The sequence below is a fragment of the Malania oleifera genome, chromosome 3 (assembly GCF_029873635.1).
Source record: "Malania oleifera isolate guangnan ecotype guangnan chromosome 3, ASM2987363v1, whole genome shotgun sequence".
Lineage (NCBI taxonomy): Eukaryota > Viridiplantae > Streptophyta > Magnoliopsida > Santalales > Ximeniaceae > Malania > Malania oleifera.
Window position 1 is genome coordinate 114,968,632 of NC_080419.1, and position 60,948 is coordinate 115,029,579.

A 60,948-nucleotide genomic window follows, 5' to 3' on the forward strand; every position below is an offset into this window, starting at 1 on the left:
CATAGCACGGTCCGTACGCCGGCAAACATATCCACATAGCACGGCCCGTACACCGGCAAAACACACATATATATATATATAAATATCTCGGCCCGTATGCCGGTTTTCCATCATAGAAATCCATATCGTCCCCATTCCCAGAAAACAGTATTTCACAACATTTTTATACTCATGCCACACTAAACAAATTTTCTACATATTCAACATATCATCATTTAAACAGTATTTTTCAAATATAAATCATATATATAAATATATTTATTTTTTCCTGAAACCAGATGCTACATATATATACATGCATTTTTTTAAAACAAAACTAGCTTAATTTATCCCCTTACCTGATTCCTAAAAAGCCCCAAAAAAAATCTTCCCTGTACCCACAAGGTTCTCAACTCAACACCCTAAAAATGAAAACTCATAGAATTAAAGTTTAGTATTTTCATACGTATAACATTTTCTATAACTACGACTAAGTCAAATTCGGCTTAAAAAGCCTTACCTCAACTTAGGGATGATTCCCAATGTTCCCAATCAACACCCCTGGAAATGAAAATTTTCAGTATTATAGTTCGGTATTTTTATGCGTATATCACTTTCTTCAACTGTCAAAAATCCAAATATTGAGTATAAAGCTTTACCGTGGATTTGGGATGAAATCCAACTTTGTTTTCCTGACGATCCGCTCCGGCAGACTTATAGAGAACTTCGCCAAGAGCGTCGTGGTGGCTTCGGTTTGTCGATCCGGCATAAAATTGGCTCGAAATCGAAGAGAGAGAGTCGTAGGAGAGAGAGAGAGAGAGAGAGAGAGAGAGAGTGTGTGTGTGTGTGTGTGTGAGAGAGAGTGCACTGACCGCAATACCAAAAGAAATCCAATTCAAATTGGATTTTTTTGACTTTCAAAGCTTCTTGAAGAAGCTTGTGGTATTATATATATATATATATATATATACATTTTTTTTTGTCCTTAGCATACTATTCATTTTACTTGTTTAATTTAATTATTTTATTTTATTTTTTTATTTTATTATTTATTTATTTATTATTTTCATTATTTATTTATTTTTAAAATTTTTTTTTTCCCCGGTTACTACAAGAATAATTGCAGCATTGTACAAAGATAATCTTTTGGCCTTACTAGCATGTTGAAACCCCCCAAAAAAATTCCTTTTGTTGCTTGAATCATTCGCCTAAATATAGAAACAAAAATATGATTTTTAATACTTGATAACATCAATATCCATATCCTTTGGATCCAAAGTATTAATGTTATCAAGTATTAAAAAGATGATTTGCTTATCAATTATTTTCTTTATTTATCTTAAATTAATCTTCACTCATTAGTTAATTAACTATTTGATTTAGGGATAGGGTTAGTGAATCCCAATTCAACCAGGTTTTGAACATTAAGTTGGATCAAATTATAAAGGTGTTTGTGCTTATCCAAATCCCTTTTTTGCACTTGTTACCCCCACTATTTCCTTGGATTAGTTTGAAATAAATCTGTGATCTTAAAATTTTTAAAAAATGTTTCATATGTGTAGGCATATAAGTTCCTTTATGAGAAGTGGTGTCCCAAATTTGTGGTAATCGTTGCTTAAAAGAATCACCACACTAAGTTCTTCCAAGCTGGTGGGATAATTAGATTTAATTACGTCTTTCAACCATATATGTCAATTATAATTATTTTACTACTTGCTTTAATTTGCAGAGGACCACAATGCCCACACATTACCATGTGTTGTTAGATGAGGTTGGTTTTTCTGCAGATGACTTGCAGGATCTTGTTCATTCTCTGTCATATGTGTAAGTAGATTCGGGGCATTGTAGCTACTAAAATGATAGTTATTGAATAGTTTTAAATAAGAAAAGAAGGAAGGAAATTTTTAAAAGGGAAAACAGCAGGATTCATCAAAGAACTCATTGTTTTCATTGATGAAGTTCAGGCATCATTGACAAGGAAATGTCGAGAGGAATTTTAGGCTTCGCGTTCACCGATGGACCCATTCCTTCGTCGACAAACATCCTTCTACAGCACATCAACGAAGGCACCAATTCGTCGACAAAGTTGGCTGAGTCAAGGCCTATGATGGGGATCAACATGCCTTATGTATCCCTTTTACTGTTGTGATGACACATGGACGACCTCCCGATGTCCACTCCTTTGCTGACATGGTGACACGTGGACGACCTCCAAATGTCCACTATTGTTTATATCTGTCTTGCAGGAACACATGGGATCAATTGAAGATCTTCTACTTTTTTGATGGAAGACTTTTTTTTATGTGAAGACTTTGTTATTGTGTTAATTTATATTTTTCATGGATATCTTATTTCAAGATTATTAGGTTCTTGAAGACCATGCTTGAAGACACAAGTGAAGTATTGAAGTAAAGTCCAAGTTAAAATCCATGTGGGCCCCAAACAGTTTTGGCCTTACTTTTGGAATATTTTTAAATTTCAAATTTGAATTGTAATAATGCAAGACAACTAAACTTGACTTGTGTGCTTATGAGTTGGTGAAACGACCTGCTAATAAAATAAAATCATTTTACCTAGTTTTAAATTCAATAAACAGTAGAAAACTAATCATATAAAATAAAACCACACGTAATACAATATCAAAGTGTCAAATCATCCCACAATATACAAACATTGTTGTTCTCTCGACAACTGCCCTTACAGATACCAAGGGTTTACAAAACATGCCACTCAAAATAATACTCACTCTCAAAAGGGTAGTACAACAACCCCTCTACCTGCGAGCCTGCTCCGCTCGCCTAGTTGGTTCACCTGAAAAACAATTCAACACTGGGATGAGCCAACGCTCAGTAAAACAAAACATGCTATTACTAGTGTGTGGCCGCTGAGCTATAGTTTGGTAAAAATAATCCGATTTAGGAATAATATGAATAATTGAATCTGAAAATGCTGATATTACATAATGTATAATAAAACCATTAACTATATTATTTAACATTCCATTCTGTATGAAACTACTTTTCATATTAATACTACTATTCCTGAAAGTCTGATAGTACTTATAATATCTGATAAATTTCCCTAAATGGCTGTATGTCATGATTTAACCTGTAAGAACCCGAACCGTGAGGAATTGGAATTTTGTAGATTTCGTCGACGAAGCCAGAATTTGTCGATGAAGGTAGAAGGCATTTCGTCAACGAAATTGGGCCAGGTTAAAGGTCTATAAAAGGAAAATTTTCATTTCTTAATCACTAAGTTACTTCAATCTCATCTCTCTCTCTCTCTAAACTCTCTCTACTCTCTCCTTCTCTCTAGATTTCTTCGCCGATCGTTGACGGAATCGAGAAACGGAAGTTACCACAAGGATCGTGGAAGGATTCTCTACAACTTCTACGGATCGGAATCTCGTTTCGGAGGTTTTCGGGTTTTGGCGAAAAATCGAGGTAAGACTCAGTTTTCATTTCTGATCTGGTAGTTTTGTAGAGGATGATCTTGTGAGTATATTCTGTATTGTGATTTGTAGGTTTTAGAACTTGATTTGCTGTTTAAGAGCCTTGGAGTTTGGGTTTTGTTATACGGGGTTAATGTAAAGGGAAATTGTGTTATATTGGCTATTTTTGAAATCGAACTCGGTGGAAGTGTTGTCCACGGTCCTGTGTGTGTTTTGGATACTCATTTGGGGGGATCTAATGGGGAAAACTATGGATTTTTCATTAATGCAATTTTGGGGAAAAGGGGGCGACAAGCTGAATCCCAGGTTTTTTTGAAAACCGAGTATATGTGTGATTTATACTACGTGATTGGGATGGTCGTGCGTTGACTGTGTGTAGACTGTATTTGTTTGGAAAACCATGATTTAGATTACCAAATGAGTGTGGTTTGTTTGGTTATATGAGCATGCATGTGTGTGTGATGTATTGAATTGCTGATGGGACCGTGATTCTAAAGTGAGTCCAGGTACTGAGAGTGTTTGGCTCTATATCCGAGGGCATGTGTTTATCGCCTGCCACAAAGCCAAGAGTGTCCGGCTCTATATCCGAGGGTGTGAGCCTATTCCGGCAGATCAAGCCGAAGGGTGTGGATCCACTAGTTAGCGTCGGTACGATGCCATGGGAGTCGAGGACTAGCCATGCGCCGGTGTCGCCGTGCTTTATGGATGGCTACGAGTCAACGCTAGATTGTCCCGGACAGACTTTAGGCCGATGGGTGTGACGACACCGGGTTACTGATCATGTGTGTGTATTGTGACGGGGCTACGTATAAATGGCCGCCGTATATGTGCGTGAACGCACTGTGTGAATTAGTACTAGATTCCATTCAACTACATGTATATTGTGTCATGATAACACTCAAATGTCATACACCGATATAACATGTGTTCTTCCTTACTGAGAGGTGTCTCACCCCTGCTGTACGTACATTTTTACAGGTCCTTCGAGTAACCGGAACTAGCATCCTGGTGTAGGGAGCGTAGTGGCCGGTGTACTGCGTTTGTAAGTGATAGGACTATAGTTTTGATGGGTTGCCATTTTGGGTTGTATTTTGGCACCCAATTTGTACGTTTTATTAGAGTCATGTTCTGCTCTTGTATAGACTCTGGTATGGTACTGCATATGTTGATATAAAAATAATTTTTCCGCTGCGTATATGATTGTGGTTGGATGTGTTTAGGGTGCCTGGGAACCCCACGGGGTCGGACCCTCATCCATTGTACTGTATTTATGATGATTTGTATGATACAGGGACAGGTTAGGTTACTTTCTCACCTTCGGGTCCCATTTCGGGGTTCGGGGGGTGACATAACTTCTCATGACAAGGTTGTGCGGCCCGAAGGTAGGACCTACCCGGGTTGGCCGAATAGGGTAAGTCAACTGAACTCCAACAGTGTGATCGGCCCCCTCAATCCATATCTGATGGAGAGACTGTCCCGACGTGAGCACGATCGACCTCATACCACTTACTATCTAAGTAAAGTGGTTGCACTCTGAACTGAATATCTGTAGTTACAGTACCATGCTCTGCTGTCTAATCCATCAGGGTCTGATACTATATAGGTAACTGATATCTGTAATATACTGTTTTTACTGTGGTTTCTAAAATAACCATAACCCCATAGAATTTATCTGAAATTCTAAATAAACTGACTGAAAATCTGATTTTTGTATAACTAAACAGTTATCTGTATAACTAAATATTGGGGTGTTATGGTACTGAAAAATTGATTATTCTAAAATTACTAAAAATATATTTTTCTGAGTATACTGCATACTGAAAGTCCTTTATTCTATGAGCATATAAATATCATGGTACTTTTGTTCATAAACTGTAAATATGGTATTCATAGTTTGTATAAATACGATATTGTACTCCAATCAACTCATGCCGCACTAATAAATATTATCATAATCAGGCTCTGAAAACCGTATATATAATTTAAATAATAATTTGATAACAACCTATATTTTGTACTGAAATCCTAATAAAGTTTCCTAGCATAGCATGTTTCCCTTACCTGACTACTGAAAAGCCCTCATGGTATACTGGTCCAACACCTGCATGGCTTCTCACTCAACACCTTGAAAACAACATTTGTCATAACAGAATATCATTATTTCTTTGCCTCCATCATTTCTTACAACTGCCAGAAGGCCAAAAATTGAATAAAAGGCCTTACCCTAATTTTGGGAAGAAATTCAACTCGATCCCACCGACGATCCGCCCCAGTAAACTTAGAGAGAACTTTGTCAGAAGCATCGTAGTGGCCTCAGATCGTCAATCTTGCGTCTGATGCTGTTGAAATCGAAGAAATATGGAGGAGAGACCGTAGGAGAGAGAGAGAGAGAGAGAAAGGAAAGTTGCGTTGATTTTTTTGTGATTAAACTGAGTTTAGGGCTATTTATACTGCGGGATTTGTCGACGAGCCACGTCATCTTGTCGACGAGTCCTGTAGAAAGTTCGTCGACGAATCTACACTCTCGTCGATGAATTTCAGACTTCCCAAAAATCTTCTCTTGATATCTTCTCGTCGACGAGATCCTCAATAACCCTCATCGACGAAACCCCTATGTTCATCGACGAATTCTTGTAAAATTTCTAGGGTTATTATATCCAAAATGCAATGTCGTCGATGAAGTCTACTGCCTCCTTATGTTCTTGTTTCCATTTCCCACCCTCTTTATTACTTAAATATCATTATTCTTCGGGTCGTTACAGTTGGAGTTCCTTATATTTTTAGTAAGTATTAATTGTGTTAGGTTGATAGTTGTTAAAAGTTGTTGAGAGTTGTTGAGAGTTGTTCAGTATTTAATGTTTTGTCTCCCAGTCTATGCCTATAAATAGCATTCTTATTGTAAGAACAAGATATGAAGTTGAAGTTGAATATAGAAGAAACATTTCTTTGCTTGAGCTTGTAAAGTTTGTCCCTCTCCTTGTGAGTGAGTAGTGTGAGGCTACGGCGTTCTCTCCGGAAATCAAGTGATAAGAGACCACTAAATTATCCAACGACTCCATCAACCCTTTTTCCATCTAATGCTCTCACGGCCCCCATCAACACCACACGACCAGCACCTTTATACACCCACACGACAATCATCATCTATACTTCATTGTTGCATTCATCTTGTGATTCAAATCTTTTACGAAGGTTCTACGGTGTGACCTAACTACATGTGGAACAACGTCAAGTCATCCAAATCAATTCCTTGGTAACTTCAGTACTTGTGTTTGAATCTTTTGCTATATCTTGTGAACCCTTGCTAGTAGATTAAAATCACATCTTTGAATAACCCATTTGATCCATAAATTGCAATATTGGTACTTGTTAGTTAAAATCAATTGTATGAATATTAGTTTGCTAACATAGAACTTTTATTCTTGAATCTTTGAAATAACAACGTTTCAGCAAATAACTTGATTCCTTTGTGAAAGAACCAATTGGAACTTAATTGCTGGACAAGTCATGCATCTTTTCAAAATCCTTGAACATGTGAAATAAAGTATGATTTATTGTGTTTATGTTTGGATAATTAAATTCTTAAGTTAAAGTGTTTAATTGTATGTGCTTGTGTGAGGGTTGAATCGTAGGACATAGGTCGACCATTCTCGTCCTACATCAACCTATAAATAGATTTTTAAGTTACTTATTCATTAAGAAATCGTATCTCTCTCTCTCTCTCTCTCTCTCTAAATTGGCGCCCCTCACTCTCTCTCTACGATTCTTCGTCGTTTGTTGTCAGATTCGATGATCGAAAGTTACCACGAGGATCTAAGGGAAGTTCTCTACAAGTCTAGCGGATTAGATTTTTGAACAAAGTCTTTCCAGACACCACTTCAAAACTAAGGTAAGTGGATATTTTGGATTTTTATTGTTGATTTGAAGTATAGGGAGCCTAGAGAATGTTTAATGATAAGTATTATGTGGGTTGGGATGATTAATTTGGGGAAAATGCATTTTAGGGTTTTGAGCTTTGAATGACGTAAGGCATGGATTTAGGGTTCCAAAAGGCTTTCCAGTAAGCCAAGAAAAGGGATTAAGTTAAGTCAGGAGTTTTATTAAAGTTGAACCGATTAAAATGCTATATATATGTAATGACCCGCTATTTAACTGGTTTTATATATATATACATACTATAAAATTCATAATGCTCTGATAACTACTAAACTAAACCAAACCATTAACCTAGACAGTGGGAAGCGGAATCCATATAACACAATCCAGAAAATATACAATACCAGAGTGTTTAAATATTCCACAAATATTACATATATGACTGTTTCCCCAAAATACCCTCAACTGGCCCGTGCTATACAAAAATACTCTCAAAATACTCACTCTACTGTTAGGACAATATTGAGGCCCCTCTATCTGCGAGCCTGGACTGCCTGCCTACCTAGATCACCTGAAAAATGTTAAAGTAATGGGATGAGCCAACGCTCAGTAAGACGAAATATGTTATTTCTAGTGTGTGGCAAATAAGTTACGATACTATGAAAATCTATTACTATATAATCATGTATCACTGAATCTATAAAACACAATACTAGTAATATAAACCATCACCTTTTCTCTGTTGTTTAACATATTTGTACTTTAAGTTTCTACTCAAAATACTTCTAATACATATAAGTATATTTTCTGTCTCTGTAAGTCTGTATATACATAATAATAACTGAAAACTTCCCTGTGGATAACTGTGTGTCATGATTTAACCCCTCATGACAGGGTTGTGCGGCCCGTAGACAGGATCTACCCTGGCTGGCCAACCAAGGTAAATCACTACACTCCCTTAGTTAGATCGGCCACTCCTCAACCCATATCTAATAGGGAGCGTGTCCACGTCTGGGCACGATCGACCTACTATCACGTATTATCTGAATCGGTGGTTGCACTCTGAACTAAATATTTGCAGCTACGGTACCGTGCTCTGTAAACTGTATGGTCCAACAGGGTCTGATACTATATAATACATCTCTATATACAAATAACTGTTATACCATGATTCTGTAATAACTATATAAACCATAACGTTGAAATAAACTGTAATTGTGTCAACTGTATTTCTGAACTAAACTATAATCTGTAAGTTATGGTACTGAAAACTGTATACTCATAGTACTAAAAATTGTATAATCATGGTATTCTGTAATTACTATAAAACATATCCACTGGTTGTATATTCTGTAAAACATACCCTGAAAATATTGTAAAACATGCTTCTACACTATATTTATGTTCTCAAGCCACACAGTAATTTAATACATAATATTCGCATTTAATAAACTGTATAAAGTCCTACTGTGAATAATAACCTGGTAAAAATATATATTTTATAAGGGAAATCATTTTAGAACTACCTAACATAGCATATTTCCCTTACCTAATTTTTGCTAAAATCCCACTACTGTAGCGGGTCCTACACCCAAAGGGTTCTCCACTCAACACCCTGAAAATCATATATCCGAGAACTAAACATCATTATTTTTACGTCTACTACATTTCTTACAACTGCTAAACATCCAAATTCCGAATAAAAGACCTTACACTGGATTTGGGATGAATTCCAACTTCGTCCCATCGACGAACCGCTCCAACAGACTTGGAGAGAACTTCCCCAGGAGCGTCGTGGTCGCCTCAGATCTTCGATCCGGAGAACGACAAGGCTGAAATTGAAGAGATATGGAGGAAGAACCGTCCAGGAGAGAGAGAGAGAGAGAGATTTTTGTCAATTTTCTGCGATTAAAATCAGTTTAGGGCTATTTATACTGCGGAATTCATCGACGAGCCACGTCACCTCATCAACGAGTCCTGTAGAAAGTTCGTTCACGAACCTAATACCCTCGTTAATGAATTTCAGACTTCCAAAAATCCTCTCTCGGCATCTTCTCTTCCACAAAACTTGCCCTCGTTGACGAGACCCTCTTGTACCCTCTTCGACGAATCCCCTGTGTTCGTCGACGAGACCATGAGAAAATCCCCAGGGTTATTATATTCAAAATTCAATGTCGTCAATGAACGCGGAGTCGACTGCCTCTTTCTATTATTGCTTCCATTTCTCTCTCTCTTTATTATTTAAATACTTATTATTCTTCGGGTCACTACAATATATATATATATATATATATATATATATATATGCATATTTATGTTTTCAGTTGTTATTTCAAAAACCAACCGTTCAAAACAAATTTTTCAAACCTAGGATATATTGTAATAACCCGAGAAAAAAATTAAATTAAAAAATAAAATAAAAATAAAAGTAATTAATTAATTGGTTAAACACTATTAAATTAACATATTTAAAAAAATAAAAATAAATAGTATGAAAAAAAATAACTATTAATTAATTAATGAATTAATTAAATGTTATTAAATAAATAAATAAATAGTAAAAAAAATGGAATAAAGATATATATGTAAGCTTAACACACACACACACACACACACACACACACACACACACACACACACATATATATATATATATATATATATATATATATATATATATATATATATAAAAGTTGAGTTAAGTAGGTTAAAAAAAATAAAAATAAAAATAAAAATAAAAGAAGATTAAAGAAGCCTGAAGTCCAGCAGCTTCCGTCTTCTTCTCTCTCTCTGTATTTCTCCAGCTTCTCTCTGCGAGCCGCCGTCTCCGTTTCCACTTCCCTTTTTCTCCTCAATTTCATCTGCCTAACGAGCGCCAATCGGAAAACGGAAGGTGCCGTTGGATTCGTAACTCCGCCACCAACATTTCCACTGGAACAGATTTATCGTGGGAATGACTTAAGTATTATTCCTAGGGAAAGGTAATTTTTCCCCAATTTCTCAATTTTTGGTTAAATTTACTGTTGAATCGACGATCAGACACCACCACGAGGTCCTAATCATCGTTGTCGTCATTTTGGCGTAGGTAATTTTTCAATTGGGGTTTTCTAGGCCCTACTCCAAAGCGAAAGTGAGATTTGGGAAATTTGGTAATTTGGCTAAATTTAAGAGTATATTTATTTATTTAGGAATTATAGCCCTAGTGAATATTTAAATAATATTTTATTCAAGAATAATTTATTGGAGTTAGGAATTTTTGATTCAGGGTCCGGATGAGCGCCGCAGGTATTTTTCAGAGTCCCTGTTGGCGTAGTTCAAGAAACCAGGTAAGGGGAAAAATATATATTAAATCAGAATTTTTATGAATTTAATGGAAAAATAAACTGTGTTATATGTACTTGTATATGTTTCAGTATGGGTAAAATGCCAACTGTTTAAATTATATTTTTTTTTTAGTTTAGGGCTGTTTATTAGATATGTATGTGTGAAAATGAACTGATGAAAGTAGAAAAATATTTTCAGAATATTTATGTAAGACATGAAAATTATTTTTAATATATAAACATTAAATATTGGTTGGCTTATTTTACAGACAGTATATGAATTTTACTGTTAAATTGTGTGACATGAGAATCTATGCAAATTATATATTAAATATATGAGATGCAGGCTAAGTAAGTAAAGCAATGAAAATAAAATATGATATGGATAATGTTGCCTGTGTATGTTAAATGCAACCATGTAAATGTAAGACAGCTGAAAGACAGTCATGTTAGCAGATCTAGTACACTTCTGTGTAGACTAACTGTAGTATGAAGTAATGAAATGAAATGTTATGCAATGAAATGACGATGAAAAGGCAATGAAATGAAATGAAATGACAAAGGTAAATGATGTAAATGGGAAAGAGTCACTTAAAGTGAAACGAAATGCAAAGTTAAGTTATGAACAGGAATGAATGTGCATGAATGTATAATGATAGAAAAGAATGATGTATTATGATAATAGAAGTATGTATGTATGTAGAACATGTTGCGAGGCATATCTTTCGCCTGAGGGCTTTCTGAGTAAGCGAGTGCACTAGTAGCTTCAGATGTGGCAGTAGCTGCATAACGCACTAGGGCAGAGGGAATCTACTTGTATGGGTGGGTAGAATTCCCTATCCTTAAGGCCTTTGCCGGTAAACTATTGTTGAATGCGTGAGTATGGGATTAATTTAACACTTGAGGGCTTACTGAGTAAGGTGAGTGCCCTGGTATGCTTTAGCTGCGCCCTTTGGGTTGCCTAGGTATCAGAGCAGAGGGATGCTACTTGTATGGGCAGGTAATCACCCCTATCCTCAGGTAATCTCATGGGTTAAACATTTACATGTGTTTGATTACGTTCAGGGAATGATTTCAGAAATTATGTTAACGATTTTCAAATGTTAAATAATATGTCATATATAAACTCATGTTGGCCACACACTGTTTTAATATATTGTTTCTTCCCCTACTGAGATGTGTCTCACCCGAATATGAAATTATCTTTTTCGGGATTTCCTCGAGATCAAGCTTAGAGAACTCGAAATTTTATAGCATTTTGGGTAAATAGAAAGAGAAAATGGTATATTTTTATGTTAATTTTGATATGTATATTTTATGTTTTAAATCAGTTATGAAAGGATAGCTGTGAAACATATTGGTATTAGTGGATAATGTTTTGGAGACATGTATATATTTGAATACTGGTGGAAGATTAATTTATTATGGTTGGTAGTTAGAATTAGTAAACTCTGATATTATGTTATATGGAGATTATGGTTATGTTTTCCGCTGCGTATATTATGAGTTATGAATCATCAGGATATTATCAGGTATAACGCGCCGGACTCAGGTTTAAGGGTTCGGGGCGTTACATATATGATATGGTATTTTGAGTAAAAATGAACAGTGGAAAGTTTGGTTTAACATTATAAATAAACTATACTGTTTACTGAAATCATGTGGCAGATGGATAATGTTTCAGGGTTATTTTATAACTGAGTTTATGGAAATGTTTGTGAAATACTGGAAATGCTTGTGAAATACTGGAACTGTTTGTGAAAACATAGGGGGGTTTTTATATGACAGCCGTAAGGGCCGGGATTTGATATAGCGGCTATGAGTCGACTTTTATATGACGACCGCGAGGGCTGAGTTTTATAATATGATAGATTTTGTATGAAATGAGTGGAAATATAGTTTTATTACTTAAATTGCATGATATGCTTTAGGAACCCTGGGGACCAGTTATGTTATGAGCACAGTACCATTGCTAGAGATTCAGTATTTGGCCATGTGCGCCCACACTGTTCTAGATGAAAGTGTAGGGTGGTCTCAACCTATTAGCCTCAGTAGAAGGTGTACCCTCCCTAGAAGCCCAGACTCTCAGGATGTAGTAGGGTAATCAGAACCCCGCAAGCAAGTTGTGGATGTCTGCATAGTCGGAGTTAGATGTAGACATATGATTTGACTTTGTTTGGGTTGATCACCCCAGGCTTAGTCCAACCTTTGGGCCACACAACCCGTGCCATGGAGGCAGTAAATGGCGTTAGTCACAGGAAGTTGTCTTATATGCACATCTGTAGATTTATGTAAATGATACTAGTTATTTTTTTTATACCATGGAATCGAAATGAATATTTTCAATAGTATAAAGTGAGTACAATGTATAAATTCTATTTTCAATTAAATGAAGGATGGATGTTTTTGTAAACACCTAATGCATGCTAACCACACACTAATGTTAACTTAATCTGCCTTACTGAGGGTGATATTAAATTTTAGTCTTGATTTTCTTCTTAAACCTTTAATTTGGAGGTTTTTATTTTGACAATATCAAAATCGAGGAGCTTTTAATTCACTTAAGAAATAAAACTCCTAAATATAGGTATTATTATGTTCATTCACTTTCCTCTCTCTCTCCTCCCATGATTTTAAGAGTTGAAAAAAATGGAATAAATCCTCACTGTTATATTGAACGAAAAAAATTGGTAAAGCATTTTTTGCTTGATTTTGATTCAAAATATTTTATTTTTTGGATATTGATTCGATTTTGGCTTGGCCAAAAATAATAACTATGATTAACTGAATTAAATCAATGTAATATAAATACCTAAATATTGTTTTTTGTCCCACATTGGTAGAATAGTTCCACATTGGTATAAAAAGTTGTTTTGAATTTTTTGTATTATTTGTCTCACATTGGAGAGAAGTGTTTTTTGGACTTGAGGTTGAAGCTATATAAAGAGATCAACTCTTCATTTGTAAAACACACCTCAAAGTTGTACTTTGTCAAGAAGTAGTGGATTGATCATCGGCGCCCGAGGACGTATGTAATTATGTACTGAACCTCGTTAAATTCTTGTCTTGTTCTTTTTACTGTCTTATTATTAGTTTCTGCATTACTTTAGTTTCTTATATATTCAATAGCATTAGTTGTAGTATTTGTGTTTGGCACAAGTGGGGTGCCCGACACAACAATTTGTATCAGAGCTAGGTTGAATAGTGTCGATACGGTGGTGTTCCTCTGTTAGGATCCTTGATTCCACGTTTGATTCCTAATAAAGACCTTATCTAAGTGAGTGCTCAAGGACCATTGCGGCTTAGTCGCTCCCTAGAGGTCGGCCTGGTCAAAGTGAAATTTCATAAACAAAGTAGACACAATTGGTACGTACTATTCATCCTAAGCCTTTTGCTTTTTTGGTTGCTATTGAATATATAGAAGATGACAGAAACTAGTGCAACAGTAGAAGAAACCCTGTCCATACAAACTCCAACCCCTTCAGCTTTGACATCATTGTCAAAGACGATAGCTAATGCTCGGTTTGAGGTGGAGAAATTTGATGGTACCAATAATTTTGGTATGTGGCAATGTGAGGTGATGGACATCCTGTATCAACAAGAATTAGATATTGCTTTGCATGATAAACCAGTAGGTATGGGTGAGAGAGATTGGGAAAAGATCAATCGTCAGGCATGTGGTATGATTCCTCTGTGTCTCACTAAAAGTCAAAAATATTGTCTTATGAGGGAGACATCTGCAAAGAAATTGTGGAAGAAATTGGAAGATACATTTATGACTAAGAGTCTGGAAAATCGGCTCTATTTGAAAAAGAAATTGTTTCTCTTCCAGTATCAACCAGGTATTTCGATTAATGACCACATAAATGCTTTCAATAAAATTTTGACCGATTTGTTAGATTTGGATGAAAAGGTGAAAGATGAGGATAAAGTCATATTGTTACTGAATTCTCTCCCTGATGATTATAAACATCTGACCACCACTTTATTGTATGGGAAAGATAAAGTTACTTATGATGCTATTTGTACTGCATTGATTAGTACTGAATGCAGAAAGAAGGATCAGAGGGTCCATAAGGAAATAGCAGAAGCACTAACAATAAGGGGACGTTCTCAGAGTCGTATGCCTGAAAAGAGGAGTAAATCTCATGGGAGGAATAAATCTCGTGGGAGACCTGCTAAAGATGAATGCGTCTTTTGTCGTGAGAGAGAGCATTGGAAGAAAGATTGCCCTAAATTACAGTAGAAGAATAAGGGCAAAGTACATTCTAATGACAATATAGCCAATGATGATGGATGTGACTCGGATTTTTCTCTTGTTGGAACATCTTCGTCACATTATTTTGGTGAGTGGATTTTGGATTCTGGTTGTTCCTATCACATGTGTCCCGATAGGGAATGGTTTTCTAATTTTGAAGAATTAGATGGTGGGGTTATTTTTATAGGAAATGATAATACTTGTAAAACAACTGGAATAGAATCAATACAGTTGAAATGTCAAGATGGAATTATTAATACCTTGACTGATGTTAGGTATGTTCCAAGCCTAAAGAAGAATCTGATTTCATTGGATGCCTTAGAATCTAAAGGGTTCACTATCACTTTAAAAGATGGAACCTTAAAGATTAAATCAAGTGCACTAGTGGTGATGAAAGGAATAAGGAAAAATAACTTGTATTATTTATAAGGTAGTACAGTTATTGGCTCAGCAGCTATTGTTTCTAAGAAAGATGCAGGTTCAAATACAATCAGGTTATGGCATATGCGATTAGCAGATGCAGAAGAAAAATATTTGCAACAATTAGCCAAGCGAAGTTTGTTAAAGGGTGCAAAGGTTTGCAAACTAGAATTTTGTAAGCATTGCATTCTAGGAAAACAGACTAGAGTGAAATTTGGCACTAAAATCCACCAGATTAAAGGTATTTTAGACTACATCCATACAGATGTATGGAGGCCCACAAAAACGACTTTGTTGGGTGGTAGGCATTATTTTGTCACTTTTGTTGATGATTTTCTAGAAGAGTTTCGGTGTATTCTATGAAGCATAATGAAGTGTGTGATATTTTCCTTAAGTGGGAAAAATTAGATGAAACTCAAACTGTCAAAAAAATTAAAGGGCTCAGATCAGATAATGGTAGTGAATACACGAGTGACCCGTTCATGAAGGGATGTCAAGATGAAGGTATTGCTCGACACTTCACAATTCGAGATACACCACAGTAGAATGGGGTGGCAGAGCGCATGAATCAGACTTTGCTGGAGAAAGTTCAATGTATGTTGTCTAATGCTGGGTTTGACAAAAGGTTTTTGGCTAAGGCTATTAGATATGCGTGTCATCTCATCAATCGTCTACCATCATCTGCAATAGGGGGAAAAACACCCTATAAGGTATGGTCTGGAAAGCCTACTAGTGATTATGATTCTTTACATGTATTTGGTACTATGGCTTATTATCATGTTAAAAAATCTAAGTTGGATCCAAGAGCCAAGAAAGCAATATTTTTGGGGATAAATGTAGGAGTCATAGGATATCGTTTTTGGTGTCTAAAGACAAAAAAAATGATTTTAAGCAGGGATGTGACTTTTGATGAACTTACGATGATGAAGAAAACAATACGCAAGGAGTCACAAGTTGAAGAGAAGACCAACGGTACTCAACAACAGGTGGAGGTTGAGACAATTTTAGGAAACCCAGTGAGAAATGAGACTACACAAGGTAACTCTCCAATTACGGTGGGGAATAGTGTACAAGAAGAGGAGATTTTAATTCGAGAATCTTCACAGTAACAAGAATCAATTGTTTCTCAGAGGTCAAAATGAGAAATTCGAAAATCTGCTCGGTATACTGATATGGTGGCCTATGCACTTCCAGCTGTGGATGATAATGTTCCTTACATTTTCAAAGAAGCAATGAAGAACTCTAAATCAGACAAGTGGAAAAGAGCGATGGATGAAGAAATGTAGTCTCTTCATCAGAATCAGACTTAAGAGCTAGCCCAGCTGCCTAAGGGTAAGAAAGTAATTGGTTGCAAATGGGTTAATGTAATGAAAAACGGATTTCTAGATGCAAATAATATTCACTTCAAAGCTAGATTGGTAGCTAAGGGCTACGCACAGAAGGAAGACATTGATTATAATGAGGTATTTTCTCCAATTGTTAAACATTCTTCCATTCAAACTTTGTTGGCTTTGGTAGCACAATTTGATCTTGTACTAGTTCAGCTTGATGTAAAAACTGCATTTTTACATGATGATTTGGAAGAGAAAATCTATATGGCTCAGCCAGATGGATTTCAGGTTGCTGGAAAAGAAAATTAGGTGTGTAAACTGGGTAAATTGTTGTATGGTTTAAAACAGTCTCCAAGACAGTGGTACAAACGATTTCGTCAGTTTATGATAGGTCAGAAGTACATCAGAAATAAACATGATCATTGTGTTTATTTCCACAGACTACAAAATGGATCTTTTATATATTTACTCTTGTATGTTGATGATATGTTGATAGTTTCAAAGAATAGGGAAGAAATCAACAAGTTGAAAAGTCAGTTAAATCAAGAGTTTGAGATGAAAGATCTTGGTGAAGCAAAGAAGATACTTGGCATGGAGATTCGCAGAGACAGAATGAGATGAAGAGTTAGTTTGTCTCAAAAATAGTATTTGAAGAAGGTAGTACAGAGTTTTGGCATGTTTGAGCAGTCAAAACCAGTAAGCACTCCTCTTGCTCCTTATTTCAAACTTTGTGCGGCTTTATATCCTAAATCATGTGAGAAACGTAAATATATGTCACAAGTTCCTTATGCAAGTGCCGTTGGTAGTCTGATGTATGCAATGGTTTGTACTAAACCTGATATTTCACAAGCTATTAGTATGGTGAGCAAGTTTATGCATAATTCGGGTAAAGGACATTGGCAAGCTGTGAAATGGATTTTGAGATATATTATGATTACAATTGATGTTGGTATAGTATTTGAGAAAAATAATATTCTTGATCAACGTGTTGTTGGATATGTGGATTCTGATTTTTCAGGTGATCTAGATAAACGTTGATCAACTACTGGATATGTTTTTACATTTTCTAATGGTTCAATGAGTTGGCGGTCTACCTTACAGTCTACCATTGTCTTGTTTACAACAGAAGTAGAGTACATGGAAAATTCAGAGACTGTTAAGGAAGCTATTTGGTTGCAGGGTTTACTTGAAAATGTGGGAGTTGTTCAGAAGCACATTGTTGCGTTCTGTGATAGCCAGAGTGTTATTCATTTGGCAAAGAACCAAGTCTAACATGAACGAACGAAGCACATCAACGTTCGGTTTCATTTTATGCGGGATATTATTGAATGAGGCAAGATACTTCTTTATAAGATTGCTACAACTGAAAATCCCACTGATATGTTGACCAAGATTGCAACAACTATCAAGTTCAAACATTGTTTGGACTTGATTAATATCCTGCAAGTCTAAATATTTTTGGAAGACGTTGATGATATGGAACTCCAGAAAATTTTGGTGACTGAAAAATTTGTTAAATTTACCGTCAAGGTGGAGATTTGTTGTTTTTTGTCCCACATTGGTAGAATAGTTCCATATTGGTATAAAAAGTTGTTTTGAATATTTTGTATTATTTGTCCCATATTGGAGAGAATTTTTCTTTGGACTTGAGGTTGAAGCTATATAAAGAGCTCAACTTTTCATTTGTAAAACACGCTTCAAAGTTGTACTTTGTCAAGAAGTAGTGGATTGATCGTCGGCGCTCGAGGTCGTAGGTAATTCTGTACCGAATCTCGTTAAATTATTGTCTTGTTCTTTTTGCTATTTTATTATTTATTATATATTCAATAACATTAGTTGTAGTATTGGTGTTTGGCATAAGTGGGGTACCCGACACAACACTTAATGCAATATTTTTCTATGCTTGAATATAAAGAGTTAAAGGTTGCATAATGTAAAAGGATTTTATTTAGGGCATTTATCTCACAATAGCATTTACTCTCACATAAGCTTTTATTTTTTAAGAACATTTCTTGAGAGTAAATCAAATACTTCTCCACATACATTTTGATAAACATTCTTGGAGAAATCATCATTCTTATTTAAATCTTTAAGCACTCGTTTTTATATGTGTATTTTATTCACTCAAAGATTATCATTTTTTGCAAAATCGCTTTGAAAGAAAAAACCCTAGGTTCTTCTATTTTGTATTGAAAATATTTTTAGAGAAGTATTTTATTAAGGTTCAAATCTTTGAAATATCTTATTATATACATCATATTCAAAAATTGCATAAATTATTTAGAAAAACATCTTTACTCTACTGAACTTAACTCATATCATTAGAGAGTGCATTTTAAGATCTTCATTGTTGTATATATTAGCTTTTTGTAGAAGCATTTAATTTTTACACAAAACTTTATTTTTGTTATATTACCGACGTGTGGTCAGAAGAGAATTGCACTGGCCTGTAACGTGCACTGGATTTTCTCAAACTCGATTAGGAGAGTACGGGATAGACTTAGACCCAGTTAAGAAAGTCTCGGACTGGCTCAGACCCGGTTAGGAGAACTAGGAGTACTGTCATGTAAGGTGTGTTAGTTGTGGCTCAGCCCGTTAATTGAACTGGGGAGTCTCCGCCCCATAAAGGAGACCAGTTGGGCTCAGCCTAACAATTGATTTAAGGAGTATCTGCTCCGTAAGGACATTGTAAATGGTTTTTGCTCCACCCGTTAAGTGAGCAGGTATAGTGGAATCCTTGGAAGGTATGCACAAGGCGGGGACGTAGGCTGGTTGGACCTGTAGTGACCCGAATAATTATAATATTTAAATAATGTTAGAGAGGGAGGAAATAGAAATTGGAAGGGATAAAGAAAGAGGCAGCAGGCCTCGTCAACAAAAGTGAAGCGTTCATCAACGAAGTCACAATTGAGCTTGTCGACAAGTGTACGTTTCGTCAACGAGAAAATACCGAACAGCAAACCTCTCATTCTTGAATTTAGTCGACGAGAAACAGAGTTCATCGACGAACTTCCTTTATGACCTCATCGACAAGGTGACGTGGCTCGTCGACGAAGGCCGCAGTATAAATAGTTCTAAACGCAATTTTTTGATAAAATTTCAGCGTAGAAACCTCCCTTCTCTCTCCCTTCGGTTCCCCAACCTTCTCTCTAGTTTTCTAGGTCCATTCTTCGCCGAACTGACAATCCGAAACCACCACGACACTCTTGGGAAAGTTCTCTGTATATCTGCTAGAGTGGATAGTCGGTGGGTCAAGTTCGGAATTCATCCCAAATCCAGGGTAAGGCTTTCTACTCAATATTTGACTTCTTGTCAGTTGTAGAAAGTGTAGTATGCATAGAAATACTAAAGTTTAGTTCTGGGGAATGTCATTTTCAGGGTGTTCAACGGGAAACCTTGCGGGTGCAAGACTGTTTTGTAACGACCTAAAGAATAATGGTATTTAAATAATAAAAAGAAAGGGAAATGGAAGTCGGAAACAGAAGGAGGCAGTTGACGAAATTACATTTTGGAAAGGATAAATTTCGAGGAATTTTTCAGCTCCTCATTGACGAATACAGGGGACTCGTTGACGAGGGTATAATAGGAGCTCGTCGACGAGGGTTGGAGTTCGTCGACGAACTTTCTACAGGACTTGTTGACGAGGTGACATGTCTCATCGACGAGGAAATACCAAGGGGATGATTTTGGGGTTTCTGAATTTCATCGATGAAGGGGAGAGTTCGTCAACAAATTTTCTCTTGGCCTCATCGACGAGGTGACGTGGCTCGTCAACAAAGGCCACAGTTTAAATAGGCCTAAAATTCATTTTTTGCTGAAATTTCTTGTGTAGAACCTTTCTCTCTCCTACCCTACGGTTTCTCCTCCTTCTCACTAAGATTTTGGGCCAGATTTCCTCCGGTTTGATGATCTGAAGCAACCACAATGCTCCGGGAAAAGTTCTCTGCAAGTCTGCCGGAGCGGATCGTCAATGGGGCTGAGTTGGAAACCATCCCAAATCCAGGGTAAGGCTTTCTACTCAGTATTTGGATTTTTGACAGTTGAAGAAAGCGTAGTACACATAGGAATACTAAACTTTAGTTCTGAAAATTTTCATTTTCAGGGTATTGAACGAGGAACCCTGCGGGTGCGGGATAGATTTTCTTCGGGGCTTTTCAAGAATCTGGTAAGGGGATAAACTAAGTTAGTATTTTATGAAAAATATGTATATTGTTATAACATTTGGTTTCAAGAAAATAAATATATTTATATATGATTTATATTTGGGAAAATACTGTTAAAAATGATGGTATGTAAAATATGCGGAAAACCTGTTAGTGTGGCATGAGTAGAAATGTTATGAAATACTATTTTCTGGGAATGTGTTAATGATACGGATTTTTATAATGGAAAACCAGCATATGGGCCGAGATTTTGATATATTTGTCGGCGTACGAGCCAAGCTATGTGTATGATTTGCCAACGTACGAGTCGAGCTATGTGTATGATTTGTCGGCGTATGGGTCAAGCTGTGTGTATGATTTGCTAGTGTACGAGCTTAGCTATGGATATGTCTGCCGGCGTACGTGCAAAGCTATGGAAATGATCTGCCAGTATACGGGCTGTGCTATGATTTGCTGGCGCACGAGCCACGCTATGGTAAAATGTGTAATACAGGCATACGTGCCGATGATTTTCATAATATACGTATATATGCAAAATGATATGATTGATTTGATAATTAATGATATGAAATATCCATGTATCACAGTTTTAGTATATGTTATATGATATCAGAACCTGGTTGGCTTGGTCTAGGCTAGCACTTGCACAGTACCGTTGCTATGTGTCCATAGTCTTCATGATCATGATATTTGTGTTAACGCCGCTGTATGGAGTAATGTGAGATTGGATTATCGATGTGGTTTTAAGAAGTGTGTGAGCACCCCTGGTGTACGGACCAGGTCAGGCAGACCCATCAGACTTACAGACTGTACTTTTGATTTGGCAGTGGTCGGCCAACCATTGTCAGGTCCTGCCTTCGGGTCACACAACCCAGTCATGTGAGGGTAATACATGACAACAGCCAGCTAACCTTCCAGGAATGTTTTTGTGTTATTATTATTATATGAGATGAAATATGTTTATGAAAATGCAGTATGTTCTGCCATGTTTTGATGATATATATATATGCTTTCCTAGATTTGACAAAACAGGTATTGATTATGTTCTGTATGGTATATGTATAACTCGGAATACTCATGTTGCCACACATTGGTATTAGTTTATTTGCCTTATTGAGAGGTGTCTCACCCCAAAATTTTATAAATATTTCAGGAGCCCCTGATAGGAAAGCGGATAAAGCCCCGCTGATCTAGTACGGTAGATCTGCCTTTCCAGAAGGGTAAGTATTTTGATAGGGTCGGTTGTATTTTGTGGAAATGACCCTAAGATATCTTTTTGGGTTGAGTATTGTGTATATATATACAGTGACTATAGTATCTCTGGTACTGTGATGTATGGTATAATGAGATGTATATGATTGTATGTTTCCTACTACTTAGGCTTCCATTATGTATTCTGATGTATCCCTGGTACCCACAGGTCCAGGTGGATTATGATCTGCTGAGCTTGGGTTTGTGATATTGTATTTATTGTATAAAAAAAAATGTGAAAATTAAGCAGGTCATCACATGTTTTCTTAGGGGCTCCTCAGGAATCAAGTAAACGGATAAACTAAACTAGTTATTTTATGAAAATGTATGTATGTTATTACAGCATCTGATTTCAGGAAAATAAATATATTTATATATGTTTTATATTTGGGAAATACTGCTGAAAATGATGGTATGTTAAATACACGAAAAACCTATTTCGTGTGGCATCAGTGGAAATTATAATGAAATACTGTTTTCTGGGAATATGATAAAGATATGGATTTTTAAAATGAAAAATCGGCATACGAGCCGAGATTTTTATATGATTTTCCGGCGTTTGGACCGTACTATGGATATTATTTGTCGGCGTACGGGCCATGCTATGGATATGATTTTTTAGCATACGGGTCGTGCTATGGATATGATTTGCCGGCATACAGGCTAAGCTATGAATATAATTTGCCGGCGTATGGGCCGAGCTATGGTAAAATGTGAAATACCGACGTATGGGCCGATAATTTTCATGATATACGTATATATGCAAAACAACATGATGATATTGATTTGGAAATTAATAGTATGAAATATTCATGTATCACAGTTTCATTATATGATATATGTTATCAGAACCTGATTGGCTTGGTTTAGGCTAGCACTTGCACGGTACCGATGCTATGTGTTCATGATTTATCATGATATTTGTGTTAATGTTGTTGTATGGAGTGGCGTGATGTTGGATGGTTGATGTGGTTTTAAGAAGTGTGAGCACCCTTGGTGTACGAACCAGGTTTGGCAGACCCATCGGACTTATAGACTATACTTTTGACTTGGCAGTGGTCGACCAACCATTGTCAAGTCTTGCCTTCGAGCCAAACAACCCAGTCATGTGGGAGTAATACATGACAACAGCCAACTAACCAACCCGGGTGGTTTTGTATTATTATTATATGAGATGATCTATGCCATCAGAAATCCTTTATGTTCTGCTTTTGAATGAGTATATATGTTTTCCCCTATATGATACATACAGTTTTACTGGTTATGTTTATGTATATGATTATATGTATAACACAAAAATGCTCATATTGTCACACACTAGTATTAGTTTATTTCCCTTACTGAGAGATGTCTTACCCTAAATTATATGAACTTTTCAGGAGCCCCTGATAGAAGAGCGGGTAAAGCTCCGCTGTGATAGTTACGGCTGATCTGCCCTTTCTGAAGGGTATGTATTTTGTGATAGGGTCAGTTGGATCTTTTGGGAATGACCCTAGGGCTCTTTTGGGTGGTTTATATATGTATATATGATGGATTTAGTAACTCTGATATTAAGATGGATGGTATTATGTGTATGATATTATGATATGTTTATGATTTTATGTTTCCTGCTGCTTAGGCTTCCGTTTGTGTGTCTGTTATATCCCTAGTAACCCACGGGTTCAAGTTGATCATGATCTGCTGAGTTTTGTAATATTGGTTTTATTATGGAAAAAAAATCTATGGAAATTAAGCAGGTCGTTACAGTTTTTTATAAGAGCCTAGTTTGTTAGGTTCTGTAGACTTTAGAATACAGCAGAAACAATACTAGAGTATAGGAAAATATTTGAGGATTTGTTCTACAAGCTAGAGGTAGGACTTCCGTGGTGGTTTCTGTGTTTTTCCTAGGGTGATGATTTCAGAAAAATCATAGTAAACTATTGTTGGGTTATGTTCCTAGAATGTAGGACTGGGGTTAGAAATAAGCTAAAAGTGTTGATATAAGAGGTTAAGTAGGTGGGTAAATTATAAGGATAGGATTTCTAAGTTTCGTTTGTTATTTTTCAGGATGGATCTAGGAGAAGGTAGTGCCCATGCGAGTGGCAGTGATGGAGCAGGGCCATCAGGTGCAGGCAAGACTGACTCTGACGCGGTATTACGTAGCGTGGCTCAACAGGTTATGGCTGAGATCGCTAGGAGCTCGAGGGAGTAGGGTGGTCTGTCGGTTGGCCATGGGTGCACTATCGAGAAGTTTACGAAGATGAATCCTCTGCCCTTTTTGGGAGGAGTCGATCCTGCAGCCACTGAGAACTGGATGCAGAAGATCGAGAAGGTCTTGGTTATGTTACAGTGCATAGAAAAGTAGAGGGTCCTCTTCGCCATCTACATACTGACAGGGGAGGTCGAGAGATGGTGGACTACTATGAGGCTTTTGGAGCAGCAAAGGACTACGCCGATAGCCATGACTTGGGAACGGTTTAGGGAATTGTTCTTTGCTAGATATTTTCCAGCTACTATTAGGGATGCTAAAGTAGAAGAGTTCCTGAGTCTGAAGCAGGGACAATTATCAATCCAGCAATATGCGGCGTGTTTTATCGAACTTTCTCATTTTGCTCCTTACATTGTCCCTGATGATGCGAAAAAGGTGAGGTAGTTTGAAAGAGACTTGAGGCGGAGTATATTCAAGCAGGTGGTAGTGCTATGGATCTAGGATTTTGTTGAGTTAGTCGACAGAGCAGCTTTGGCAAAGGTTGGTGAGCGTTTGGATGCAAAGGAGCAGAGTCAAAGGAAGAGATCTGCATCTTCGGGCTACCATCAGGGTCCTAGACAAGGTAAGTGGAGGAGAGGAAACCATGGCAGAGGGCAAAGGCAGGAGACGGGAGGAAAAGAAGTGCAGGCAGGGTAGGGTCCTCTAGTCTATCAGACGTGTGGTAGGAGACACTAGGGAGAGTGTCGAGTAGGTAAGGTGGTCTGCTATCGCTACGGTAAACCAAGGCACATGGTGCAAGATTGCCCTACACCACCAGATGTAGATCCTACTCTCAAACCATATCGGGGAGGTTATCAAGCACCATGTGGGGACCAGCAGAGGAATATGGCTCCAGCCAGAGTGTTCGCTTTGATGCCAGGTGATGTTGAGACGGCAAGCGACGTGGTGACAGGTATGGTTAGTATGTTTTCTTTAAAAGTTATTACATTGTTTGATTCAAGAGTTACACACTTGTTTATGTCTTCAGAGTGCACTAGACTTTGTGGGGTAGCAACACAATTGTTAGATACTGAGTTGCTGGTATCTACACTGACTAGGTCAGCAGTGAGATATAGTAAAGTGCTTCCGGGATTGTTTACTTGAAATTCATGGGAAAATCTTGTCCACCGATTTAATAGTGCTAGACCTACATGGGTTCGACGTAATATTTGGAATGGATTGGCTAGCAACTAATTTTTCCAGAATCGAATGCCATTCACGAGAAGTGATAATTAGACCTCCGAGACAAGCAGAATTCAAGTTCGTAGGGTGGCAAGTGCAATCCCAACCTCAGTTAGTTTCAGCTATTCTGACCAGGAGACTACTGTTGAGTGGTTTTCAGGGGTTTGTGGCAGTTGTGAAGGAGGTGTCAGAGAATGAATTGAAACTTGCTAGCACGCCAGTGGTAAAAGAGTTTACAGATGTTTTCCCATATGAGTTACCAAGCTTGCCACCTGATCGTGAGATAGATTTCCCTATTGATCTACTTCCAAGTACAGCGCCGATTTCTAAAGTACCTTACTGGATGGCGCCAGCAGAATTGGCAGAATTGAAGGATCAGTTGCAAGATATGCTTGATAAGGGCTTTATACGGCCCAGTGTATCTCCGTGGAGAGCTCCAGTTCTATTTGTAAAAAAGAAAGACGGGTCTATGAGGATGTGTATAGATTATAAGGATATTAATAAAGTGACAATCAAGAATAAATATCCTCTATCTCGTATAGATGATTTGTTTGGCCAGCTCCAGGGTACACGGGTGTATTCGAAGATTGGCCTCAGATCTGGCTATCATTAAGTGAAAGTGAAAGCAGAAGACGTCTCGAAGACGACCTTCAAGATCAGGTACGGGCATTATGAATTCCTTGTTATGCCATTTGGTCTGACGAATGCTCCTACTATATTTATAGACTTAATAAATAGAGTCTTCCTACCTAGACCAGTTTGTTGTTGTGTTTATTGATGATGTACTGGTCTATTCAAAGAGCTATAAGAAGTATGAGACACACTTAAGGCAGGTTCTGCAGATTCTTCGGGAAAAGAAGTTGTACGCTAAGTTCAGTAAATATGACTTCTGGCTTGAGAAGGTCGTGTTTTTGGGGCATGTTATATCTGGAGAGGGTATTTCTATGGATCCTAGTAAGATTGAGGCAATTGTGAATTGGGCTAGACCGAGGAATGTCTAGGAGATCAAGAGTTTATCGGGGCCTTTAACACTACTGACTAAGAAGAATGTTAGATTTGAGTGGGATGACAGCTGTGAGCAGAGTTTTCAGGAATTGAAGCAGAGGCTAGTCACAACACCATATTGATCATCTCGTCAAGGGGTGAGGATTATGTCATTTACAATGATGCGTCCTTAAAGGGACTTAGCTATGTATTGATGCAGCATGACAGGGTGGTGGCGTATGCGTCCAGGCAGTTAAAAGAATATAAAAAGAACTACCCTACCCATGATCTTGAGTTGGCTGTAGTTGTACACACGTTGAAGATATGGAGGCATTACCTATATGGCGAGCGGTGTGAGATCTTTTCCGACCACAAGATTTTGAAGTACTTTTTCATGCAGAAGGAACTGAATATGAGGCAGAGAAGGTGATAGGGGCTAATTAAGGATTTTGATTGTACCATCAGTTATCACCCAGGAAAAGCAAATGTGGTAGCTGATGCGTTGAGTAGGAAATTGCGAGAATCAGCGTTGGTGACTATGGAGATCCAGTATCCAATCATGATAGATCTGGAGAGACTTGGCATCGAATTAGTTGAGAGTGATTCTCAGGTACGTATCGCCAGTTTAGTAGTGCAACCTACTCTGCAAAAAAGAATTAAATTTGCTCAGAAAGAAGACCCAGAATTAGCAGAGGTGATGGATAAAGTACAGAGTGGTCAGGGGGAAGAATTCGGTATTGCAGATGACGGGGCTTTATGGTTCCATTCCAGATTATGCGTTCCTGCTAATATTAAGATTAGAAAGATTATTTTAGAAGAGACCCACAGATCTTTGTTATGATTCATCCTAACAGTATGAAAATGTATAGGAATCTGCGAGAGTCGTACTGGTGAAGTGGTATGAAGAAAGAAATTGTCGAGTATGTAACCCAGTGTTTGACGTGCCAGCAGGTAAAAGCTGAGCACCAAAGGCCGGTAGGGCAGTTATAATCGTTATTTATCCCGGAGTGGAAAAGGGATCATATATCTATGGACTTTGTGTCAAGACGGCATACGGCGTTGCACGGCCAGAATGCCATTTGGGTGATTGTTGACCATTTGACTAAGATTGACTATTTCTTACCTATCAAGATCAACTACTCCCTCAACCGTTTAGCAGAGATCTACATTCAGGAGATAGTTCGTTCACATGGGGTGTTTGTATCGATTGTGTTAGATCGAGACCCGCATTTTACGTCACGTTTCTAGAAGAGCTTGCTGGAAGCTCTAGGGTCTCAATTATCGTTTAGCACGGCATTCCATCCTCAGTCGGATGGGCAGACTGAGAGGATGATACAAACATTAGAGGATATGCTCCAAGCGTGCGTATTGGATTTTGGGGGTAATTGGACCCAGTTCATGCCATTAGTAGAGTTTGCGTATAATAATAGTTATCAAACCAGTATTGGTATGGCACCATTTGAAGCACTGTATAGTAAGAGATGTCATTCTCCTTTATTTTGAGATGAGATGGTGAGCGGCGAGTTGTGGGACCAGAGCTTGTTCAGCAAGCGTGTGATAAGGTTCGGCTTATCAGAGACAGAATTAGTGCAGTTCAGAGCCAACAGAAGAGTTATACTGATAATCGCCGCAGGAATCTGGAATTTGATGCGGGTAATCATGTATTTTTTAAAATAGCTCTGTCGAAAGGGGTTATGCGATTTGGAAAGAAAGGTAAACTTAGCCTTAGGTTTATTGGTCCATTTGAGATTCTAGATAAAATGGAGCCTGTGGCCTATAGGCTAGCTTTGCCACCTACATTATCCAAGATGCATGACGTATTCCACGTTTCTATGTTGAGGAAGTATGTCACAGACGCTTCTCATATTATCAGTTATGGTGAATTAGAGTCAGTGATTCACTGGTGTATGAGGAGGTACCAATACAGATTCTGGATAGGAAAGTGCAGGAGTTATGTAACAAGGAGATTTCTTAGGTAAAAGTTTTGTGGAGGAATCATACAGTTGAAGAGGCTTCTTGGGAATTCGAGAAGCAGATGAAGCAGAAGTATCCGCACTTATTCCAAGAAATTTAACTAGGCAAAATGTAAGTAGTTAGGTAATGTTTCTTTTACAGGTACATGTAATAGTTTAATTAGTAAGTGGTATTTTGGTTTTGGGAGAATTTTCTTTTGTATATGCAATCTCCTAGAACTTGGAATGTAACCACGATATTCCTCCGCCATAAGTGAGGGTAAGTAATAAAATAAGTAGACTTTTTTTCTTTTAAGGGATGGTAAGTTACATGAACAGTAAATTTCGAGGACGAAATTTTATGAGGGGAGAATGTAGTGACCCAAATAATTATAATATTTAAATAATATTAGAGAATGAGGAAATAGAAATTGGAAGGGATAAGGAAAGAGGTAGCAGGCCTCGTCGACAAGTGTGCGTTTTGTCGACGAGAAAATACCGAAGAGCAAACCTCTCATTCCTGAATTTCGTTGACAAGAAACAGAGTTCATCAACGAACTTCCTTTATGACCTCGTCGACGAGGTGACGTGGCTCGTCGACGAAGGCCGCAGTATAAATAGTTCTAAACACGATTCTTTGATAGAATTTCAGCGCAAAAACCTCCCTTCTCTCTCCCTTCGGTTCCCCAACCATCTCTCTAGTTCTCTGGGTCCATTCTTCGCCGGATCAACGATCCGAAGCCACCACGACACTCTTGAAAAAGTTCTCGGTATATCTGCTAGAGTGGATCGTCGGTGGGTCAAGTTTGGAATTCATCCCAGGTCCAGGGTAAGGCTTTCTACTCAATATTTGACTTCTTGTCAGTTGTAGAAAGCGTAGTACGCATAGAAATACTGAAGTTTAGTTCTGGGGAATGTCGTTTTCAGAGTGTTGAACAGGGAACCCTGCGGGTGTAGGACTATTTTCTTAGGGACTCTTCAGTAATCAGGTAAAGGGATAAACTAAACTAATTATTTTATGAAAATGTATGTATGTTATTACTGCATCTGATTTTAGGAAAATAAATATATTTATATATGTTTTATATTTGAAAATTAATGCTAAAAATGATGGCATGTTAAATATACGAAAAACCTATTTCGTGTGGCTTGAGTGGAAATTATAATGAAATACTGTTATATGATAAAAATATGGATTTTTAAAATAAAAAATCGGCGTACAGGGCGATATTTTTATATGATTTGTCAGCGTACGGACCGTGTTATGGATATGATTTGCCGCATACGGGCTATGCTATGGATATGATTTGCCGGCGTACGAACCGTGCTATGGATATAATTTACCGACGTATGGGCCGTGTTATGGGTATGATTTGCCAGTGTAGGGGTTGTGCTATGTATATGATTTTTCGGTGTACGGGCCGTGCTATGGATATGATTTACCGGCATACGGGCCGAGTCATGGATATGATTTGCCAGCATACGGGCCAAACTATGGTAAAATGTGAAATACCGGCATACGGGCCGATGATTTTCATGATATACGTATATATGCAAAATGACATGATGATATTGATTTGGCAATTTAAAGTATGAAATATTCATGTATCACAGTTTCATTATATGTTATATGTTATCAAAACCTAGTTGGCTTAGTTTAGGTTAGCACTTGCACGGTACTAATGCTATGTGTTCATGATTTATCATGATATTTGTGTTAACCCTGCTGTACGGAGTGGCGTGAGATTGGATGGTCGATGTGGTTTTAAGAAGTGTGAGCACCCCTGGTGTACGAACTAGGTTTGGCAGACCCACTATACTTTTGACTTGACTGTGGTCGGCCAACCATTATTAGGTCCCACCTTCGGGCCACACAACTCAGTCATGTGGGAGGTAATACATAACAATAGTCAGCTAACCTACCAGGGTGGTTTTGTATTATTATTATATGAGATGATCTATGCCATCAAAAATCCTTTATGTTCTGCTTTTAAATTAGTATATATGTTTTCCCATATATGATACATACAGTTTTACTGGTTATGTTTATGTATATGATTATATGTATGACACATAAATGCTCATATTGTCACACACTAGTATTAGTTTATTTCCCTTACTAAGAGGTGTCTCACTCCGAATTATATGAACTTTTCAAGAGCCCCTGATAGAAGAGCGGGTAAAGCTCCGCTATGATAGTTACGGCTGATCTGCCCTTTCTGAAGGGTATATATTTTGTGATAGGATCAGTTGGATCTTATGGGAATGACCCTAGGGCTCTTTTGGGTGGTTTATATATGTATATACGATGGATGTAGTAACTCTGGTATTGAGATGGATGGTATTATGTGTATGATATTATGAGATATTTATGATTTTATGTTTCCTACTGCTTAGGCTTCCGTTTGTGTGTCTGTTATATCCCTAGTACCCCACGGGTTCAAGTTGATCATGATCTGCTGAGTTTTGTAATATTGGATTTATTATGGAAAAAAAAAATCTATGGAAATTAAGCAGGTCGTTACAGGACCGAACCTCAATAACAAATATCGTGTGTCTCTCTCTCAATCTTATTTAAATTTCTACACTTTAGTTTTCGAATGTGTATGCTTTCATTTATCGTTATAATTATTTTGCATGCACACGTTTAAATGAAATGAGATATCCTGCAAGTGTATGAATGTTTGTTTATTGTTATATTTATTTCTCATACACGGTTTTTTATTTTGAATGGGATATGATTGGAGGTAAATTGGCGAAATGTTTAAATTAGTCAAAAAGTTTTTAATACCCAATTCACCCCCCCCCCCTCTTCTTGGGAATACACCAATTCCAACAGTAGGCATCCTTCTTAATGAAATTTGGCGTACAAGGAACAAAGTGATTTTTAACTAGTTTAATGTGGATTATAAAAAAATCAAAGATGATTTAAGTATTTCCTTTTCAAAAGAGTTCATTAATCAATATGATGATATTCTTAGATCCAAGTTGAGCATACTTGCAAGAGGACACCTCGATCCTCAACCAAACTTGATCAAACTTAATTTGGATGTGGCATTCAAGGAGATGTCATCTACAACCTTTTGTTATATTTATAACAAGGAATTCTTTTAAATGAACTTTGGGAGCTCGGACTAAACATTCCTCGCCTCTAACGCCTTCGCGGGATGAACCTTGGCAACTTTTTTCTCATTGAGCATAGCAAACTTGTTGAGTTTTGTGAATGTTGAAATTAAAGGTGATGCAACGTTGGTCATTGATGAGATTAATGGAGTTTGTCACATGGGCACTAGGAAAATTCAAGTTATCATTTTGACATTACAAGTTGCAGAGCCTCCTTTCTAGTTAAATTCGACTTTATCCACAAGGAAGTAAACTTCTCTGTCCACTTGCTGCTTGGGTTGCTAATAGAAAGTTCATGGAAGATACATATTTCTTGCTTAGAACATCTCCCCTTCAGTTATGAACTTCATTTAGCCTAGACTGGAACCCAAAAAATAAAAAATAAAAATAAAAAATTCTAGTGTTCTACATACTCATGGACAATCTAAGCAACTCAACTTCAAATTCTAGAAAAGTACAGATTTTCAGGCTAACGAGTATCTGTTGTCTAAAGGTAAGACATATGGCTAGTGATTAAATTTCAATTCTAAAAACATATCGATAATAAAAGTTCGGTTTTCTTTATGTACTTTACGACTAGACAAAAAAGAGCTAGACAGATAAATGAAAAATGATCATAAAAAAATAATTATGTGCTTTATGACTAGAGAACAAATAGGGAAACAAGAAAAAACAAATGAATAAACATGAAAAGCAATCAAATATATTGCGACTACAGAAGAAGCACATGAAGATAAGGGTTTAGGGGCAGAGAAAGGGGCATGAACTAAAGCTACCATAGCCAAATCCATGCCTGTCATATCAAACGATTCAAACCCCTCTGTGCTTTTTCTTCCAAATTAGCCACGTGATCATTTAGCAATGGCAACCGTGATGGGGCCCACTGCCCACTGCACTCCAAGATTTTGGGCCCCACTGCCCTCAAGTGGGGGAACTGGCCTACCTCACCACGCCCACACGAATGTGCTTTAATATAAACTTGAATTAGACATTAGATCTACCCTTACGGATGATAGGTTTTCATTCCTTGTGGCCAAACACTTTCTCATTTTTATTTTTTTTAAGAAAAGGTACTGATATTTTCGAAGTTGGACCAAATACCAAGCACCCTTTCTTGAGGATTAGAAAGTTTCAAAAAAATTTTGCCGACCTCACTCGAGTTGATTAACTTATGACTTTGATGACTCCAATATCACGGGTTCGATTCTTCTTTGAAAGTTTATCTCGGTGAATTATCAAGAGTGCGTCAATGGGCAGACATCTTTTATCCTCCAAGTTTGGTGCCGCACCATAGTATCAAAATGGCACGATGGTAACTAGAGTTCCTAAATTATAAAAAAAAAAATTACGAGCATTACTTAAAATTTATTTTTAAAAAAAGGTATAATTTTTTTTATATTTGATGAAAAGTCAAACACGAAAGAGACATAAGAATCTCAAAACTTAAATGTTAAAAAAAATTTATGTGATTTTTGAAGACAGAAGAAAGGTTTGCAAATTTCACAAGAGATTCATGAGATTTTTAAAATGTTTTGTATTTTTTTGCCAAACCGAAGGTCAGTGGCTTTTGTCTTTTTTTTAACTACTAAGGTGGTGTTTGGTTCATGAAATCAAAAAATTTCTCATGCAATGATATTTTTGAGAATTTTATTTTTGAAAATGGGATGTTTATCTTATAAGAATATTTTTGCTTAATTTACAAAGTGAGATTCTTAAGATGTGCACCAATTGGTTGTGTTAGTTTTTGTTCAACTCGAGAATATTAACGTGTATTTTGACCAGATGATTATTCTACTTTTGAATTAATAGTGCATGAAAAATTATAATATTCTCATTAAAAAAAGTACTAATAATGCATAGCAAAATAAATATGTGCGCTAAAAATTTCAACTATCATGAATTTAAAAAAATATAATTAATAATCTAATTAATCGGAATACTTCAAAATGATTTCAACACCATTATATTTTGTTACTCGCAACATAATGATAATGAGTACTTCCATTTTTCACTATTTTATTTTTTATTATAATAATATATTATTTTAAATATTAATACTAATGTGCAATAATACAATATTATGGTAATTAATATCCAACCTTCCAAAATAGTGGGTGCAATTTACTGAAAAAGAGTTCTCATAAAAATGAACTTTCTATGAAACTTAAGTGTAGTGGTGCATAGTATCACGCCTCATTTTAACCTATTATTATGCTATGCTCTAAAAATGGATTTATGATTTTGAAATAACTGTGGTTATTATGTCAAAATGGATCCCAAAGATAGTAACGTGAACATTGGAGAGAATGAGAATAATGTATACATAAAATGGAATTCCCCTATTTTGTAGAAATCCTTAATTCACATTAAGTGTGGAATTGCCTCCATATCAAATTTGACTCCTAAAACAAATGTAAATGCTAACATTACATTCTCGAGTGTTAAAAATGTCACAAACCAAACACCCCCTTAAGGAAGTGCTTGTGCTCCCAACCCTCATGTTACCTTAACAGACTAACCTAAACTACCAAACCCCTAGTGCCCATTAGTAACTTAAGCTTAACTAAATTGAATTTTAACATGTTCAAATTTAACCCGTTTAACAAATGAACCTCCAAACCCCCATCACCCTGATCAATTTGGAGCTGCCTAGGTGGGTCCGAAGGACTTACCTAGGTAGGAGTTCCGAGTCATCAAAAATATAAATAAATAAATGATTTTCAAAAATCGAGCTTGAGCTAGGCTTGTTAACTAAATGAGCAGAGCTCAATCTTGTTCATATTTTAGCTCATTTGTTAATCATACCTAAAACGACTCTAAACGGATCAAAACTAATCTTGTTAAAATTTTGATTATGAGTGAACTTTAAAATTAAATAAAAATTACTCTTTACACAAGTGAACTCGAATGGTTCAATTCATTTAAAATGTAAGTTTATTTTAATTCATGTTTTACAACCTTGTATCATTAAAAAAATTAAAAGACAAGTAAAAATGTCATTAGTGACGTTAAAGAGAACAATATATATATACACACCCGCGTGTGTGTGTGAGTGTAAAATAATGTCAAATGAAAACAAACTCAAAGGCCCTGGTCAAGCTCAAAACATCTTTAATTATTGCTTTTTCAATAAATAAATAATGAATAAAGGAACCACCCCTAGATTAGCTACTGTCTAAAATATAATTATGAATTGAATTGACCATCCAATTGATTAGAGCTTTTCCATTAAAATATAGGAATTTCTATGAAGCAGAGATTCACTATAAAAACTCATTCAAATGGTACATTGGGTGTTTCTATGAAGCAGGCTTGAAGCATAGCAGAAACAAAGAACAAACAGGTACTTGCTATTTCAATGAGTTTTTTTTTTTTTTTTTGCATTGGCCCATCCTTTAAGTTCAAGAAGCAATGAACTTCTAGGAAATGCAGATCCAATTCGAAGCCACCCATCATCTCAAATGCAGATTTCCAACTTGAATGAGAAGATTATATTAATATTGCTGTGCTTGATGGTGATTTGAGGAGATGAGGGTTTCTGTGTTGGGTAGTTTACAGCCAAAGCACGATTCATGGTGCAAACTCATCTTCATCGTTCATTGCACTGCAAGTTGACCAAGGATCTTGACAAAAACAAAGACCCAAGGCCTGTTTTCAATCTTCGCTTACTAGATTAAAAACAACAAAAAAAATGAGCATCCCCGTTTTAGGCGACAAATCAAGATAAAAGAGCAACCATGGCATTGGAAGATTCTGGCCCGTCGTTATTAACACTGGGTATGATGTTTACCGGAGATATGAACTTGACAAATTCCTTCAGTTCAGTAAAGCTACAATGCTCGCTGTATGGAACTTCATACCTGAATAAAGAAAGAGAAGCAATCTCAAGTTAGTAAAAATGATTTGCTGCATCACTACGAAAATGACAAATCAGTTCTTGCTCATTTGCATATGTACATGACCGTTTATGGTTGCATTCAATTATTGACAACCAGAATACAGGCAGAGGATTCATTTTTGAACTAATATATCAGTGAAGTAAATTATCCATCCTCAGTTTTACAGGTTGCGACACCCTTCTGCAGTGGTTCCAACTGAGTAAGCATGCCCATTAGGCGTGAGTATAATTCAGTCAAAACTGAAGTAACCGAGTAAATTCGGTCAGCTCAGTTCAATTAAAAATTTATTTGATTCGGTTCTATTTTCATTTTCATTGAATTTTCCGTTCAGTTTTTGAGTTTAATATATTTGATTAACTGAATTAATCGAATAGAATAAATTAATAATTAATAATTATATATACTATTTATATTAAAATACTTTATATATTATATCTACTAAAATTATATATATTATAACTATATATATATAAAAATTTTATATATTTTATATATATTAAAATATTAAAACGGTTAAAATCGTTTGACCGATTGAACTGAAATTCAGTTCTATCGATTTTGAGTTTGGTTAATATGGAATTTTAGTTCGGTTCGGTTAACAAGATTCCTTAACTGAAATTTTTTAGTTAATTTGGTTAATTAACTGAATTAACCATGCCAACCGAATGCTCACCCCTAATGCCCATTGCCCAGCATCATCCCCTTCCAGTACAATCAATTTGGGGCAACCCATTCAGCATATACATAGGCCACAGCCATGCCTCAATGCAAAATTAATGCAATGGGGACAAAACTCGAGGGATGGAGAGAACCAACAAGCATAGGTTGTTCTCAAGACATCTAATTGGTAAGATAATACAACGGGAAAGCAAAAAAAAGAAGGTAATGCAAATGGGAATATCACGCAGAGAAGGGAGATAAAAAAACAAAAGCACGAAGGTAATGCAAACTGCAACATGACTACGTCACCTTATGATGGTTCCCTGCTGCCACCTTCGCCCCGGCCCTGGAGACTTCTTTCCTTTACCAAATGTCCAACCAGTGGGAGAGAAGGCAACAATAAGACTGAATCGAGCCTGGCCAGCAAGAATACACATAAAGTGAACAATTCAAAGAAATTTGGATGCATTTAATCACTAGGTGAGTACCAATTCCATAAATAATATACTTTGCACTATTATTGTCAATTAAAGCATCATTCAGGCAGGATAACTCATTCAATGAGTATCAAAAACTCTGTAACTACATTTAATCAAAATTGCTGATCAAGCTGACAACATGAACAGGAAACAGGTACAGAACTAATAACAATATACATCAAACAATGAAAAAATTCACCAATAAATCCCCATTTTGCAGCTCAATGCTTAGGCATGGGCCAAAGAAACCAAGGGAGCGTCTAGCAGGCAACCATAAGCACCAATCCCTACCTCCCTAGCATTAAAAAAAAATCCCCAGGGACCAAGCGTGCCTGAAAGGTCACCAAAACATGAGTTGACTGTCAGAATTAATTCACAGAAAAGCTGAAGTTGCACAGCCCCCAAGAATGGTTCTTAATTATCCCTAACCACATGGAAAAGACCACTGAGTTCGAAGGGTGGGGAAAGCAGAGCCACCATACCTTATGCTGAAATTTTAATTTTAATTTTTTCTAATTAGAATAATGGTGACATTGAGTATCAACTCCATACCTTTTGATAAAAAAGGCTCTGACCATGTCAGAGAACTAATTCACCTAAAAGTTTAAGCTGTTAAGTGCGACACTATTAATGATTTTTACTCTTAAGATCAAACAGCAAAAATTTGTTGTGTATGAAGAAATCTATCTTCATCTTCATAGTTCATAGCTATTCTTTTAATTTTTCTATTTGTAAGCTTCCTTATCTTCCGTCAAATAACAAGGTTTTCACCTCTAGAACCAACTTCCCATTGATCAAATATTATCCCAAAGTTGAAAGTGAAACCATAAAATAAACTAAAATAAAATAAAAACCCTTACAATAAGGGCACTCTAATAATTTGGCAGTTCTCACCGCATATTGATTGGATATGTGTTTCAATCGTCTGAAGCTTGCAAGTGTCCACATTGGCACAACATGAACATGGCTTTCCTGTTCATTTGATGTAAGCCACTGCAGGTCCTCCTCAGGGAGCCCCAAACATTCCAAAAGACGCATCTTTGCTGCAGTGACATAAACCTTCTTACGGAGAACACGAGCAACCTCCAAGAACAGTCTTTCCTTTCCTGTCAAAAAATAATATTTTTTTTTTTAAACACATCTGGGACCTGGGTATTGCACGTGTGGGTGTAAGAGAAAGAGATGCAAAATATGCACTGGAAAGAGATACAAACTTCTCTGTTGCACACTTAAAATTTAAAAGCAGAGAACAATAAAGTTGGGACAAAAATATTGTATGGGTTTTCAATAACAAGAAATAAATTTGAAGTTGAAAATTAATTATCTTGGATCAAAACTATCGGGTTATAAAAAGAAAAACAGAAGAAAAAAGAAAGAACACCCAATGCACAATGTTCCCATGCCCAAAGAAAAAAATGCAAAAAGAACAAACACCCTGCACACAAAGTTTCTGCACCACATTCAAGGTACCTGAATGTGGTGCAGAAACTTTGTGTGCACGGTGTTGTGTGCAGCCTCACCTTTGCATTTGAAGAAGCTATCTCTGTGACTCAAACCTGGGATCTCAATGTTTGGATACAGTATCCTTACAAGTGGGCCAAGGCTTCCCACGAATGATATAATATAATCAAAGTCACAATGGTCAGAAAACTTGGAAAGTACACCTCATACCCATAGACAATAAGGCCATTTGCCAGTTGGGGAAGTTATAGATTTGGATAAAAAGAATTAGTTATACAGAACATCACAAAATCTAACAATGTTTTATTGTTTTTATCACATTGACCTATTGGGAGCATTTGGGTAGTGATAAGAGAGAGAGAGAGAGAGAGAGAGAGAGAAGAGAGAGAAGGGAGAAGAGAGAGAGAGAGGAAAAGAGAGGGAGAGGAAGAGCATACCAATTGTGTAGCTACCAATAAGAAAGAGAGTCTTCACGTTGAAAGCTTCTGCTTGGATGGCCTCAATGACAAACTGTATCACAGCCTCCTGCTTTGGGAAGTCATACTGCAAACAATAATATCATGTTAATACTTTGCAAACTTCAAATGAAATCAAGTCCATAGGCCACCTTAATACCTGTTGTTGATTACTTATTAGTATTACCTATGTTAGTAACTATTTGTAGTGGTATTATGGTCATTGTGACGTACTTGACGTATATTATAAATAGAGAGGGAGATCTATCATTGAGATTAGGTTTTCTAGTTCACACAGCATTGATATCAACACCTTTCAACAAAATACAACAACAGAAAAAACTACCACGATTAGTGGCCTTCAAACAAGCCAAGATAGGCACTAATGAGAAATGAAAAGTTCAAACTGAGTCCACTTTTCTACAGCACAAAACATGAGACATTTCTTGGAAAATGTTGTTTTAGATACAGAAATACCTGGGGATTACAATAAGTGGTATCAAGAATGAGAGTGTGGATAGGGCACTTCAGTAAAGCAGGCATGCTTGTCATTTCCTCACTAAAACGAAAATCCCCTGTGTGTAGAACAGCCTAGGCACATAAAGAAACAAGGAGTCATTTCAGAACCAATGATAAAATCATAACGACACAGTATTTGGTGGGGTAGAATCAGACCACACCTTACCACTGGGGGGTTCGAAGAGTATTATTATTGATCCCGGACAGTGGTTTGCATCCAAGCAAGTCACACCAATACCAGCAACACTAATCTTTTGGTTGAGGGGCAAAACTTGTAACATATCCCATGGGATCCCAATCTTCATGCTAACAAGCCTCGCTGTGATCAAGGAGCAATAGATTTTCCCATGACAAAAGGACCTTGTAAGGCCTTGATAATCTGCAGAAACAAGTAAAAAACAGCTCAATGTTAGAATTATGTGGCAAGGAGGTGTTGAAATGGGAATATAGATATATATATATATATATATATATATATATATATTAAAGACAAGAATTAATGCAACACAACATTCCCAGTAATGATAATCCATAAAGTTTTCTTTTAAATTCTTGCATATAATTCTCAAGATGGCTCCAAATACTCAGCAAGAGACTAAGGGCAATTTGTTAATGCATGTTCACAATGGAGACCAGAGCAGGCACCCATGCATTTAAGGTACGTGGTCTTCTAGGATTGCCAAAGCTCCATAAACATGTCATAATGTGTGTTTCTTTGAATCAATCTAAGAAACAAATAAGATGGTGATTAATAGAATCTAACATGTGTCATTTAAGTGGCTTGGTTCTTGCAGAATAAATGTGTACGAGGTTCCAATTATAGTTACTAGTTAAAATAGGGAATAATTCCTTTTTCAGTCAACATTATTCAATTTCGCAAAGAAAATAATTTGTAGATTTAGAAACATCTCAAGGTCCTCAAAAGCCTCTCCAATATATACAAGTCCCATTAAACTTTTTTTTTTTTGCAAATATATCTATATAAGTAGACCCCTGGTGTTCCAATTTTTAGAGCATACACCATACCACAATCCATGGTGTATGTTGTTTGCAAATGATATTGTTTTGATTGATGAAAGTAGAAATGGAGTAGAATCTAAGTTAGAATTATGAAAAGAAGTTTTAAAGTCTTGAGGTTTTAGGATAAGTAGAAATAAGATACAACATATGATATGTAATTTCAACCATCGTCAGAGGAATATCAAAGAAAATATTAAACTTGAAAATTAATAGCACTAGTAGATTTCGATACTTTGGATCTATTATGCAAGCGAAAGGAGAAATCAATGATGATGTAATACATAGAGTTAAAGCAAGTTGGCTAAAATTGAGTAGTGCTTTGGGTGTGCTATATGATCGTAGAATACCATTAAAATTAAAATGGAAGTTCCATAGGACAGCTATGAGACCATCCATGATTTACTAATCAAAATGTTAGGCAACTAAGAAACAACATATCCAAAAAGTAGAAGTTGTCGAAATGTAAATGCTAAGGTGGATGAGTTGTAAAACATTAAAGGATAAATTATGGAATGAACATATCTACAATAAGTTAGGCATAGCACCAATGGAAGATAAGATAAAGGAGGGGATGCTTAGATGATTTTTGCATCTACACCAATGAGGAGGAGTGGGCTAGTTACTATTACTACTAGTATAAGGGGTTAAGGTAGGCCTAAAATAACATGGAATGAGACAAAGAGGAAGAATTTAATAGCTCTTAATTTGTCAAAGAAAAATGCTTCAATCGTGTGAATTGGCAGAAAAATTCATGTAGCTAACCCCACCTAATGAGACTTAAGGCTTGGCTTATTGATGTTGTTGTTGTTGTGCCATACCGCAATCCGGTTCCCATTCCATGAACTAGAATGTTCTACATTCTAGGAAAAATGGTTCCAATGCAAGGGATGACCATGTCCTAACAAAACATCCGCATAAGAGGCACATGTAACATGGCACTTGCCTAGCACACTATGTCAACAGGCCAACCACAAAGTAGTCACACGAGTAAAGGAAGATGAGGATCCGGATATCAAGGCAAGGTACATGGTGGTCTCACTCCCTCATCTAGGAAGATTTAAGAGGTGTTGGTTTGGTGACTAAAGTCAGGGGCTATGCCAAGCTGTAGGCATGCCCCAATAAACCAAACCCTTGGGGAGAATATAGGAGGTAAGCACTACCTTGGATACCCCTTCTTTGTGTTATCGTAGTTACCAAATGTTTTTTGCAGCTACCAAGAAACATTAACACCCTAGAGAACCACATATTGGTACAAACATTCTAAAACATGGTACATTTCCAAAATTTAGTTCAATATTTTTAGATAACATAACTTTTTATCAGGTATAAGTGGGGATTCATCATAATTTCTATCATTATTAATCTACTCCACAACAAAAACTATTTTCTAGATTTAGAAACAGCTCAACATCCTCTCCAAAATATAAAAGTGTCATTACACCTTTTTTACCAATACAGCTAATTTAGTATACCCCTAACATTCCACATTTTAGTGTCAATCCCGTTCCCATTCCAAAAACTAGGGTATTCCATGTTCCAAGTAACATTGGCATAAGGGCCACACAAAGCAATTGATAAAAATACAAGATAAAATTGCAAAAAGAAACAGAAGAAATTTACGTGGTTTAGTACTAGCGCTACATCCACGAGTAATCAGGCAAGAGTTTTATTACTATCAAGGTGCAGAGAAAATACAACGAGGGAGTACCACTCTTCTCCCCAAAATTGAGAAAAACCACAACCCTTGCCTAACCCAATAAAAGAAATGTGTAGGAGAAAGAATCCAAAGGTGAGCCCCTTTTACAAATTCAATCTCTTTTGACATGAATTAACACTCTACAAACTCAATTTACCTCTCTCTCCGCCCACATGGCAATGAGACCTCACTCCTTATATAGACCCAACATGTATATAATGTTCAACCACCCAATAAATAACCATGCTAAAACTGTCTATACAATTGCATATTGTCCCCAAGGTCAAGACATGACTTTGAAAAGATACTCTGGCATGCCTATGAAGGTAAGTCATTCACGTCATCCCACAAAGTCTTCAAGGAAGAAACCACCAAGTTACAAAGTCAATCATGCATGCCTTGGAGAGATATGCCTTCGCTATCCAAAACTTATTAATTTGCCTTGAAAACTAGCTTGGCATGGCAGCTAACATTATGCCCCATGCAAGAATCAACTTCCAAACACCCTTCTTCCTTCCATTTACTTTAATTTATTTACTTTATCATTTATATAAGTTGGGTCCCACCTATGCAACACCAGAAAACATTAGCACCTTAGCGAACCACAAATTTCTAAAATGCGCATGTTTTCATTCTAGAACGCTAAATCTAATGATCAAAAGGTTTTTCAAAATTTTTAGTTAACATTTTTTTTATTAGTTAAAGCAAAGAATTGTATCACTATAATTCTACTTCCAATAATTATTAATCTATTTCATAATAGAAAATCTTCTACAAAGTTAGAAACACCTCATCATCCTCTCCAAAATATACAAAAGCTACATAATTTTCAGCAATATATGTGCATAAATATACCCCTAACATTCCCCATTTTAGAGCTATCATACCGCAGTCTGGTTCCCATTCCATGAATGGCAAGTTTGGCAACAATCCACACTCTAGGTAAAATCTGTGTGGTATTAAGTATGCGTAAATAAAAATACAGTTGAAATGTGATGCGGTACCACAAAGAGGGGCTTCAATGTAATCATAAATCATCCCCTACAAGACACCTAAAATGATGGCACCTTCTATATCATCAACCAAGGTGGTCAAGGGGCCTTATGTAAAAGCAAAATAGTGGTTTCAACCATCCTCATTAATGTTGCCCACTAAAATTAGGGTTTCTATCCTTGTGACAAAGAAGGCAAGAGTGTAAGTGTTAATACTCTGGAAAACTAGGCAAAGTACCCTAGTAATTACCACAATAAAGATGCTTTAAATTCTCCTCCTAGCCATCCTCTATGATGGCCTTATTTGACATATTGTGTGACATCTCAGTTCTTGACAAAAGAACACCTGAAATAAATCAATAATGTGCTAACAATAGTGGTTTATTTAAGGTTAGAGGCAGTAGGAGTGCAAGATGAAAGCCTCTAGAAAACTTGAATTAAATTAGTAAAGAAGGATTTGACTATCCTGCAACATTCAAAGGATGTCCTCTATTGACCAAACTTAGAAAAATAGGATTCATATAACTAACCCCTTGTAGTAGGATAGTTGTTGTCATTTTTTGTGTTCAAGTGATATGCTACTTCCACAATGGTTCTTCCCCTTCATAGAGAGTAGAAAGGATTTCTATTTGTTTGATTACCACTATGCCAAATAGTTTAAGCTATTAGGTTGTGAGCCAACAATGTATATCAAGCTTTAACACTTCCCCACACATGTAGCCCAACAGCACGTGGAGAGATAAGCACACGATAAATAACACGCATTACAAAAAAATATAATAATTTTTTTTAAACACCACATAATAAATGCGGACAACGAGACTAGAACCCAAGACCTCATGGTAACCAGCTCTAAAACCATGTTAGATTACCACCATACCTAAAAGCTTCAGGGCCTATTTGGCATCATTTCTATTTTAGGTTTTCTTTTTTCGTTTTTGTAAATTGAAGAAACAAATTATGAAAACAAAAAACGTGTTTGTTTACGTTATTGGTTTTTGTTTCTATTGACGATTGCTTTTATCTATTTGCGAAAAAATTGAAAAGCATATTTCATGATTTTCAGTTGTTTTGGTAACCTATTACTAGAATATCTTAGTATCTAAAATTAAATTTTTTGAATTAAACTACCCATACTTTTAAATTAAAAATAAAAAAAATATTATATGAATTTAAAATATAATTAGAATAAAAACTTCCCCATAAAATTCAAAAAAAAAAGAAAATAATATACGTCATTTACAAAAAAATTTACTATATCTCAATTATCATGTACAATAAGATTGTTTTTGAAAAGTGAATTTTGAAATATAATAATTAAGTAAAATAATTGCAATAATTTTTTTTTTATTATAACATTTTTAACTTATATTACATTTTTGTTTTGTTATTTTAATCATACTTTGTAATTATTATTTGATCCAATGACAAAAATGAGCATTTGTTTAATCAAATTTGTTTTAGTTCTAGAAATATTAACCAAACAAGTTACTGCCTTTTGATTTTTGGTTTCTGTTTCTGATTTTTAGTTCTTACTTCTTCTTTTCGTTTCTTAATTTTTTACACTGATACCAAACAACCCCTAAGTCATTTGGTTATGGGCCAACAATGTATTTCAAGCTTTAATGCTATTGTTGCAAACTAAACCCAAACTTATATAAGGAGCAGATGTTTCCAAAATAAATTCATTGTGAAACAGTTATTCACATTCCTTAACTCAAAAAATTGTTCATGAAATGAAGGTTTAGTGCCACCAGTCCATTAGGTAAAGAACCTGCATCAGAATATCACTACACACAAGAATGAGACCAAACAAGGGATAATTGTACTTACGATCCATATGAAAGTGAGTAAGAAACCAATGGGAACAGTCTCCTCTAAGATGACGAAAAGCATCCTGCAGAGAGATTCAAAATGGAATTAGAAATGAAATCATAAAAGGTTCTCAAGAGAAGGGGAGCTTGGGTCCAGCAACCTAAACCACTGCGTGTGTGTGTTTGTGTTAGTACCAACACCTTTTATGGTCAATGGTTCCTATCTATAGAAAAAAGTTCTCTCAAAGTTATTTTTCTAAAACATTGCCTCTATTTCACCTTCAAGATACATATCAAGGCAGTAAAGGAAGGGCAAAAAAAATTGTGCATGCATCCTAAAAAGGGTGGCATCACAAGGAGGTAGAATAAACATGGGCATGACAATTCATGCTAGAAGTAGCACCAAGCTAAACTATGTATAGTTATAATGGTGAATGTGGCTTCAGCCAAATGGCCACGTTCCATATTTTGATCAAGACTTCCAATTTTCAAGTGCAACTGAAAACAGACATCTTACATAAAATAAAAAAGTGGGAAACTGCCAAATCAGAGAATATTAACAAAAGCACAGTGCTCTAAGAATGTAAGTGACAAAATCCAAAATCAGATGAAGGCCATTTACCACTCGAAATGGTGTTCCTGGTATGCAGCACCACAAAGGAACGTCCCGGAGCTTTCCATTCTTTATGCGATTATTAACCTGTTTACGACCAGAAACTGAGCAACTTTTTTCTTTCACACGTTGCACATTAGAGATAGCACAACATTTGTTCCTATCAGCAACAGAGCCTGCAAAATAATCAGTAATCAACTTGCTTCCAGCTACTTTACTGGTTTCCTCCACATTAGATTTAGAAGTGCCTGCGCACATATCAATGGTATGTGTACTGCCTCTCCTTAATTCAGCAAGGGCATGTAAGATCTTCTTCCTAGGACCAAGCGCAGTAACACCAATGCTGAGGAGATCCTATAAGTGACAACATTTAATAAGTGACACTAACAAAAAATCACAAGTGCAATTCACAAATAGCCCAAGACATTTAAGAATTTGTAACCACCTTTGCAGCTAAGCACACATTCACGGGCAAAAAAACATAAAAAAAACAAAATTGTGGATTTTATTACTCTTGTAGTCTCGTATATTATACAACATGGAGAACACGTATTTTACATATTCTGCAAGTGAGTAAATGTGTGATGGGTGTGTGTGTGCAATATCCATTCTTCAAGTTAGCACACGGAAAAAACCATAACCAGCTAGTATTTTCTATAATTTAGGTGTATGCATGCAATAAAGTAGGTTTCCAAAAATCACAAAAATCTTTTATAGTCCAAGAGAATGACATAGAAAGCAAATGGAATTTTCTAAGTTGAATGAACAAACATTTAGTGGTCATTTTGAAGTACTATGAAGCTTGCCTCTTCTGTGAGCCATTGTAGGGTGTCCCAATCAATCTCTTCCCGTTTAAAGACTTCTTCATATTTGCCTAGACCCAGATTACGGAGCCAAACAAGAACAGGAGGAACATCCATGGCTTGACGAGAAGATTGAGCAGAAGAGTCATCAACAATTTGATGTGAAAATTGAGGTCCTCTATCGTCAGCAGAAACAACCTACACATTCAGCCAGCTGACAATTAGATATCACACAAATGGACTGCAAAGTTGTCCTTACGAATTGAAGAATGTGATGATTATGATTAGCCAGTCTCCAGAAACGCTAGCTCAATTGCTCAATTCTACGTGTTTGTGCCGGTGGCGGGGGCACATCTAAAAAGAATGATCAGGCAAGAATGGCTTGAATGATGGGCTAATCAGCAAGCGCACTGACAGCACACAGTCACATGGACGTTTATTCAAATCCCACAAACCCATCAGAAACCGCTTGCACTATCCTTCAATAATTAATAACCACTATAAATCTATAACTCAAAACAATTTTCGAAGAAGGAACAAATCAGTGTAAGGCATGCTTACATTTTCAGAATCCCCTTTGTCAAGGCAATCGTTAGTATGAACCTGTCGTAGTTCTTCACTCAAATCAGAAATGTCAACACCACATAAAGGGCAATGGACAAGGCCCCCGCCGGATCCATGTTCTTGAAAGTCTACTCCGCTGGAATTATCTTCAACATCCCCATGAGAACACAAGTTGAGTAACGCCTCAAGCTGAGTACCAGGCTCAAAGTCCTCAGATTCGTCGTCGCTCAAGCCGGCATTACCGACGACGGACCTGCTGTCTAATCTCGTCACCATCAACCTCGACTCTATTGAATTGGACAAGTACCCCCCATTTACTTTCAATTCTTCTTCGCATATTCGCTCGCAATGATCAGAAACAACCCCAGAAGTGCAGTCTACCTGCGATTCGGCTATGGAACTGCAAATCTTATCAGAATCGGACGGCAGATTTTCCTTGCCGGGGTTGATGGAGTGCTTCAGTCTCTTGGAAGAGCGGAGGGAGGTGTTGGAATTGGAGGGTTTGAGGGGTGGTCGAGGCTGGGAGCTGCTGAGCTTTTTGGTGGATGTCGATGTGGGTAGAGGCAGAGCGTAGGTGGGGCTCTGGAAATCGTCGTCGTCGTCATCGGCGGCGGACACTGTAGGTGGAAGGGAGAGGGAAAGGGGCTGAGATGCCGGAGATTGAGGGTGCAGGGGGGGCGCGAGCTTGGACTTGGAGGAGGGCATGGCGCTTGACCTTGAAGGGGAGTTTTCGAATTTTTGAAAAGGGAAGGAAGGGGGAAATGGGTGCGATCGAGTGAACTGAGAAGGTCAATTTTATAGCCCTGTTTAAAAGATCAGTCTAAAGTGGCTAAAATCCAAATGCCACTACCCTTTAAAAATTATTAGAGAGAATTGAATTTAGATTTGAATTAATAATATAAGTATATTAAAATTTAGTTAAATTAAAATTATAAAATTCAAATAATAACTTATTTAAACTATCATATGGGGTTGGATTATATCCGTTTCAATTTAAATATAACTAATTTAAATTATCATACGGGATTGAATTTTATATCCATTTTAATTTAAATAAACATGATTTAAATTATCGTATGGAAACTAGAATATAGTCGTTTTCATTTAAATAAACTTGATTTAAATATCATATGGGGGCTAGATTATGCCTGTTTTTACTTAAATAGCATACGGGGGCGGGATTATGCCCCTTTTTACTTAATTAAACCCGATTTAAATTAAAATACGGGGATTGAATTATATCCATTTCTACTTAAATAAACCTGATTTTAACTAAAATATGGGGATTGGGTTATATATATATATATATATATATATATATATATATATATGCATTTATATTTACAAGATTATTGTTTTAAAGTTTTTTAATCCATACTAGAAATTTAAAATTCTATTAATAACGAATAATTATTAACATGCAAAATCGTGTGGCATGAGCTTAGTTTATTGCATAAATGAGTAAGGATGATATTTTTAAGATTTAATGATTATTACTTGTTTTTTGGATTTTTATCATACTATTTTTGTTGCATAAATTGTAATTGTAGTTTTAAGAACCCTGATGACGAATGTTATAAATGTTCGGTACCGCAACTTGTGCAACCACACTATTATGTAAGTGTTGGTGAATGGCAGTAGATTTCTCCTGAGTGCACACCTGGGTCGGATCAAGACTTGTGTTAGCTTTGGTGCAATCCCAAAAGGGGGGGTGAATTGGGTATTTAAAAATTATCACCTAGGTTAAACCAGATAAGCAGTATTACTTAACCTAGGGTCTGTCTATGCAAATGTAAATCTAATCATTTACAATATAACATACACGTGCAGTAAGTAAATTGCGGAAATGTAAAGAACACGCACGATATATTATCGGGGTTCGGCCAACTGTGCCTACGTCCCCGCCTCTAGCTCGCAAGTAAGAGGATTCCACTAACAGCTCACTTAAGGGTGGAGCGGCACCGTTTACAACCAGGTCAAATTAACACAGGGCTGACCTCAACCTTAACCAGGTCAATTAGCGGGGCTGACCTCAACCTACACGCCTTAACAGGACGACGCACCTAGCTTTCCTAACCGGGTCTAAGCCAATCCGGGACTATTCCAGGGCTAGTCTCCCTCTTCAGGCCCGTGCCTGGAAATACAACCAAAGTGTATAAAATTTGTACACGGAAATATGCTTCTAGAAAAGCAGATGTGTGCACCAATACAGCTCAATCAATAAAGCAAGCACGAATGATATGTAGATATGCTCAGTGCTCTAATGTGTGCTAAACACTCAATCAAGTATGATAATCAATCAAGATCTAGAGTGTGTATCTAAGCAAGATTTGAAACTCAATATTCGAATATCACAAAATCATATTAGGGTTTCAAATATGCTAAGCAAGATAGATCAAACAAACTCAATATGATATTTCAATTTCTAAAGAATAATGGAGTTGTTTGAAAGATTAGCTTTTCACAAAAGGATTTTGCACACAAAATCTAGGTTTAGGTATCTTGCAACAACAATGCAAGAACCACAACCCTCAAAGTCTTCCCACACAAGATTTATCAAATGAAATCCGTGGAAGAACTTTAGGCTATACTCTCAAATAAAATCAATCAACCTTTATACCAAAAGAGAGTATTAGCTAGAAAGATTACGCACAACAGCCTTATAGAAGTACTCACAATGCTTAGAGAAATAAAGATTGAAGAGTATGTGAGTGTTTGCAAGAAGTTTTTGGCTAATATAGGGTTTTAAGAGTTGAGAGAGTTTTGCCCTAATCAAGTTTGCTAATCCTTGCTAATAATGATAAATGAATGGGTATATATAGGCAAGGAGGTATTTTTGACCGTTGGGGACCTATTGGGCATTATTAGGAAAGTTTTAAATCATTTTAAAATAATTAACCCTGTTTAAAAAATATTAAGTGTGGTAAAAAATCAGGGCAACCCGAGAGGTCCGGTCGACCAAAAATGTTTCGGTCGACCAGGACTCAATTGGCTCGGTCGACCAAGGGACTTTTGAACTGAAAGGCTCGGTCGACCGGAGAGGGCGATTTGCCAATTTTCTGAGTTTCGGTCGACCAGGGCATTTTGAACTACCTGGTTCGGTCGACCAGACCGCTGAAAATTCACCCGAGGACCTTCCGGTCGACCAGGTAGTTGTAGTATAAAAGCTCTCGGTCGACCGAATGGTCAAATGTTGACTCAGGAGGGTTTCGGTCGACCAGGGCTTCTTGAACTACATGTTTCGGTCGACCAGGGCGAGTTTCGGTCGACCGTGGTGAAGGCTCGGTCGACCGGGAGGTCAAAAAGTTGACTCCCACGTGGTTCGGTCGACCGGGGTCAAATGAACTGAAAGGGCTCGGTCGACCGGCCCCCTACTTTTCTGCACAGACACTATTCAGTGTTTTGGCCATAACTTTTTCTATACAACTCCAAATTTTATTTTATTGATACCAATAGAAAGGTAAGAGAAAATTCCACAACTTTCATGTTGAACACATTTTAATATAATGACTTTTGGACTGAGAAAAATGTCCATCAATGAGACGGAAGAAACATGAAGGGAGTTTTTCTCTTACGGACACGTTTCAGTGTTTTGGCCATAACTTTTTCTATGTAACTCCAATTTGGACGTTCTTGATATCAAACTCAAGCTATGGTAAAATGCCACAATTTTCATTCTGAACATGATTTGATATGACATCCAATTGAGTAAGAAAATTGTTCATTTCTAACATTTGGTCGACTAGCCGGTTGACCGACCCCTTTGAAAATTTTAGTTTTTTGCCTTCTTTTAACTTTAAAACCATTTAAAAACCTTTGTATAAGTTAGGCATTTTATGACAAAAGTTTTTTCATGTTATTTGGAGGTCCTATGGTCAATCTAAGGTCAGTTTGAGCATACCTACCTATCATGCATGATGCAAATTATTACAAGCCATATGAGTGCACAGTCCATAATAAAATTACATCCCAGAATGAAGAAACTGAAAAATAAATACAAATGTAGCACAAGATTCTTCATTCATCGGCACGAACACCGCACGCCATCATAATAAGTCTTTTAGTCCCGAAGCGCGCACAAGGTGATCCTGCATATAATTCTCAGTACAACCATTAGTACCAAGAGTATTTGTCATAATCAAAACTGGGTGTGACCAATCAAGTCAACAACTTGGTAGGGGAAATCACATTAGGATTATGTTGATTTAGTTTGGTCGGCCAATGAGTTAAGTCTAGTTTTCGGACCGCACAACCCAATTATAGGAGTAAACATGACACCCATTGGCCAAAATGAATCTTTATGCATGTTTATATATTTATATGATTAGGGTCATCTATTAGGCCTAAATGATGATTTAAATAAAAAGTATGCATATATATATACATGTGATAAAGGGCCTACATGATGATACATATTTATATATGTGAGCAGAGCCCCATTTAGTAGAGTTAAATGATGAGATATTGGAAAAGTATAAAAGGAAGTAGAAATATACATACGACTATTTAAATGAAAATGATTTGCAGTTGGTCAAATGATGTCTTTAACAAGTACAATATTAAGTTTTAAAAATTGAATGAATATTTATACTGTAAAACTCATGTCAGTCACACACTGATAATAATTTAGTTGTTACTTACTGAGTGTCGTCTCACCCCAATCGTTATTTCATATTACAGATAACTAAGTAAAACGTATTGGAAATCAGATATAACAAGCATCTGGGCGGGATTAGAGATTCCAGTCAAGAGCTAGTATTTGTGTAGTACTAGTTAAATATGTTTGTATATTTCATGTAATGTAAATATTGGAGATATCATGTATAATAGGTGTTTAGTACTCTGGTGTATATTATTTAAAGTTTTTTTTTACTTACTTCCACTACTTATATTAATTAATGTATGGAAAGTCGCACGCCAGACCCGTCCGGGTTCGGGGCGTGACATAACAAATATAGAAAAAGGGTTTTATTTTGTAGTTGATTCATAAGTGCAAATGAGAAGATAGCATATACAATATGTGTGCATGCATGGATAAAAAATACAACAGGTAACTAACTTTTGTATATAGTAATTATTTTAGAAAAATAACAAGGTGCATGAGTTTTTTAGAAGAAGGTATGAGAGAATGTACTAGCTTGGGGGAGGAGGGGGGAAGCGTCATAAGAGAAATAAAAGCAGCTAAAGCAATAAACTTTTACATATTTACTAAGACTAAAAAAACAATCTCTGATATCATAAAATTACTAAGTTGGTTCATCTAACCATTTGAAGACCAATCATATCTTTGGATTTTAATTAAAAAAATAATAATTATCAATTTAAGCCAAAAATTTTCAAAATCCCTCCAAATTGAAGAAACATAATTGGTTGTCTAAAACCTAATATAGTTGGGTTCAAGGCTAGAAACAGTCACTTGCAAAAATATAAGAAAAGATTGTGTACTGTAGACCCATTATGATCTGCCCCTTCCCTAGGTATGCAGGGAGCTTTGTGCACCGGGCTACCCTTTTTTTTTAGTCTAGCCTAATAAGTTCTTCTAACATCATATAGAACTTCAAGGCTAAATTAGGGTCAATACGAAGTTCTTATAAGTGACTAACTCCTGATTTTCCAAGTATGGAAAGTAGCAACATGTCAAATGAGGGTGTGATTACACTTAGGCTATTTCTAAAGCATGAAATAACATTTATAAGCCCTCTAATGGATGTTTTTAGTGTAGTCGCTGTTGAGAATTCTACTTGTAACGACCTGCTTAATTAACATAATTTTTTTCCACTGTAAAAATTATCATACTCTGATACCATAACATTATCCTAAACAGCGAGAAGCATAATACAAATAAACATTTCCATACATAATGATATACCATACTGTACAATACCAGAGTACTATCATGTTTCCCAAAAGAATATATACATGTGTTACTAAATCCCCAAAATTGCCCTCAGCTAGCTAGGGCAAATACAAAAACCCTCCACTGTACTCACTTTACTGTCAGGGCACTACAGACGCCCCTTTACCTGCGAGCTTGATCTGCTCGCCTATCTAGATCACCTGAAAAAAGTTTCAACACTGGGATGAACCAACTCTCAGTAAGACGATATATGCTATTACTAGTATGTGGCAAATGAGTCATCATATCATAAAAATCCGTTTTCATATAATCATGTATATCTAGATCTATAAATACAGTATAAATCATAATATTCATTACCATTTTCATGTCATTTAACACATCTGTATTTAAGTTACTATTCAAAATACTTCTAACATACATAAGTAATTCCCTTGTCTCTGTAATTCAGAATATACATAATAATAACTGTAAACTTTCCCCTGTGGATATCTGTATGTCATGATTTAACCCCTCATGACAGGTTGTGCGGCCCGTAGGCAGGATCTACACTGGCTGGCCAACCAGGTAAATCACTATACTCCCGCGGTAGATTTGCCCACCTCTACCCATATCTGATAGGGAGCCTATCCACGTTAAAGGCACTATACGATCGACCTACAGCCTATTATCTGAATAGGCAGTTGCTCTCTATAAAATGTATACTGCATGTAGTTACGGTACCGTGCTCTGTAAACTGTATGATCCAACAGAGTCTGATACTATATACATATTCATATATATACTCTTTCACTGTTTTCATCATGTTTTCAAAATTACCATAACACTATCTTTCTGTTCTGTACATACTATAACTGTAGCATCTCGATGCTATCTCTGTATAACTGTCTATATATTCTGTAAATGCTCTGTCTGTATACTTTGAATGTTATGGTAATAGAAAACATGGCATGCTTTAAACTCTGTAAATCATAATACTGGAACTACGTAATCATAATACTGTATCCGTAATTCGTATAATCATGGTGTTAAAATCCGTAAAATCATGGTACTGTAATTCACATAATCATAGCAATGAAATACATAAAATCATGAAACTATAATTCATAAAACATACTCCCATACTACATACATATTCTCAAATCACACCATACTTGAGTACATAATTTTCATAAATAAATACACTGCATAATATTTAGAAATTTCCTAGCATAGCATATATCCCTTACCTTATCTCTGAAAAACCCCTACTGTACTCTAACCCGATACCCGCAGGGCCTCTTACAAAACACCCTGAAACCAATATTTGTTAGAACTAAACATCAGTATTTTTCTGCCTGTATCATTTCCTATAACTACCACAAGGCCAAAAGGAGACTAAAAGGTCTTACCCTGAATTTGGGATGATTTCCAACTCCGATTTCCCGACGATCCGCTCTGGTAGATGCGTAGAGAACTCCGTCAAAAGCGTCGTGGTAGCTTCAGATCGTCAATTCGGCGACTGGTGGGGCCGAAAATGAAGAGAGAAGGGAGAGAGAGTCATAGGAGAGAGAGAGCGGCGAGAGAATTGATAAAAATCCCGGTTTTCCTCCTTTTATACTGTCAGATTCGTCGACGAGCCACGTCACTTCGTTGACGAATCTTTAGTAATTTCGTCGACGAAGCCCTGTATTCGTCAACGAAATTCAGACCGCCCTAGACCCTCTCTCGGTATTTTCTCGTCGACGAAGCCCTATGTTCGTCGATGAAATCCTTAAGGTCTTCGTCGACAAAACTCTATATTCGTTGATGAAGCCTGGCAATTTTCAGAAATTTTGATTATTTAATATTATCTCCAAAATGCAACGTCGTCGACGAAGTCTACGGCCTCCTTCTGTTTCTGTTTCTGTTTCTATTTTCTCTCCCTCTTACTATTAAAATATTATTATTCTTTGAGTCACTACACTACTTGTGAAGTTCATCCCACATTGGAAAAATTGAGTATTTGATAGGTGCTTATATACATGATGTAACCCAAGACTCAATAGGCTTAAGCTTTTGGGTTAAGTTGGTACTCACCCATGTGTATCAAGCATACCTTCGGTGCTAACAAGTGGTATCAAAGCCGACGGTTCATAATGCTAGGTGTGGGAGTGTGTGATCGAGGTTAAGAAGGATCATCTAAGCTACCAAAATGGATCTAAATTGGGTCAAGAAGTGAGAGGTAGGATTGGTTTGGAGGCGTCATTTGGAATACAATTTGAGACACGTAAGACGACTTACTTGAACAAACTGTTGGAGAATTGTCTTGTAAGGGAAAAGATGACTTTCGTTTAAGGGGGAGCAGTTGGAACTCACATGTGGTGGAGCTTCCATTCAAGGAGGAGCAGTTGGAACTCACAAGTGAGGGAGAGATTGTTGAAAATTTTACTTGTGAAGTTCGTCCCACATTTGAAAAAGTGAGTATTTGATCGGTGCTTATATACATGGTGTAACCCAAGACCCAATAGGTTTGAGCTTTTGCATTAAGTTGGTGTTCGCCCATGTGTATCCATGTGTATCAAGCATACCTTTGGACTCATCCGGTGCTAATAGTCGCACTGAAAGATGAAACAAAAACTAATTTTTATATGCTAACGACACAAATGATAAACTAACCAAATTAGACAATCAATTAATGCTAGGTTGTAAGCCTAATCCAATCTACTAACTACTATAATGGCCTAGAGATATTTTCTTTGAACAAATGATCTAATAAGGGACATTAATTTTTCTTGAACCAAAATTCAAAATAAATGAATATGAAGAAGAAAAAACCCTATTAATTGAGTCCTCCGCAAGATTGGGATAAAAGGCAAAAGCTAATATAATAACTTCCACAAAATCTCCTTGATTGTCTTCTAGGCCAAAAATCAAGCTCTAATACTAGCAACTCTTACAATCACTCAACAGGTAAAAGGTAGTTATATGGAAGGACACTAAGGGCTTGTTTAATTTTGAAAAATAGTTTTTATTTAAGATTTTTAAAATAATTCTAAAAAGGTTAGCTAAAAGTTCATGTTTCCAACATTTGTATGAAATGAATTAACAATAATAAATAATTTTGGCACTATTTGTGTGTGAACATGGTTTTATTTTTTAATTTTAAATTTTTAAATAATTAGAAAATGCCACCTTATTTTTCAATTTTTTGAATTTATATATAAAACTTGAAAAATATTTTTTTCTAAATTTTTTATTCTTACTTTTCATATGGGAGCATGAAATTCATATGTTGGACTTTAATTTGTGTGCAATATGTATACAATTTCTTTAAAATAAATTCAAATTCAAATTCAAACCCCAAAATTCATAATTCTTAGTATTACCTTGCATAGATTCAGAAAAATTAGAAAATTAGTCATCTTTTTTCGTGATTAGTTTGAATCTAAAATAAAAATAAAAAATTATTTTACACATTCTAACAAACTCTTTATTTTCTATCCTTTTAATATAAATCTCGGAAAATTTTAAATAACCTAAAAGTTTATAATTCTTTACAAAACTAAAAATTAAAAAATTAAAAATGTTTTGCACAAATCCTAAGCCTCTCCATAAAAGAATGCCACGGATGCCAATTGTAAAAAAAAAAAGAGGGTCTAACTGGATTCTCCATTTCTAAGTATATGGTTGAACTTATGAAAACATTGAATCCCTTTTATCTTGGGTACCTTCTTCAAGGTGCAGATACAATTTGGGGTGATTTAATAGCAACAAAATTATTGTATCCTTAAGCTAAAAAAGTATGAACATGTTTTGCTCACTAAGAAGAAATTAGATTCACATAAGTGCCAAAGAGTAAACCTTCAAAAATCCTCACAATAAAACCCCAACTTAGGTCAACCTTAGGAGTATTATCCCCAAGACCTTAGGTTCGAATGGTAGATATAAAATAATTATCAAGCAAGTAACATATTTTCTTGAAATTTATTATGATATCGTTTGGTTCGGTGTAATAACTATTTATTGGAATGAGATGAAATATAGTTTATATTTTGAAAATTAAGGAAATAGTTATTTCTTATGTATTCATAATTATTTCATTCAACATGTGATAAGAAAATAATAGATATCCTCATGATGGAATTTGAGAATAATTATTTCTTATCTGTTCCTTGTTATGCACTTAAAAAATATTTCATATTGTTATTTGCTTTATAGTAATAACATAATTTCTTGTATATTAATTGTAACTAAGCTAGTAAAACAAACTAATTCCCGAGAATTGCCCAAACCAAATGTAACTTTAGAATTTCAACTCATATTCAAATATTCAAAACTCAAATCTGGCTTCTTTTTTTTTTTTTTTTTAATATTAGTCTTGAGCTATGCAATCAATATATATATTTTTTGTTTATTTGGTTATTTAAAATTTTTTTAAAAAAATTAGCATTATCGCTCCTCAAAATCTGAGACAAGACATTTGTGTTTTTTTTTTTAAATATGATATCTCATTTTTGTTTCTTTTTATTTATTTATTTATTTTTCAAAACTAAGGAAACATTACATTCATCAACCCATATTTCTCATTTTTTTAAATTGGTGTAGACATCCCATCTTATCTGGGGCTCTATATAGCAAAAATTAGAGCTATTCATTTTATCGTTCGTCTTGAAAATATTTATTTGCTTAATTTCAAATAAAATAAATAAAATACATGAAAAATAAAAATAGGAATAATAAAATAAAGTCTGGTGGGCCAACATGCACCTATACACACAAAACGAGATATTAGTTATAAATGGAATGGTAATTGCAAATCAGAATTAAAATAAAAATAAAAAATAAATCAGTCAATTCATTTTAATTTGATTGATTAATCAAAATTAATTGGGTCGCTTTCCCCTGGCCTATAAATAGTGATATTTAGAAGATGGGGAGGAAAAATGGGAGAGTGATGGTTATTGGAAGAGTGTGAGGTGACAAAAGGCAAAGAAGATTGAAGGTTGAGATTAAAAGGTGAGAGAAGCTAGAAGGTTGGCAGAGTGGAGATGGGTTTCGGATTATAGGGTGAAGAGCAGAGAAGGATCATAGGACAGAGAGGCCTTAAAAGGTAAGTACTCTTTGCATTAAGCTATGTTATGAGATTTATTTTAAATTTGGGTTTAAATTATTCATAAGTAATTTTTAAGGTAGGTTCAAATAGATTCCATGATTTCATAAATTTAAGGAGTCAGTAAATTTTAGAATCAAAATGTAGACTAGATCCTTGACATTTTGAATAAAAAATCCACAAAGATTTAACTTGAATTTTTTGAGATGAAAACTAATATTTGACCCCAAAAGGCAAATACCTATACTTGAAAAATTGGATCTAAAGACTTAGATCCGTGAACCCAAACCCAACCCGAGGACCCGGGTTAACTTGACCCAGGTCCAAGTCAATTGGGCCGAGATCCTTACCCAAGTCTAAGGACCTAGTTCTAACCCATTTACCTAAGACCAAAGTCAACCTTGACTTGGGTTAATTGGCCTATTGACCCAATACCCATTAGACCTAAGACTCTGAAACCAAGCCTAAGTACCAACCTAATCTGAACTCAAACCCAAATTCTAACTGATCCTTTAAATTAGCTCAAGTTTGACCAACCCAAAGCATAACCTAGACTTAAAGCCCCATGATTCAATTGGGCCTGCACTAGCCCTAAAGCCCTACGACCCATTTGGGCCTAGTTCGATTTGATCCAACCTAGCCAACCTAGGACCAATTCAATTGGGTTTAACCTAACACAACTAGCATAATTGGCCCAAACTCAGCTAAGCCCAATTTCCACAAGCCAAACTCACCTAAACTTGATACCCTAATTTAACTTAATCCAGCTTGGATTAACCTAACTCGAGCCCTCTGTTTTGGTTCTCAAGGGAATCCAAGGAAGTCAAAGAAATCCCAAGAAAATCAAATTGAAGCAGAAAAAAAATTGAAATAGATATAGGAGAAAGAGAATTTACCTTTGAGTTGTTTAAATATATGCCTAAAAGAGCTTGATGCTCTCTATTTTTTCTGAATCAAGACCTGCACAATGAAAGAGAACATAATAAAAAAAGAAAAAAGAAAAGTGACTGAAAGAAAAAGACTTGAGTGTGTGTGTGTGTGAGAGAGAGAGAGAGAGAGAGGGAGAAGTGAGAGAGGGGAAGAGAAAGAGAGAAGAGAGAGTTAGAGCCGTGAGAGAGAGAGATGAGAAAGAAAAAAAAAAAAAAAAGAGGGATGCGAGAGAAGAGAGAGAGGGAGAGAATACTTGGAAGTGAGAAGAAAAGAAAATTGAAAAAAAGAAAAAAAAATTTATATTAGATTTCAAAAAATTGTTTGTAGGATACGTGTTTCCGTACGAATGATAACACGTGACATAACTAGGATCGTGCATTTGGAGGGGTGACGTGGCGTGATTATGGTTGTCTGATGTATGTTTTTTTTTTTTTTCCCCAAATGACCAAATCTTTGTCACATCAGTGATCAATGTCAAGTGTAAAGCACTTGTCAGCTTGTGCCACGTGGCGAATAATGTCACGCTGACGTCACCCTACCACAACAAATTTTTGAAAAAAAAAAAAAAACTCCCATCGCCGCATGTTGTTGCTAGTGGATGACACATGGCAACACCTCACTGCACTTCCCTGAATCGGGTCAACTTAATTTGACCAAGGTCAACACAAGTTAACCCGTTGAACCGATCTTATCTTCCTAGACCACCTTTTTTTTCAATTAATTGTTAATTCAAGAAAATTGGGGAAAATGGTAAAAAAAAAAAAAATCAAGATTTTTTTAAAAAAAAATTAGAAAATAAATAAACATTTTTGAGTCATTTTTTACTTAAGGAACCGAAAAAATGGAAAATTAAAATATCAATAAATAAATAAATTTTTTTAAATCTAATAAAAAGTGTAGAAAAATTCTAGAAAATTATTGCAAAAAATTCTAAAATCTATGAATATTTTAAAGATTATTTTTTTCATAAATTTGATGAATTTATACGATCATTTCAACTGTATATTTAGTAAGATAATATTATTTGGAGGTCTTATTAGACATTTATAAATCACACTCAATTTTACATTTTCTTTTAAAATTTTGATGTTTATTAGATTGTTTATAAGTTAATTAAGGATCATATAATTCAAATTGGGATAATTCACAATTTATAAGTATTGTTCATAGAACATGTGTGTAGAGAGTGCTAATACATTTCCCTTACATAATTGTACTCTCGATCCTAATTTTGGTAAAAGCGAACCGCGACTACTGCACATAGGGGTTAGTAGCGACTCCATCGAATTATTATTATTATTATTATTATCATTGTTATTATTATTATTCATCCCGTTTTGATAATGACAAACCAAGGCATATAATTGTGCTTCTAAATGTGTACACATGTATTAAGGCATTAAGCACAGGAAAGCCATGAAGCGTATAAGACGATGTTATTTGGCTATGAACATTGAGCATATAAAAACCAAGTTTGAAGACTATGACTATGTTTATGGAGCTCATGAAGTTCAAGCTTGAAGAATTAAAAGAATTTATTTCATGTATTTTGCAAATAAGATTTACGTGAGTACACTATCATTAGTTATGCAAAAAAGCTCATAGGTGACTTAAATGAACCCTAGGCATGCTATATTTCATTGAAAATCATTTTATAAATGTGTAAAGATTATTTTAAAGAGTTTAACATCATTTTTGGAATGAAAAACCAAGGGTCTTGAGACTTTAGGAAGTTCAGGCGACTGAAGCAGGATACTCAATTGATCCCTTCTTAACTTTCCAAAACAACATTCTCCAAATCCCCCCCATTTTTTTTTTCCTGCTGCCGCCTTGATGTGAGATTTTCTCTATCGATGTATTCCCATCTTAAAAAATTTTTAACACGAAAGTTGTAAGATTTTTTCTTAACTTTCTGTAGATACCCAAATCGTCCTTTTTGGAGTTTTCTATAAAAAAATTATGCTCCAAATACTAAAGGGTGCTTTAGGAAAATCGTGGCTAAAATTTCTTAGAAAGTTGGGCGACCGAACCAAGACATTCGAACGACTGAGTCCCAATTCAGTCGACTGAATCCTGCAGTAGAAAGCCGCAATAGCTAGAAAACAATTAGTTTTCAAATGATAAATTATTTTTAAAAGCTTAACGGCCATAAAACAACTAGTAAATCATCTTGCCTATAAAAACAAGGTTTCTAACTTGTTTTAGCAAGAAGAGAAAATAGGGATATACATCTATCATACACATCCAAGTTTTTAGTCTTGATTGAGAATCCTTTGCAAGCACTTTGCATTTCTAGTTCATTTTTCAAGTGCACACTTACTCTCTTGCTCAAAAATCATTCTTGAAATTCATTGATTGAAGTGAGACCTTCTAGTTACTCCTTGAACTTCATTTTATAATTGAGAGTGTATTAGCTTGCTATTTATATTTACTTATCCGCTCAAGTTTGGAGCATTCATCGTACAATAATTTCTATTGATTATGCTTTGTAAGGGCATCTTTGCCTTTGAAGGAGAGACGACTTTGACTAGTGAATGAGAGAGACATCTCAACCTATTAAAAGAGAGAAGCAACTCCGCCTAAGTAAAGGAG

The 60,948-nt window shown here is 36.0% G+C and overlaps 1 protein-coding gene across 3 annotated transcripts; it reads right to left on the reverse strand.

The window, feature by feature from the left end:
- Nucleotides 1–34,721: 34,721 nt before the first annotated feature.
- LOC131150797 (uncharacterized) lies at nt 34,722–47,260 on the reverse strand. 3 transcript variants are annotated; one of them, XM_058101762.1, is made up of 11 exons: nt 46,496–47,260; nt 45,938–46,132; nt 45,141–45,485; nt 44,538–44,601; nt 39,158–39,375; nt 38,955–39,068; nt 38,460–38,565; nt 37,456–37,667; nt 36,392–36,498; nt 35,314–35,383; nt 34,722–35,191 (listed from the first exon to the last, which is right to left on the reverse strand). In XM_058101762.1, exons 1-11 carry the CDS (start codon nt 47,201–47,203, stop codon nt 35,189–35,191), a joined length of 2,142 nt encoding a protein of 713 aa, XP_057957745.1. In that variant the 5' UTR covers nt 47,204–47,260; the 3' UTR covers nt 34,722–35,188. The 3 variants fall into 3 exon arrangements, with proteins under 3 accessions (XP_057957745.1, XP_057957744.1, XP_057957747.1); XM_058101761.1 differs by having other exon boundaries at nt 34,722–35,383; XM_058101764.1 differs by lacking the exons at nt 34,722–35,191; nt 35,314–35,383; nt 36,392–36,498 and adding an exon at nt 36,505–36,893.
- Between the last annotated feature and the right edge of the window lie 13,688 nt (nt 47,261–60,948).

What these genes read in the sequence shown, in the direction of transcription:
- LOC131150797 (XM_058101761.1), bottom strand. Translation starts at nt 47,203, where the DNA reads ATGCCCTCCTCCAAGTCCAAGCTCGCGCCCCCCCTGCACCCTCAATCT. An exon ending in ACAAAGGGGATTCTGAAAAT is followed by an intron (nt 46,133 to 46,495) that starts GTAAGCATGCCT and finishes CTGAATGTGTAG; the next exon opens with GTTGTTTCTGCTGACGATAG. An exon ending in TACAATGGCTCACAGAAGAG is followed by an intron (nt 45,486 to 45,937) that starts GCAAGCTTCATA and finishes TGTCACTTATAG; the next exon opens with GATCTCCTCAGCATTGGTGT.